The 62,532-nt window shown below is 32.2% G+C and overlaps 3 protein-coding genes and 1 pseudogene across 4 annotated transcripts; 1 reads left to right on the top strand and 3 right to left on the bottom strand.

Moving 5' to 3' along the window:
* Positions 1–13,476: 13,476 nt before the first annotated feature.
* LOC100812079 (protein VACUOLELESS1) lies at positions 13,477–22,186 on the top strand. Its single transcript, XM_003532043.5, has 15 exons — positions 13,477–14,365; positions 15,463–15,753; positions 17,273–17,412; positions 17,573–17,678; positions 17,762–17,854; positions 18,108–18,197; positions 18,279–18,392; positions 18,589–18,696; positions 18,801–18,874; positions 19,517–19,571; positions 19,917–20,098; positions 20,306–20,435; positions 20,593–20,695; positions 20,993–21,090; positions 21,701–22,186. Exons 1-15 carry the CDS (start codon positions 13,580–13,582, stop codon positions 21,860–21,862), a joined length of 2,532 nt encoding a protein of 843 aa, XP_003532091.1. The 5' UTR covers positions 13,477–13,579; the 3' UTR covers positions 21,863–22,186.
* Positions 22,187–23,531: 1,345 nt separating this feature from the next.
* LOC100811550 (3-hydroxyisobutyryl-CoA hydrolase-like protein 5) lies at positions 23,532–28,793 on the bottom strand. Of its 2 annotated transcripts, none has more exons than XM_006586011.4 (16): positions 28,648–28,793; positions 28,453–28,498; positions 28,134–28,217; positions 27,960–28,028; positions 27,405–27,468; positions 26,999–27,072; positions 26,801–26,884; positions 26,592–26,676; positions 26,286–26,371; positions 25,777–25,898; positions 25,610–25,670; positions 25,412–25,510; positions 24,769–24,870; positions 24,609–24,650; positions 23,949–24,055; positions 23,532–23,857 (listed from the first exon to the last, which is right to left on the bottom strand). In XM_006586011.4, the coding sequence occupies exons 2-16, from the start codon at positions 28,483–28,485 to the stop codon at positions 23,812–23,814; spliced, it is 1,158 nt and encodes a 385-aa protein (XP_006586074.1). In that variant the 5' UTR covers positions 28,486–28,498; positions 28,648–28,793; the 3' UTR covers positions 23,532–23,811. The 2 variants fall into 2 exon arrangements, with proteins under 2 accessions (XP_006586074.1, XP_003532090.1); XM_003532042.5 differs by having other exon boundaries at positions 28,634–28,783.
* Positions 28,794–31,707: 2,914 nt separating this feature from the next.
* LOC100780882 (60S ribosomal protein L18a-like) lies at positions 31,708–34,310 on the bottom strand (annotated as a pseudogene).
* Positions 34,311–48,637: 14,327 nt separating this feature from the next.
* On the bottom strand, positions 48,638–51,091 carry LOC100811009 (aspartyl protease family protein 2). The gene has a single exon (XM_014779387.3). It carries the CDS (start codon positions 50,586–50,588, stop codon positions 48,915–48,917), a length of 1,674 nt encoding a protein of 557 aa, XP_014634873.1. The 5' UTR covers positions 50,589–51,091; the 3' UTR covers positions 48,638–48,914.
* Positions 51,092–62,532: the final 11,441 nt, after the last annotated feature.

Below are 62,532 nucleotides of genomic sequence, written 5' to 3'. Positions count from 1 at the left end.
ACACATAAATATATAGCTAACACATATGCATAATATCATATTTTAATATTTTAAAATCCCAACATAATTAATTTTAAAGATCTTACCATGACATAATAATAATAATAATAATAATAATAATAATAATAATAATATAATAATAATAATAATAACAACAAAGGACACAATCCGTGAACAAATTAGTCCGGCATGTAACAAAACTTTCCTACATGTATATAATGGCAAATTGTCTTGGTTTATATCAAAATTATATAAACCAATTAAAAATAATCTTTCTTGCAAGTTTCAATTATCTACTCATGTGTACAGTGTACTAGCAAAAAAAAGGAAACCACTTATCTACCACTAATAATATTAAATAATATTTCATATATATATATATATATATATATATATATATATATATATATATATATATATATATATATATATATATATATATATATATATATATATATATATATATATATATCTTTTCTTTTATATACAAATATTTTATATGTTTTAAACATAGTAACCATCACAAGCTAAGGCTCTGTATCTCCAAATTGTTTCATTTGAAAATATATTCATATAATGACAAGCTTTAATCAATTTTATGATCAACGCGCACCTTCTGAAAGTTTACTAAAGACATGACTTTGAAGCTAAAAAAACATTTTAATACCTTAGACCTACACAAACATTACCGACACACAATCACGAAACATGAACTCATGAATCATGAATTGGAATAAAGGAGGAAAGGCCAAACTATAACATTTATACGATAGACTTTTCACTCATAATTGCTACACATAGTCACAATAAGGAATTGATTTCCTCTTCGCCACATTTTTATTTCACACGGGAGAAACAACATGATACTCGTGATGGAAATTTATAGATTTAAACATCGAATATAATTCTTCACAGCAAATAATTTACTTTTCATAATCGAATTAATACAATTACTTAGAGTTACGCTAACACGCATGAATATTTACAGGTAATTCAATCATTTAGAAAAAGCTATAGTTCGTATACGTGAATATTCAATGCATTCAAATTATAATCAGAATTTCAACAATTCACACTAAATAGAAGAAAAAAAAAACCTAATTCCTAGGATTCATACTTAACACAAAAACATACCAATTTCAAAACAATTTCGCATTGGGACGCCAATTGATCCGTCAAACACAATCAATCCATGATTAAAAACACAAGAATGGAATTGAATTTCATAAAACAACCCAAAATAACCCAAAAATTGATCCTCTGGGATCTCTACACATGTTCGTTCTAATCCCCCAAGCATGAGTAACTCCTCCATTACCTCGATGTAGTCGCTCAAGCGTTCTCTATTAGCAATGATGACGTTTCTGGTGCTCTAAGGTTATTTTTTGGTTGAGGTCGGCTAGGTTTTTAGTCAATATCAGTCGGTGATATTTTTTTGCCAACAACGACTAGGGATTTTTCTATTAGCATTGATCGTGACTAGTTTTTGGTCGATGTTGGTTAGGGTTTTTGTAGCTGACATTGATAAAGTTTTTTTTTACCGATGTTAGTCGTTGATATCTTTTGGCCAAGATCAGCCAAGAAAATTTTTTAGTCGATGTTGGCTAGGTTTTTTTGCTGACGCTGGTTGAAACTATTTTTTTGTTGGCGTCAACTAGGATTTGTTGGCCAACATCGACCATGACTATTTCTTTTGACAACCATTGGCTAAGGATATTTTTTGTTGACATCAAGTAGGATTTTTTCTATCAATGTCAATTAGGGGAATATTTTGATAGACGTTAGTTAGGTTTTTTTTTTCTGATGTCAGTCGATGATATTTTTCGACCGATTTTGGTCAAAAAAATCCTAATTGATGTCGGCAAAAAATAGTCTTATCTAACATTGACCCAAAAATTCCTAGTCGATGTCGGCCGAAAAACCTACTCGATGTCGATCAAAAAATAATCTTGACAGACATCGGCAAAAAAACCCTAACTGACTTCGACCAAAAAATAACCTCGACTAATGTCAGCCAAAAAAAATTTGGACAACATCAGCCAAAAAAATAGTTCCGACCAATGTTGGCCAAAAAAACCCTTACCCACACTAACCAACAAAAAAAGTCTCAACCAATAACGGCTTAAAAATATCATCAGTTGATGTTGGCCAAAATAACTCTGGAGAAGATCGACCAAAAAATAGCTCCTACCAAAATTGGCCAAAAAAACCTAGCTGTCATCATCCAAAAAATTATATTGGATTGAAAAATTCAATCCATATCAATTAATTGGATTGGATTTTGATATGAAACCATACCATTTAAAATGGATTGGATATGGATTATTTTTATATATTTGGATTTCTTTGCACAATCCTACTTATACCACTACAAGAAAAAAATTAAAATTAGTGTAGGTCAAAAGCCAATAGTATGCATCAAAATTGATACTAATTACTATTTTTGTGTCAGTCAAGCAACAGCCTTAAAATTGTCACAAATGTGTTTGTGTCCATCTAAAGAAGTTGTCGCTTATTTGAGTTAGTTTAGCCAACTTTCTTTGTCATTGTTGCAAGAGATTTGCTCCCGATCTTTCTGCTCCTTTATTTTCCCTCTTTCTTCTTATCAAATCCTCAACCACTCTGCAACACATAAAAATAAAAGAAATTTTCAAGTTACTGATAACCATTCTAGATGTTTGAAAATGTTGAATGCACACATTAACGCACCTCTCCGGTTTCACTGGATCTTTCAATCCCTCATGTTGTCGTTCTCCCTAGTAGTGTTGAAGTCGTTGAGGCTGGGCATGAGAAAGCTGAAACTGAGCAGGAGTAATTTGATGTTGGGTGTGGGAGTGTTGATGTGGCATTAATGAAGCTAAAACAAAGGGATAAAAAACCCAATTGAACGGGATTTCATTAATTTTGATTTGGGGAGCTATCTAGGGCATTGGGGGGCTTGGAAAGCTCTCACTTGTTGTCTATGGATTTCCTACCAACTCTCATAATTTTGTGCATTATTTCTTCTCATTTTTTTCATCTTTTTTTTTCTTTTTGTAGTTAAGTTTACTTTGTTTTGAGGATTGATGTATTTGAACATATCTTTATGTAGATATTGTAGTTATTAATCTATGTTTATTTTTTATTATTAAGTGTTATCTTCTATGGGTTAATGTTTGGGTTTGGGTTCATCATCCTTTGCTTGATTTTGTGATTTGAATAGTTATTGAAAAATGCTTTTGAACTTAGAAATGGAGAAGAACACCTAATGAATTTTGTGTTTAGGGATAAAACAACACTTATTAGTAATCTTTTAACTTTTGTTCATAAAGCAAATTATTTGACTAAGTTACTCAACGAATTGATAGTTTACTTAAGAGACTTAGGTTCTTTCCATCCAAGAGATTGGGGTTTGAGTAATTTATGAGTTGATGATAATAATTAAACTTTAACTAGGTTATGCTATATAACCTTTGTTTGTATGAGGAGAGTGTTAGGTGAAATCAATCCCAACACTTTTATCCATTATTATTTTATTTATTTTTATGGCAAGTGTTCATAAGAATTACTAAAAAGAATTTCTTATTCTTTTCCTATTTAATTTTTTTAGTTTAATTTTTTGTTGTTTACATTCTCGCCGCAATCAAATTAAATATTTTAGCCCTACTGCTACTGCAACTAAAATATTCTGAAGTATTCTTGAGAACAAGATATATAATTAATTTTTACATTATAATAAACATTCCTCCATAAGAATTTTGGATTCTCACCTCTTTTCATATCAAAAGTTTAATGAGAATTGAGAAATATAGTTAAAAAAAATTACGTATGTTAATTAGTTCCTGGAAATAAGTTTAAAACTATGATATCAAATATAGAAAATCCAACGTTTTCAATCTAAAATTCCTCACAAATTTAAATGAATCTCCTCCCAACAGTTTTGCAGGTGCAGATTTTTTACCATCCTTATCTATCGTATGCTCGATACTAAGATAAGGATGAACTATTGAAAGTTTTGTGGCACAATGATTATCGTTGTTGGATTATAGGAATTATAGAGGAAATCATCAAAAAGAAAAGGTAAAAAGATTCATGTTGCTATTTGCTAACTTTAGTTGCTAGAGTAAATGAAGAAACGTTTGTCGTGTTGTTTATGATTGTAAAAGAAGCAAGTTGAATCCGGATCGCGATGATCTGTCTGCATATGTAAAAACACGACGCACAGTATAAAATTTTACAACACAAAAAAAATTCTGTTTTTTAGTGTGTTTATAAATTTTTTTGCTTAAAAATTTAATTTTTTATTTATTTTAAAAATAAATCATATCTATTTCTTAGGCTATATAAAAAATACTTAGTTTAAAGTTATTTTTCAAAATTTAATCAAACTCACCCATTATAGACTCTAACATATGTAATCGATTTAAATTATAAAAATTGTTTTTTTTAAGTTTATTTTTATAAAAAAGAAAAAAGAAAATCTCAGTCACCCAGAATCAATCTCAGACATTCTATTTTGTAAAGCTGACTAAAGTTCTAATAAGGACAAGAGCCTCTAATTGCCATTCAGATTGTCATCTGAAATTCTTTTTTATCTAGGGCTAAGTAATGTTCTAGCAGCACCAACTAATAATAATAGAAGTTAAACCATGTATGTTGGATTTAACCTTTTTTGGTGATAGGAAGCAAGTGCATCACTACTAAAAAAATAGGCTTTTAATATTGGTTGTTTTCAATTTTTAATATTGATTTTTAACCAATGTTGAAGCCACCAACATTAACATTATCAATAGTAACATCGGTTTTTATACTACACAACATCAATTTTTACGAAAATTGATGTCGTATAGTAAGAAATATGTGAATGTATGTATACATGATTTTGATGATGTCAAAGAAGAATTTAACAATACTGCTTCAAATGATAAGCATTTGCTTCAAGAATAATTCAAGATTGCTTCAACAAACAAAGCCTTGTTTCAAGATTCACTAAAGACCAAGTCTTGCCTTAAAACAAAGTGCTTTCAAGACATGCAAGGCTCTGGTAATCGATTACCAAGAAGTGTAATCGATTACCAGAAGACAGGGTAGAGAAATAGCTGTTGAAAAGGGTTTTGAATTTGAATTTTAAACATGTAATCGATTACCAGCAACCAAACTTTGGAAATTCAAATTCAAAAGTCATAACCCTTCAAATTATAACTGTGTAATCGATTACACAAACATTGTAATCGATTACCAGGGGAGAATTTTCAGAAAAACTGTCAACAGTCACATCTTTTCATTGGATTTATGAATGGACATCAAAGGCCTATAAATAGGTGACTTGGGCACAAATTTGAAGAGAGAGTTTTGCTTGGCAAAAATGTCTCGTCCTCTCAAAAGACAATGAGAGAGATTACAAAAGAACTTCATTGTCAAATGCTCTCTCAAAAGAAATTCTTGACCAAACACTTGCAAAATCTATAAGGATTCTTACATGATCTTCATTGTAATATTCTTCTATTGAAGAGAGAATTCTTCTTCCATTCTTCTTATTCAATGAGATTGGTTAAGAGACTGTGAGTCTCTTGTTGTAAAGCATATGAACACAAGGGATGGGTTGTCCCTGTGTGGTTCAGACTTTGTAATAGGCTTTTACAAAGATAGTGGAAAACTCAAGTGGGTTGCTTGAGTACTGGATGTAGGCACAAGGGTGTGGTCGAACCAGTATAAAAATGTGTTTGCATTATCTCTTCCCTTATCTTATTTATTTTGTTGCAATCAATTTTTCCTTTTATGTTTAAAGAACATTATTAAATTGATTGTTGTTGCTTCTTCTGCATTCTAAGTCTATCTCTCTTAAGTTATTGAGGCCACAAGGTCCAACAAAATATACAAAAAAGTAAAAACTGCAAAAACATCGATTTTTGTCAAAACCGATGTTGTAAGGTGCATAACAACATGATGTTATATTTTGAAGCGCTTTCTACATCGGTTCTGAAAAAATTGATATTGTAAGGACACTTTCTCTATCAGTTTTAGACCAACCGATGTTGTTTATTTGCAAAAAAAAAATTAATATTTTGTCTATTTTTACAATGAACCAACCATAATCAATTTATAAGTTCAGGGACCTAATTGAAAAAAAATAAAATAATTCAAGGTTTTATTTAAAAATAAAAAAGTTCAAGAACCTAATTAAAAATTGTCAACTTTTATAGGCGTATCTTCTCGATATTCTCACATTTGCAAGTTCTAAATCTTTTTTGTTTCGATTGCATCCTTGAACTTGTATCCAATTGAAAGGAAAAAAAAGTTCCCAAAAAATAATAATAATAATAATAATAATCTTCAAATTACATAGTTTAATAAAAAAAAATATAGATTCATCAATGATTTACAATAATACTTGTTCACTAACCAAAGTTAAAATAAAATAAATTTACAAAAATTATTAAACAAATGTATAATTAAATTAACTTATTTCACCTTTCATTAAAATTGTCAAACACAAAAAGCATATATTCAATTGACCTTAGTCTCTTTCAAACCAACACAAGTCAGTATGTCATCCATATTTCCACCATGCAAATTAATTAACTCACCAAAATACAATATCACATGTAATTCATAAGAAGCATGGCCTATAAAGAAATAAGAAAATCAACTCAACCAATAACGTATTATGTTCTCAGCCCTCACTGTTACCCCAGCACTTGGCAGCAATTATTGCATTAAAGTAAATAATACAAGAACCTGAAATTCTGCCATTCCTACAAAATTACAAGTAACAGATATTATTGGACTTATATAAATGAAACTCACAATCTAAATCAGCTCAAGATCCATCCTGTACTGACAATTTCGAGTCTTAAATAAATTGGTCAAGGAGACTTAACACAAGGATTAACTTGGAGTACTGATATTCCTGAATTTAGAAACCAACATAATCTGCGAATATGTAACACCCTAAGATGCCACTTGGACCATAATTTAAAAAGAGTGTTATTGCTCAAGTGTATTCATTTTTAAATAAGTAAAAAACTTTAAATTGTTTTTTACTATGAATAAATAAACCATGTAAATTATCCTGAAATTCCTCGACATTTATTTCGTTTATGCAAATAAATATGAAAGTTCAAACTTGACTTATTCCTTTTGCCAAACAACTGAAATTATTGACTCTACTGGAGTAGACTTATTGCATACATGGTGGTCCTATATAGCAGTTCATTAATTAATCTAAAAACACATCTTTCAAAGTCAGAGTGTGATTATTTCTAACTTTGTAGACGATGCTGACCTATACATGTCACCAAACTCTTACATAAAAGGGTGATCTCTATCAACAAGTTTTTTGCTTCCATTGATGCATCCTCCTAAAGGCTTGCAAGGATCCTCAATACTTGGCTAGTTGATCCTGCAATAAGTGCAACAAGATCGAGTATTAGTCAATTTAATTAATTTGCACCAAAACTGAAGGCTATATACATAGTGTGCATCATTATCTTAGTTGGATGGTTTAATCGATACAAGGTACATGTAAAAACTTCTTTTGAAAAAAAAATCCCAAAAAGCTTAATTTGATCAACAATTGACTAAAATTATTTCTCAAAAAAAGGTTGACAGTAAATTCAGCTATTTTAATATCCACCTACATACTCAACTTGTATGAATTTTAGTAATTCTATACTAGGTGCTAATAAAATTGATCACTATCAGCCATCTAAATATTGTGTGCTTTTTGGTAAATTGATTATTTAGATAATTTGGCAATAAATTCTCGTTCCAGTCATATTTCAATGAATAAAGTTGGAGGGAATAGTTTATTAGAATGTAAGAAGTTATACATTCTTTCTTCTTTGTTGTTCATAATGACTTATTTATATGATCAGGTGCAGCCATAGAATCTTTTTATATATCTTCTTCCTTGGTCATCCAGAATAAAGATCAATATCGACCCACCTAAATCTGTTGTCCATCTAAAAATATTTGTTTTTTATATCATATAATTAAAGAGGAGGATACAGGATAAAGGGGCACCAATCCCTTACAAGTTTGTTGCTGCATAAACACGTATGTCACTCATGTTCTTTTTTTTTTGTTGCATAAACGTCTTAGAATCCTCAATATATTTTAATTTTTTTAAAAAATACATTCTAAGATGATTCTCTGAAAAATTATCTTAGAAAGTCTATCCTTCTAAGATGATTTTTAACTAACAATCATCTAAGAAATGTATCATTCTAAGACAGTTTTCAGGTAAGAACCGTCTTAGAATGATACATTTTTCTAAGGCGGTTTTTTATGGAACCATCGTAGAAAGTGAAGACTTTCTACAACGTTGGCTACGACTATGATTAATAACCAATGTCACTGTGTCTTTTAACCGACGTAGAAAGCACTTTGTCCAGTAGTGTTCACTCTTTAAAATATCAACATACAAGGAATGATAAAAGAAAAATACTATCTAAAATCCATATGGGTGAGATATAAATTGATAGAAAATACAAAGGATAAAAAAGAGAGAAAACTACTTTGCACACAAAAAGTAGAACAAAATTAAAATAAAGCTAATTTAATGCTTAGGAGGAAACTATATATCAATGAGAAGTAATGGAGAGGTGTACATTGTTTTATAATAGAGAGGCTTTTTTACCAGCTCCGCCCTCCCTTCCACCATCGCCACCACGACGCTCACCAAGTACACCATACTCGACCAACGCCCTCATAACCCCCACATTCACCTTATTCTCCTTCGCCGCTGAACATAGCACGTACCGCACAATCGTCGAGTCCTTCTTCCTGCATAATCCCCATTTTTTTAGAAGCAAGCACGGTGCGTACAACGCAATCACTGTGGCTTTCTTCCCGCGCAATCCCCTTCCTTCTAGAAGCTTCACCAGATGTGTAATCACTCCCACCTTCCCTATTGTTGCCTTCTCTTCTTCCTTGTTTTGCGATAATTGAACCAACGTGCACGTTGTGTTCTCCTTTTCTGTCATTGTCTCTCTCTCTAGCGCCTTCACCACTCCATAGGAATGCATGATAGCTGCCATTGAAGGAGGTGGAAGGCATGAAAAGAGTTGTCAAAGAGGATGGGAAAGGAGACGTCATCGAGGAGAGCGATGATTCTAGGGTTTGAGGGAATGAAAGGACCAGGAGGCATGTTGGTTTTGAAGGAGTGAGAAGGGGTTTTGCTATTGGGGAGTGGACACATAACATCGGTTTTAATAAAACCGATGTTACATGAGTATTGACAACATCAATTTTATAAAAAAACCGATGTTAAGATTATGATATTAATATAAGTTTTTTAAAAATCGATGTTAACGATGACATTTTATTTATAAAATGTCACCGCATATTTTGTAACATCAGTTTTTATCAAAATCAACGTTAATTGAACGATGTTAAATCCTATTTTTGTAGTAGTGCACATTGCTTATGACACACATTTCAGGTGGTATTCCCACGCTAATCAAAATAAGCTTTATTACAAATTGGACAAAATTCTAAGTGTTTCCTCTATTTTAGCAACTTTTGTTCTCTATGTCATAACTAGGGCTATACATCTAAACACCAAGTATATTTTTCCTTTGTTTCTTTCTATACTACACATTTCAGGTGGTATCCCCAATTATATTTTTCCTTTGTTTCTTTCTATACTACACTAGCACATTGATCATCCATTATGTATAATCATTTGTATAGTTCTTTCTTTCTCTCTCTCTTTTTCTTTTAAATTTGTTAGAATTCTAACACATCATTTATTTCTTCATTGTGTTGTTCATATGCTAGGACTGAATATGAATTCCTTAAGGGCATTGTTGGAGATGTTTTGTAAAAATTGAATCCTAGATACATTACCAAATTAAAGGACTAGTTGAATTTGAGGAAAATTATGAAAAAATTGGATCGCTACTAAAAATTGGATCAAGTGAAGTTAGAACCATTGGAATATATGGGGCATGAGTGGCATAGGTAAGACCATCATTGTTACTGCTTTATATGCCAAATTGTCTCATGAGTTTGAAGGTGGTTGCGCTTCCTCGCAAATGTAAGGGAAGAAACAAACAAGCATGGACTTAGAGATTGACATAATAATATAAACTTTTTCTAAGTTGTTAGGTAATGAAAATCATTGTTTTGATGCACCCTTTAGTATCCTATTTTGACTTGAGTAAGCTTCGACGTAAAAAAGTTTTGATTGTCTTAGATAATGTGGCTACCATAGAGCAATTAGAAAATCTAACTAAAGATTATGATTTCTAGGACTAGGAAGTAGAGTTATTGTTACAACTAGAAATAAATAAATATGTAGCCAAGTTGATGAAATATATGAGGTCAATGCATTAAGCTCTCATGACTCTCTTCAACTTTTTTGCTTAATTGTTTTTAGAGAAAAATAACTTAAACATAGATATAAAAATCTATTGATAAATCATAATTTGAGTGATATTGTATGTGAGTTTCTATGTTATTTCATGTATTTTATTGGCAGAACTCACATTTGTACATTAGTTTTTAACTTGCAAGGTACAATTGCTCAATCAAGTGGAGAAGTTGAAAAATACACAGTTTCATGAAGATTTGATGCTAATTTTACTTGATAACGATTGTGGTACATTGACCACAACTGTGGTCAACCAGGAAGGACATGGTCAATCATGAGGGTTCTTGTCATTTCACAACATCTCAAACTTTAGCCCCAGGATTCCAATAACGGCCATAGTGAATATCATTACCGTAATGAACTTAATTAAGGAAATTATCTTTAGGCGTCTGATTAAAGTAATTATCTTTAGAGATCTAATCAAAATATTCATCTATAGTGCACCTAATTAAAATAATTATCTTTAGAGGTCATATTAGATTATCTATCTATATATATTGTGCCTAATTAAAGTAATTATCTTTGGAGATCATATTAGAATGTATATCTATAGTGTGCCTAATTGAAGTAGTTATCTTTAGGAGTCTCTAAATAAGAAGCTAGAGTTTGTACTTGGGAGGATTCAAAATTCGACATTTTACGAATAGTAAGAGCTTTTGAGAGAAGAGTTGCACCAAGAATAATTGAGATTCAAATTTGTAAGGGTTTTCGATCTCTTTTATTTCTAATGCAATATTGTATATTGTTTAGTTATTCTATGACCATGATTGTTTAAACCCCTTAGAACTCAGATGGTTATGTAGTTGTATCCATGTACTCTAGTTCCCCTTTTAATTTTAATAAAGTTCTTTGATGTTATTCAGTTAATTGTATCGTTCTATCGCTTTCACTTATATATTGGAATTGATCAATCTAATTATTAGTTAATTGAATATAACTATCTTCTTGTAATTAATTGACCTATAGAATGATAGGGTTCATTTGAATATTTAGTGCAAAATATAGTATTAATATAAGTTTTATGCAAAAATAGTTCAAAAGTCAAATTTTATTCTTTTTTTAATTTATTATATTCTTATAATCTTATATATTATCTTTTATAATATAATATATAAAATTAAATTCTATTTTCACATAAATTAGAATATGTATATTTATGTAAGTTTTATTTTTCCAACTGGTGGTATGGATGTGTTAACACCTTTCCTTATTCTTCTTTTTAATTTAGTTTTTTTGGTGCGTGTTGGATTGTTTGTGTTGGAGATAAATATGTATCCCCAAGATCCAACCCATCATGTTGTCAATTTTAGTAAAGAATTGTTCTTTATTTTATTATCATATTTATTATTTTACTAAATTGTTAATTTGATAAGTCCTTGATTATCATGTTATCAATTTTGAGGTTCACGTCCAATTAGAGAAAAGGAAAAAGAAGGAATAGTATTAATATTTTCAGGTTGAAAATTGCGTCATGTCTTTTATGGAAGTAAGAGAAAAAAGATGATAATTTAGATATAAATTTTCATTAAAAGTCATGTAAATAACATGTGTCTATTTTCTGTTAAATTATTAAATGATATTTATAAGGGATGAAGTTTGGGTGTAATGTGTGCTAAACTTGAGAGATTTTTTTAGGATGAAAGAAAAAGGTTAGATGTAATTTGGAAAAAAAAACATAGAAGTGCGATTATAATTTACTATAATGAAAGTTTAATAGCATTTTAGGGTTTAAGGGTATAATCTTTAGGAATTGGTCCTTACTAGTGTGAATCTTGCTAATTTTGACATAATTGCATTACTGCTTTTTATTGGTTTTCCATTATTATTACTATAAAATTGTAGATATCTATGTGTTAAAGTTCATTATTCCTGTAAAGATTTTCGTGATTATTTTAAGCAACAATTAATTATCATTCTCAGAGATAAATTCCACATATCTTCACCTCCTTGAACTCCACATGTCGCATGTCACATGTCACCACTATCAGGTACATGGTTGCTAGCATTTACAAAGAGGGGAACAAAAACTCATTGAGTTCTTCTAATTACAGCATTTCTCCTGTTGAGGCTTAATGTCTCTTATGCCGTTGCATCTTCCTTATCTTAATGAATTTCTTCCTTTATCCAAAAAACAAAACAAAATTCCAAGATTATGTCTCGATCCTTAGTATATTCTCTTCTATTGTTGCATTGGAACTAGAAGAGAATTAACAAGTTGACTGAATAAAACAAATGGCATACTAAAAATACTGCTGCAAATTTGGATCCCTTGCAATTGCCTCCTTTATATTCTACAATGTCTGCAACTAATAAAAAATCTGGGAAATGGTATTACAATTTAAAGAGATATAACGAATGAATAAAATATATGTTGTATCGTGTGGAACCCCAAAACAGTTTCAGAGTTATTTTAGCATAATTAAAAGTTTCAGAGTTTAAAAAATTGGATATACAAGTACAACTATGTTAAATACTTTTAGACGACTCTTTGTTCAACTTAAATAAAGTTGCTTTTTGAGCGTTGATGAAAGATTCATGTGGTTTATTAAAATTAAAAAAGTTAAAATATGTTTTCGATCATACTATATATCCAGATTTTATGTTTGTTTCTCATAAACTTTTTTTTTATTTAATCTCTGATAAAATAATAACTTTATTTTTAATCCTGATATTTTTACTATTCTTTTTTCTTTGTTATAATATATATTTAGATGTTTATTTCACACATTAATCTCACAAGGGAAATATAATTTAATTGATTAAGTAGGAGTGTGAGTTATTTGAAGCTCTTATTACCCATCTTACATATAAAAAAAATCTCTATTTTCTTTTTCAATTTATCTTCTTTTATTCATATTTTTAAATTAAATATTAATACGGTTTTTTAAATACCAATAATTAAAAAATATTATCTTATAATTTAACTTCTTAATTATAAATCTAAAATATATAATTTATATATTATATATTAAAAACATTTATTTACCATTTATCATAAATTTTAATTTTAATTATATAAAAATAAACATACATCTATCAAAGTACCAATTATTTAATAAATTTATATAAACAATAATTGTTTTATTTTTAAATTTATATTAACTAATTTCCTTCGAAAAAATTAACAGAGGAAAAAAACACTTGCTCTCTCACTCTGTTCCTCAACAGAATTTTGCTGTAAACCGTACCAATTCCATTCCACTCTCTCTCCGAACTCCAACAATGGCCAACGTCTCCGTCGCGGCGGAGTGGCAGCTCCTCTACAACCGCTACTACCGCAAGCCAGAGCTCTACCCTATGCCGTGGAAGCACGTGGACCTCGCCCGGACCAAGGTCGCCGCCGCGCCCTTCGGCGGCCCCGTCGCCGTCATCCGCGATGACTCAAAGATCGTCCAGCTCCACGCCGAGTCCGCTCTCCGCAAGCTCCGCCTCTTCTCCTCCTCCGGCCGCCCCCTCGCCGACGCCGTATGGCGCCACCCCGGCGGCCGCCTCGTCGGCATGTCCTGGACCGACGATCAAACTCTTCTCTGCGTCGTCCAGGACGGCACCGTTTACCGCTACGACGTCCACGCGAACCTAATCGAACCAAACCTCTCCCTCGGGAAAGAGTGCTTCGAAGACAACGTTGCGGATTGCGCGTTTTGGGGGCACGGTTTGGTCTGCATCACCGAGGCGAATCAGTTGTTCTGTATTGCTGATTTCAGGAACCCTAGCGCGGTGAAGCTCGCGGATCCCGGGATCGACGAGATGCCGCATTGTATGGCCGTGATTGAGCCGCAGTACACGGTTTCGGGGAATGTCGAGGTTCTGCTCGGCGTGGATGATGCTGTGGTGCTCGCTGTGGAGGAGGATGGCGTGCAGAGGCTTGGAGAGGGATTGTTGCGGGGGCCGCTGCAGAAGATGGTGGTTTCGCGCGACGGCAAGTGGCTCGCTTCGTTTACCCATGATGGGAGGCTCTTGGTGACGACTTCGGACTTGACTGGAGTTATCATCGAGAGGGATTGCGAGGTTTGGATTGAAAATGAAACTGTTTTGTTTGTTGTTAGGATAATTGCCAGTTTTGGTGTGGTTTTATAGTGTGGGATTGACTGTGGTGTTGAAGTTGAAATTTGTGTTAGGGAAGCTAGACACATTATCTAACACACTCTTTTAGACGTAGTTTTTGTAATTTACTGAGTGTCACTCTGATTTTATTGTTTCGGGTACTTGTTAACCAACAGTAAAAAAGTGTGTCAAAAGGAGTGTGTTAGAAGTTATGTTGCTAGCACTCCTCATGCGTGCTACTGTTGATAGGTTTCAAGGGAAGTGCTTTTTCGTTTTGTAGAGTGAGTTTGATGGATATGCAAAGGTCATTATTATGGTTTTAATGAGTCCATGGCTATGATTTTGGCGATACATCATGTTTTTTTTGGGTCTCCGTGGCCGCATTGCACATTTGTCTGCAATTTTTCGTGATATCAAGAGTTGTGATGAAACTGCCTTTGACCACAGTTTAAAAACTTTAACATGGTAGTTGAATGCTTAGGAATTTTGCATTTTGGATGTGCATAGCATAAGTTTGGATTCATGTTTGTCATCACTTAATAGTTATTTGTTAATGGTGCTGCTACCTGGACTTATTTAAGTTTAACATGTCCTAAATTAACCCTAATGGGGGCGTATCTAATCTTTAAATGGGTGTAATGATCTTTATATTGCTATGGATGTGTGTTTGTGTATATGTACGTATATAGGCAAAAGTCATTATAGATGAGTGCTTAAGAATATTTTGTTTGTAAGCATGTAGCATAAGTTTGGATTTTGTGCTGTATCATCAATTAATTGTTATTTTGTAAATGATGTTGCAACCTGAAGTTATTTAAATATTCTAGTATGTTACCAGCACTATGTTCTATGTAACACAAAAAATGGGAGTGTCTAATATTTAATGGTGTGTGTACAATGTTCATGTTATGAAGTTTGTACTGTGTGTTATGAGTGTTTGTGTATATTTTGCCCCCCACCCTGCTCCCCAAAACCATTTTTATCCTTTATACCTCACATCAAGTTTGGATCAGCAGCTTGCAAGATGCCCTTAACTAAATAATTGCTTTTTATGAATGTAGTCAGCTCTTCCTCCGCAGCAGATTGCTTGGTGTGGAATGGATGCTGTGCTGCTGTACTGGGATGATATGCTTTTAATGATGGGTCCTGAGGGAGAGCCAGTTCACTACCTTTTTGATGAACCAATAATTCTTATACCTGAGTGTGATGGAGTGAGGATATTGTCCAATACTAGTATGGAATTTCTACAGCGGGTGCCTGATTCCACCGTTTCGATCTTCACAATTGGAAGTACATCACCTGCTGCTTTACTATATGATGCCTTGGATCATTTTGATAGGCGAAGTGCCAAGGTAGAGACTCCATTCCTGTAATTATTTTACTGTTGCAAGACAGACTATCATTTTCACTCTAGATTTCTAAACTTTTGATTGTATGTAGAGTTTATATGTTCGGAACTTTGAGGTGTCAACTAATGTGTGCCATTGATTAAATTCAGACATTTAGTCACTGCCAACTAATAAACCTGAATCTGTCTCATACTTTTTACGGTATATGGTATAGAAAGGCTGCAGTGTGTATGTGTGTGAATAGCAAAGACCTTGAAAATATATTTACTTGTCTGTAGGGCTTGACAGGGATTCACCATAGCCTATAGCCCTTATATTGAGCTTTAGTTTTCATTTTTTTCATTTTTTATCTTAATAAAATATATTTGAATAATTCAAAAAGGAACTTAATTAGTAGCTCTAGCAATAAATATTACTGTGGTTTTCTTCTTTTGCTACGCTTGTTCTGCTTGTCTGTTGAAGTTAGAATCTACTAGATGTGCCTTGAGTCATTCATTGATAGGCTACTTCTTACCAAGATCTGTGTTAATTGTTTGGATGTAGCCTTTTATTTAAATATAAATATAGATGCTCTGTTGAGCACTGTGATGCCATTTTCTTTGTGTCAGTCTGTAACATTGGGAACTGGATTTGATTTTATTTTAGTCTATTGGTAAACAACTCGATTAAATGCTCAAATATGTCTTACTGATTGTTAATATTTGTAGGTTTTTACAGCTCCCTACATTAATCAAAGTATATTTTAAATCATGAGGTGCTAGCAACATACTCTTTAACACACTCCTCCATACACACTTCACTTATTGGTTTTTTTTTTTTTTTTTGCACAGCAAAAATTTAATAGTATTAATAATGGTTCAGTACTAGATGTACTGAAAATAGCAAATAGATACAAAGGCAAATCCTGCCAAACCCAACTACTATAGATAAAAGCACAGTAGCTGGATACCCAGCAATCAAACAACCCTACGACATTTCTTCCTTCAATCTAATAGACCACTGATTAAAATGAGTATGGAAATCAGGAGAGAATCATTAAATAAGATGTGGGACCCACTGAATTTTGTGATTTCTAATAAATTTAACCGATGAGAGAGGAAGTGTTCAAAAGAGTGTGTTAGAGAGTGTGACCCCTAGAATTTCTCTTTAAATCATTATTGTTGGACATGTTGTCATTTCTTTCTATTGGCAACATAATAGTTCCTTATTTGACTACATTTTGAAGGAAAAGAAGAATGGCTATTATTTCCAGTAATGGAAGGAAAATGTAGGTAAATTTGGCTGACTGAATCTAAGTTAATTTATTTTTTCTAATTTGGTGCAACTGAAAGGAAACTGATCAATCAAATAGGCATTTTGTGGATGAGTTGAGGCATGTTTTTGGCATCAAACTCAAGAAAGAAGACCTTTATTTTATTTGGATTTTAGTTGATGTGCCAGGTCTTCATTTGTATTTTAATTATGGCTTAATCAAACACTTCATGCTTGTAGATGAGTTTCTGATTTTCTAGTCATTCCCCAGGCAGATGAAAATTTGAGATTGATAAGATCATCCCTTCCTGAGGCTGTTGAAGCATGTGTTGATGCTGCAGGTCATGAATTTGATGTTTCACGCCAGCAAACTCTCCTAAGGGCAGCCAGTTATGGGCAAGCCTTTTGTAGGTGAGTTTGATTTGGATTTTCTGTTGGATATACTGGTGATATTCCTATAAAAGTGTTTTGTTGTCTCAACTACACCATTTTCGATAGTGAATGTCTTAAGAGGGACAGGCATATTTTCTGATATTTGCTCTCGGTAATGATATCCAGTTGACTTTGGCAGCAATTTTCAACGTGATCGTATCCAAGAGATGTGTAAAATTCTGCGGGTCTTGAATGCAGTGCGCAGCCCTGAGATTGGCATTCCTCTTAGTATTCAGCAATACAAGGTTTTTAAGGCTTACTTGTCTATCAGTCTCGGTGCTAAAATTGGCTGTATTGATGTTATACTGAATTAGCTTATTGCCATCAGTTGCTTACACCATCTGTTCTGATTGGTCGCCTGATTAATGCTCACCAACATCTGCTTGCACTGAAAGTATCAGAATATCTTGGAATGAATCAAGTAAGTTTTTGTATATTGTATGGATTACTGTACAATTTTGCATTATGTTTTGATAACTGTTCGGCACCTGATGATTAAATACAAGATTAAAACTTCCCCTGCTATATAATCAGAAATTCGTGCATCACTTGTCAAGTCTCGAATCCTGTTGCCATTGTTTTATTCTTTCTCACCCCATTAGTATCATCAGTACATTAGCAGTCATCTTTAAGTATACATGTGATTTTGATTTTTTGCGACTGCTTTTGCGTAGGAGGTGGTGATAATGCACTGGGCATGTTCAAAGATAACTGCTTCACTGGCAATTCCTGATGTGACTCTTCTGGAGATTCTGCTGGATAAGGTTCCCCTCCCCCCAGTTCAAGATCTGTTTAATCATTCTATTTCTTGCAATAACTCTTGAAAATTACTTTTTTTTTCTCAGTTAAAACTGTGCAAAGGCATTTCCTATGCAGCAGTTGCTGCTCATGCAGACAAAAATGACCGACGAAAGTTAGCTGCCTTGCTTGTTGAACACGAGCCTCGTTCATCGAAACAGGTACTATTCTCATTTTCTTCTATTTATGGATACTTGTTGAAATTAATGGCTTATTAATCTTTGTTCCCCACCTCCCATGCCTCTTTCAACCCATTTTGTTGGCTTGTGTCTATTGTCTACTATGTTTTGTCCAAAGATATTGAATTAGTTCGGTGGAATATTTTTTGTTATTGTACTCATTAATTCTTATGTCCAGGTTCCTCTCCTGTTAAGCATTGGAGAAGAAGATATAGCCTTGATAAAGGCGACCGAATGTGGTGATACAGATCTTGTTTACCTTGTACTTTTTCATATTTGGCAAAAGGTATTGGCTCTGGAAAACCTAATATTTTAGATTTTCAGTTTTGTGATGTATATTGAGTAACATGAGTTTATCTCTAACGAATAATTCTTCTATGGATGATGCAGAGGCAACCATTGGAGTTCTTTGGCACTATACAGGCGAGACCATTGGCACGGGACTTATTTGTAACTTATGCACGGTATGTGGCCTTGGACCATATTCCAGAAGGCAAGACAGTGTGGATCCTCCTGGTTATATAATATTAAGGTCGCCGCTAAATGCTAATTGCTAACCAAATGAAGGAAATAAGATGCATAGAATAGTTTATTTTTTAATGTCATGTAAAAGCTGTACATAACTGCATTATGATAGAAGTAGAAGTTCAGGAGATAACGGACCGAGCCTAACTCACTCCCAAAAGCTAGCTCAAGGGAGGAGGAATGTTTAAGTCTTATAAGAAGTATCCTGGCCATATTAATATTTATATTCAACAATAGATACAACATATTTCTCTATTCTAATTCTCTAATTTTCTATTCTTTAATCTTGTCTTGCTACTATTCCTAGTTGTTGGTTATTCAATCTCTTAGAGCCCTAACAATGTTTTGTTGGAAATGTATCATCCATTCTATCATTCATTAATAATTACATCTGGAGTGGTAAAGTTGGGTGACACACATTTAATAAAGAAAGAAGACAGAGAGAAGGGTGAAATGTAGTGGTTAAAATATAAGATGAACAGCATTTGTTAATATTTGTGTTCATGTGTTCTTATTTGAAGTATTCAATGTTAAAAGTGGATGTCATCTAGGAATTAATGTCTGCTGCATCTCAATTTCAGGATTTATAAACACGAATTTTTGAAGGATTTCTTCTTATCAACTGGGCAACTTCAAGTATGTTTTCATTCTTTGCAATGATTTGCATCATATGTGTAGTTTCTAATTATATATCATGAATTGATAACTTATCTATCCACACATCCTCTGACTACCCAGAACTTTATTTTCTTTTTCTCTCTAAATATGCCTTTTACATAAAGCGTGCCATTAGTCTACTATTGATTCTGCCTTGCAATTTTCACACAATTTACTAATTACATCACTGTATGAAATTTATAATCATACTTATTATGCCTGTTGTATTGGATTTAAGTAATGCTGCCAGATCATATCCTTGTATACTCAATTACATGCTTTCCATTTAAATACTGGAATTGATTCTGTGGCCAATGCATGTAGGATGTGGCATTTCTTTTGTGGAAAGAATCATGGGAACTTGGGAAAAATCCCATGGCAAGCAAAGGATCTCCACTTCATGGTCCTCGAATAAAACTTATTGAGAAGGCACATGGTCTTTTTGCTGAAACCAAGGAGCATACCTTTGAATCAAAGGCAGCTGAAGAGCATGCAAAACTGTTAAGGTGTGATTAATTTTTGTCAAAATCACTAGACCATAACATAAATCTCAGCATTTCATTTGTTTGGCTTGTTGTAATAATAACTCCATATAATTATGAAGAAATTGTTATTCATATGTTTCTGGAGAAACATTTAGACTTTGGTACGGGTTGAATAAACATTTTTGTCATGCAATCAAGAGGAACATTATGACACTGTTGCTACTGCAGAATTCAGCATGAACTTGAAGTGACTACAAAGCAAGCCATTTTTGTGGATTCTAGTATAAGTGATACAATCCGTACTTGTATTGTCTTGGGAAATAATCGAGCTGCAATGAAAGTGAAAACGGAATTTAAGGTTGGTAAATTTTACCTTAATTTGTGCTAATTTGCATGAACAATTTGTTGAGAACAAAATCCAAAAATATTAAAAAATAGAAACACTTTTATCCCCCGTACTTTTTCTCTGTAAATTAGTTCTTGAGGAAAACAATTTTCGTTGTTTTCATACTTAGGTGTCTGAGAAGAGATGGTATTGGCTTAAAGTTTTTGCATTAGCTACAATCAAGGATTGGGTTGCCCTAGAGAAATTTTCAAAGGAGAAGAAACCTCCAATTGGTAAGTTTTTAGACTGATTGCTATTTTAAATTTGTAGCGAATTGGTAAGTTTAGACTGCAAATCTGCAATGAGTGGGTTGGATACAGATATTGATCGTCACTGTAAAGAATTCAGCATTATACTTTGCAGTTTTGGATATTTATGAAACATTAGAGTAGTGCGATTCAAGCATTTTGACTCCTTGTTATAATGTTTCAGAGTAGAGGAAAAGAACTTTTCCTATATTTTTCAGCTAAGCTAACTAATAACACATTACTACTCTAACATTCAATACCTACATGTTCTGGTATCTATAGGTTATAGGCCATTTGTGGAGGCATGCATTGAAGCAGACGAAAAGGGAGAAGCTATTAAATATATCCCAAAACTTGCAGACCCTCGAGAAAGAGCTGAGGTATTTTATGCTTGTCTCATCATTCACCAATATAAATCTCATTATTAATGCCTAAATTCCTTCCCTGCCTCTGATCATAATTATCTTAATCCTCATCACCTCACCACCACTTTTACTATTTTTTGTTGATACTATGATGCTGGAACAGATTAAGGGTTAAATATATTTTTGGGGGAGTGGGTATTTTATAAAAATATTATTCAAAAACAAGAAGTACAACTGAGCAAGGATATAATATCCTCCAAGATAGAAAATTCAAGTTGCAACAAGGAGATTGATGAGATTAAAAAATGCTGTAAAGGCTTTATATATCAGAAATAATTAACAACTCCATTGAAACAGCCTTAAACAGAATGCCATACAGAATTCAAACAAATTTCTCTCATTGCAAGTATTGTAATCCATTTAATTGCCGAGAAGGATTGCATGAAGGGTACACTGCTACAAATTGTAGCACAAACTAGAGCTTTTGCCTTGGAAGTGAGACTTTATCTGAAATTAGTGCTTTGCCAACTAAAGAATAGAAATATTTTTTTTCTTTTTATTATATTTTTGCCCTAGTGTAAGGTGCATATCACAGCTTTACATAACTTTTCTCTATCTTGGACAGTCATATGCTCGAATTGGTATGGCCAAGGAAGCTGCCGATGCTGCTTCACAGGCAAAAGATGGTGAATTACTTGGTCGGTTGAAATTGACTTTTGCACAAAATGCAGCAGCTTCATCAATATTTGATACTCTTCGAGATCGGTTGTCTTTCCAAGGTGCTTAATTTTCTATCCAGAGCTTTCTGCTCCCTTGTTCCTGTTCCAAGGTGCTTATTATTTTCCTTTTGGAATATTAGTTGTGTATATTGTGAAGAAAAAAATGTATCTTATCTGCTAATGTCTAGAGGTAAATGTGCTCAAATATTGTCTTTTAGTTGTTCCCCCTTAGTTGTTGCGAGAGGCCATTTTCGTGTCTTAGTATATAATTGCTTGTTTTATCTTCAATGTACCTGTATAATTCAATTTGCCAATGAGTAGTGACCACTGCCGAGTTTGTTAATTGTATTACCCATTGATACATTCTTATTTAATTGAATTTGTTCGTGTGACCCAGTGAATTTGCTAATGTCTAGTGGTAACACTTCTATATTATGTTTCCAATTAAATATACGTATGGTTTCTCAATCCTTTCAATGATATGCATAAGCACAACATACTTGAATAAAATATAATCTGGCGATGTTGAATCCTTTGGATGGAAATTGTGGCGCAACTTTCTTTAGCGATTCGAGGACTGTGGAACATTGAATTTGAATTATGGCATTATAATTCCAATATAACAATATTGAATCGGTCAGTTCTCAATTTCATTATAAGCTTCAAGCAGTACGAGTTAAGATTTTGGGTACACGGTTGGGCTGCGTTCGTTAACCTTTCTTTGTAAATAGTAATCAACCACTGCTGTTTGTTTTTGTTCATAAAAATCATCACCAATGTTCAACTTGCAGTTCCATCAATTTGACTCAGTTTCAAGAGTGAGATTGTGACTACGACTTTTAATGGAAAAATGGACAATTAGTTTGTTTCTTAAATATATTTCCAATTTGGTTCGTGTTATAGAATATCATAGATTGATTAAGGGATTTACTATTCTCCTTGTCAAGAATTAAAATGCCGAGCCAATACAATATCGTAGATTGATTAAAGGATTTAGATACTATGCAAGTGGTTCATGCAACGTGACACTTAGTTGAGGGTGCCTAAAATAAACAGTGTATTTCATAAACTAATAAAAAATAATTCAAAAATTGAAAAAACCAAAAATCTTTATTTAATTAGATCAAATTTTGGATTTGATATTTCAATCCAATCTAATTCAATTTAAATTGAACTTATACACATTTTTATTTATAAATTTATGATACCACTCATGTTTATATTTTTATAGATATTTGTAATTATTACATAACTTGTACTTATTTATAAAAAATATATATATATATAAGTATATGGTCCCCTGTTTGGAAACTTGAGGTTTTGTAGTGGTTGTTAGCCCGTTAACTCCTAAGAGGACAAGTGAACTCGTAAACTCGCAAGAGTTAACGAGTTAATTTTGGAGTTTGATAACCATGAATGTATTATTTATGTGCGAACCAGATATGTAGTTAAGAAAGCTTATTAATGCTCTCTCGTATCATGAAACCATTCAACCCTAAACAGCTTAGTAGTGGGGAGTTTGAGTAATTTGCATGAAATTCCAAGTCCAAATCTTGGTATTGTCATTGTACACAAAAATTAATATTATGGATCCACTCAATTGAAAGTAGGCTTTTATTTTGCAGCTCAACAATTTTCATTCAGAGGGCATTTGGTTAAATACCTTAATTAAACATTCATTAAATATCACACGAGTTATTCATAAGCTTGATAGTGAGGTTTGCTGAAATAATTTTCTTAAAAAAAAAAACCTTATTTTAATGTGCTTTCTAGGGGAAGCATTATACTTTTACAGCACAATTCATCTATATTCATAACATCTGAAATTACATGATTTTTTTTCCCGCAAAATAGCAACAACAAACTTAGAGGACTCTTCATGAACTTCTTTCATATGTTGAAGTTTATTCAAGAACTCAGAACAGTAGCCTGGATTAATGCATACCAGAAAGTAGAGAAATCCATGACATTTTTGGAGGAATTCTAAAAGAGGCAACATTTAACAGATTGAAATTTCTCAATTTGGAAGGGCATAAGCTGAATTCTCATATTTACCATCCCACCTGTTTGGAATTAGAGAGAATTTTTGGTTATACATACAAATTTTAGTTTAAGAAAAATACTTAATGAATCAAAACTCAAACACCAACCAACCTGTATTCCTCACTTTCTGGAATCTGCAGCTCCAAATTCTTCTCAAATGGCTGAAAGATCAAGTCCAACTTTCCGTCCTCTACTTTGTCAAGGGATGAAGGTTCCCACTGAACAACGTTTTAATTTAGCATTATAAAGGACAAACAACAAGAATAAGACTTCTTTTTTATTCAAAAAAAAAAAAATACTTCTGGACATGATTTTGCTAGTAATAATTAGATTGAGTTCACAGTTTATAATTATTTTTATACAATATAATTGGCATCCCCTAATTGGCCTTGATGCATGTATATAATTTCCTGACAAAGCATGGACAGCAGTGTTCAAGTCTAGTTTTGTGGGTTATAGATATATACTTTACCTAAAGGCTGAGATATAAGCATGCTAGTGTATTGAGATAAGCTTACATTTTAGATTAGAAGAGACATAGAAAAAGTGTAAAGGAAGATGCAAATTTGGATTCTCAGAAGGTACTTTTTATGTAAATGGTTTGTACCTTTTACTGCAAATTTTCATCTATGAATGTAAGAAACTATAAAAAAAAAAAGGTAATTTCACATATGCGTGCATCTGATAATTCAACACAGGCAATTCCAATATGTATAGAATAGAAGTATGCGTGCATGTTTTGGAAGAAGAGAGAAAACAGAGAGAGAGTACCTTTGGAGCATTATCTTTGTCAATGGTGAGAGCTCTAATACCCTTCTCATCAAAAGACAGTAAAAGTTTGCTTCAGATATTAGTAGGGAACAAATTCAAAAATTATAACATTAAACTGTCTTCTGTCAAAAAAATTTCTACCAATGACAACATCAATTACCTCATACATATCCTCAGATATTGTAGTTCGCAGTATATTCATTGTTAATCTGAATTCCTTTTTTAAGCATTCAGATAATGTTTGATTCCTTCCTTCACGAACCTGTACATATCCAAGACAGTATATAAAATCATGAAATTTGAGAAACAGCATGTCAATCTTACTTTTACAAGGCCAACTTGCTTTTTCCTCCCTTTTCTTTATTGAGTCAGTTTTGTTGTGTCCAAACTCCAAAGACTTAGTGATTAACTAGATTATGCATTTACCATTTCTGTTCTTTGTCCTGATTTAGTTTCTTACAGAATTTGAAAGAGTAATTTTAAAACCTAGAAGGGAAAATTATAGTATTAGTTACATTTAACCAAAACTGCATCATATGCATGCATGATTCAGCATGAACATGTGTATTTTCATGGCCATAAGAATCCAGATTGGGATATTGTCACTTTATGGATTTTATCAAGTTGAAAGACAATTATCATCTCAAAACTTTAGGAATAATTAAATTGTTCCAGTCTGCCAGATGAGATTTCATACATCTTTGGTTGCTTCAACCTCGAGTTTTATCTTCGAATCATGATTTGAAAAGGTCAATATCTATCATCCAGTCTAAAATCTTAACAAATTATTACAAACCCCTTACCGATCTTAATGCTATTTTCAATGCAGTTGGTGATGATCTTTTCATTCCTTTTAAAACTGCACCTATCCATACATTTCCTTTGTTGTTTGCTTCTGCTTCCTTCAGATCAAAGTGCATAGTCATATATAACAACATCCCAGAAAGGACTCAGCATGCAATAAGATAAGAATATTCCTATTGAAATACTAAGAAACTTACTAATGATTTTATAATTTCCTCTACGGAGTCTTTTGAGAAGCACTCTTTGATTATTGACTGCCTAAAATTCTCCAAAGGTTACTGTCTTGAGCATAATGCAATTTGGAGGTAACAGTGAGAAGAAAACTAGAAAATAGATAACAGATCATAGATGAAAAAGTGATTACTTGTTTAAGATACTCTCTTCATCAAGTTTGACTTCTGAAGAGAATTCTTCAATTACTGATCTTACGGCATTCTCATCACCAGAATTCAAGCTAATAAGGCGGTTCTCTAGCTCAACAATTTTCTGGTACACCAAAAACCATCATCAATCAAATTAACTCTTAAAACCAATACTATATGTAACAAACACCTAGTGACTTGGATCCTAACAAGCACTTTCGAGAGAAACATCCTGATGCTTTTTACTACTTTTTTTCCTCTTTCAGTAAAATTTGATAATAGACATATTATTTTTGTGGACAAATGTCATCAGATCAGAAAACAGAAAATTTAAACAAATCTATTAGAGTTGTTTGTCATAAGCCTAGAAGAAAATTTAAAATTAGTTTTTTTTGAACTAATAAACATACTTTCTTATAATTACTATTGTTTTAGTTGAATTTTTTTACTTTTTTAAGATGAAAACTTCATAAAAAGAGAAAGTCATCGCAGAAATTGAAGATAATCAAACCTCAAAAGGGACAAAATGGGTTGCCAGTCCAGCAGCAACTATTTCCTTCCCACTCAACCTTCCTCCAGTAAGTGCCAAGTATTCTCCTGTATAATGTATAATACATGCATGATATCATCTCCACAGTTTTCTACGTATCATCTGCTATAGTGTTTTTCTTCATTTAAAGCTAATTCGATATAATTTTAAAGACACTTCTACTGTCATGGAAGAATAAACAGCTAATGAGATACAAGTGTTATGAGGGAAAATTTCAAAATAGCAGAAGAGGACAAGGTAAAAGGAATTCCTTGAGATTGCAGTTACCTAAATGCCCTGGTAAACGAGAGTGGTAGTATGAGAAGCCACAATCAATATGAAATCCAAAACTTGCTTCAGGAGTGGCAAAAACCTGTCAAAGCATCGTTTGAGCATGCCGCAAAAAAAAATTAAGGATGACAGTACATCAATAATTATACCACAAAACTAACTGAAAATGGATTTAGAAAATAATCTCTAACAACTTAAATACTAACAGTTTTTTCTGTTACAACTGAGAACTTCAATGGGACCATCAAAGCTGCACCTCCACCCATTGAAATTCCATGAACAAGCGCAACCTGTTATAATATAATAGCACCATTCAAGAAAACACCAGACTTCAATAAATTTTCACGAGAACATATTGCCATAATTTTTTGAGGACAAAGTGGAATTATGTTCCTAAATCAAACCTGGGTTTTCTTATAGGTACTAATGTGATAGCAAAGCCAGTAAAATCTGTAGACCACTTCAAGACAGGCATCCTCTGTCAAGAAGAAATGCATTACACTTCAAATAAGACCAAATAATGTAAAGAAATCTTAATTGTTTCTCTCCTAAATCTCATCTACTAATGCTCACTAAAAAAAAGAGAGAAATGCTCAAAACACACTATTGTCAATGACTCTTTACTGTGATATTCACCCGAGACTTACTAAAGTGGTTCCACATGAATTTCACCTAATAGTAAAGAATGTGTTAAAAAGAGTGTGTTTGACATTATGTTATTAGCATTTCTCAATAGAAAAAATAATGAAATCTCTATGTGAACTTGTTTGAACAGATTCCTCTAAATTCTACAGAGAAAGATGTATTTACTTATTTTCCTGCCGTCATAGAACACTCTCAAATCCCCTCCAGCGCAAAAAGCCCTACCAGATCCCTGGAAAAACAATTTCACAGAAAATGAGTGAAGTGGACACAAGTAAGAACAACAAATGCAAGAGAAAGGTAGATTGGTTCATTTTGGTAGGTTATCATAATAGAATCTTTCAGGAAAAATAAAAAAGGAACCATTTATAATATCTAATAAGGTTATTTCAACAATTTCAGTTAGTAACATTGTAGTAGCACTAGCTGCAAGAGTGTTCGGGTTCAATTTCTGGAACCAAAATAGTAATAATGATAGAGTTTAATTTTGATACACTGCCAGTGTAAAAAAAAAAATTACATTGCAATCCAATTAGTAATGACCCTAAATCTTTCTACACCAAAAATGTAAGCATCATCATTCAAATTAACAATTCTTCAATCTTTATTACAAAAGTCAACAATTTTACCATACAAGATAATCCATGATTGGTTGGCATTATAAAATACCTTTATACATCTTAATTAATTAATTAAATAAATAATCAGAGAATAAGCATCAACCTTTATGATAACTAGCTCTGCTTCCTCATCCTTCTCCCACTTTTCCAAATATGTTGCTAGCAGAGAAACCTGAAACCGTTTAAGAATTTTCATTTAAAAAAAAAAAAGTAGTAGTAGCAATAGATAAACCCAGCAGAGAGAGAAAATTTTCAAAGTTAAGCTAATTGGATCTACCAATTCTGGTGAGATGGCATTCAATTGCCTTGGCCTGTTCAAAGTGATCACTCTTACATGCTCTATCTCCTCTCCAACAACAACCTGAACATCAAAACCAACAACAGCAACACGCATGAATCATTTACCACCTTATTTTGTTTGAGTGAAAATTGCAGAAACCCTTTATTGGTGGTAGGTAAGTGTATCAATTATAAATATTATCTTTCATTTTTACCAAAAAAAGGATTAGCATGTCAATACAGAAGGGAAACCTCTCTATCAAAAACAAAATGAAAATCAAACAATCAGAAATTGGAAGCATTATTCAGGGGCTTGCCTGTTCATCTGGCACTGCCGAACTTGGTGCCATTGAGGTCAAAATACTGCACAACCAAACAATAAATGGCATATATGATCAAGTGAATCAAATTTTAAACACAAAAGAAGATATGAAATTATTATTATTATTATTATTAACAAAATAAAATGAAGAGAGTGAGAGTGAAAGTAAAACTAACAGGCTGAAGTTAACCTGCAATAAGGGTGAGTATGAAAGTGAGATAGAATAAAAGTAAATGGAGGAAGGAGATTGAACTATAAGTCTACAACTAGTACTGAGTTATATATATATATATATATATATATATTGCTTCTTAACCCTTTGAATGTAAACACGGAATAAGGAACTTCGGATAGGATTTCAAACACCAAACTTTCAATGATTAATTCTTACAAGAAATTGGAAGGGGAAATTGTTTTATATTATATTTATTTTTTAATTAGGAAAACATATTTTATATAATTTATTTATTTATTCCATTTATTAAAACAAATAAATAATTCTTTACCCTTTTCTTTGATTTCTAATAATCTAAATAACATATTTTTGTATTTCTTTAATTTTGATCATTATTTATTTTTTCTGTCTATTTCAGTTTCATTATAGCATCATACTGTCAAGAGAAAATCGAAGAAAGTGAACTCAACACAGTCAACGGAAATCTGTCGTGTCACACTTCGCATTTGTTAATAGTTATACCAACCACTAAAGATTCATTATAATATAATATAAACTTTGTTAACAAGTGGCGATTAAGAAAATACTAAAAGTAAAATATTCACAAATAAAATTTCTTTAAAAATTAGTATTATTTTGGTTGTTTAAAATAATAAATATTTTGAAATAAAGAGAACATTACATGAAGAACAAATATTTAATACTTGTTCAAATCTCATATAATATTACTTAATTAGATCAATTAGTACTATTTAATAAAGCTTGTATAGCAATAATAATAATATAATACTATAATTTTGTTGCAGCAAAATGGGACTCCAAGTCTCCACCTACCCACACCATATCTTTCACCCACCACTTTTGCTACATCCTGGCGACCTTCAACTACCACAAATTGTAAGGCTTCATCATCTATTAAATTTCCTTTTACTTTTATTATACTATTAAAGTACGTCTTAAGTGTCAATACCATTTTTACCATATAACAACATGCTGGAGCTTTAACTCTTTTTTTTACCTTTTTCTTTTTTATTTATTTATCTTCTTTTTATTGTTTTTTTCCTTTCTATCCTCTTACCTAGAACTGTCAAAATAAATTAGATTAATTCATTCTGACTCATTAAAAATTAAGTCTTAAAAATAAATTAGATTGGTGAATTAAACAGATTGACTCACCAGTTCCCCTAACATTTTAAAAAATCATTTAAAAAATCAATTTAAAAAAAAAACAAATTTGAATCAATTAAAAAATATTAGCTAAACTAAATCATGTGATACCCACACACTACACCTATAACAAGATATATTATCACACTTTACAACTGCAATAACAAAATTTTAGAAAAAATATAAGCATTTCATGCGTACAGAATAATTTGAAATAAAATAATCTTGAACATGATATTAAATTAAAGTCTAAAACTTTAAACTTTAAAATCTTAAAATAATATCACAAAATACAATAATAAGATGATCTAAATTAAATCAGTGTTAATTGAATTAGTTCTATTTGAATTATACGTAAAAAAAAAATTGAAACTCAAATATGATTGATTTGAATTTGATTTCACCCTAAATCCAAACCAATTCAACCAGTAAATAATCCTAGGATTACAAAACCAACTAAATATTAAATTAGTCCAGATAGTTTGTTCTTCTCACTTCAAATTCAAACCAATTTATTATTTTTAATTTATAATCAATTTGGTTTTCAAATTTATCTTTTTTTTCAATTTAAATTAACCCAATTGATGACCAAATTTATTTTTTTAATTTAAGATTAATATATTTTATTTGGTACTTAAAATTTCCTTTATATTTTGTCTTTTTTTCCTTCATTTATTTTATTTCTCTTGTGATCTTAAATACTATTATTAAGTGGCTTAGTTTTTTGTCCTAGGTGAGAAATCATCAAGTTTTTTGTCCTGTGGGTTATTAAGTGTCTTAATTTGGTCATATTTGATGTATTTTTTTTTATCATATTTTTTAGTGAAGAAATTAATTAGGTATATAGTGTTAATTATGTAAAAAAAATGAAATAGTAATTAAATAAATATTAAAAACCAAACCATAAATGTTTTAACCTTATATTAATATAAATTATTTTTTTATAAAGTATACAATAGTTAGATATAAAATATAATGATTATTTATTATACTTATGATCTGAACTAAATCTGCCAAATATTAATTGAATTGATTTAATTTGGATTAAACATAAAAATTGTCAAAACTCAAATCATGTCAGATAAATTAAGTATGATCGATTCAAATTTGATTTTACCCTAAATTTAAACAAATTCAACCAATTATTTCATATCAGACATTCTAGTGTCAAGTGTTGAAGATTTTTCTCATCAAAATATAACTTGTTTTTAAAATATTTCTCACAAGTTTTTAATTGTTTTTTTTGTGAAATATTAAAATGGTTTAGGTTTATTTTTTAAAATCTATATTATTTCTTTTCTCAAAACATGAACAAAACTAGAACTGTCAATGATTATCTTAAAAATCATTGTAAATAATTTTACTCTAGAAAGTGACAAAACATGTCTATTAAACTCGTAATTGAATGAGTTTAAATTAATCAATTTTTTTTTAAAAAAAATACTTAATTGAGCTAAATTAATTTCAAATCATATAATTTGTTTCATTTTTATAATAACTACCTTAAAAGTTAAAAGTTAGACACCGACATGTTGGAGGTTTGACACCACACAATAGAGAAAGGTGTGTATGTATGCCAGTTATGTATGTTGATATGAGAAAAAACAGCATGCCAAACAAAAAAGGAACCACTTGATTTAAAACCAACCGACCCGAAGGATTGGTGTGGCAGTGTAAGGTCATGTTGTGTTCATATGAGTGGAAATGATCTATTTAACAGGAAAACATGTATTTAATTTCCACCATGTACAAAATTCTTTTGAGCCAGTGGCAATCATGAACCGCGAACGAAATTAATCTCTGACCCAATAAATTAAAAGACACTTTTGATTTTTGACCCAGAAGAAAAAAACGGAACGTATTCACAAAAATGAGTGAAACAAGGGTTCAACAAAAATGACCAAAATAAGACACCAAATTTCCAAAACTCAATACTCAAAGCTTGAAAGAAAGCAAACAGTCTATGGTTGCAGATATTGAAGTACTTTGTTAATATGTGATTACCTTCTCTATGCTCTTCCTATGTTCAAAATGAATCAAGCAACCTCAAGATAAATGTGGTTGAATGAGAATTACATAAAGAGGTTGGGCTTGGTGGCCTTGTATGTTGTTTTGAGCTTCCTAGTTGGGGGCCTAACCTTCTTGAACACCAACGGGAACTTGATTTTGGAGTTGTGGAACTGCTTGGTGCTCTCCCTTTTGCATAGTTTAGCTGGTATGGTGGCAGTCTTGATGATCTGGATGCATGGTGACCTGACTCTATGACGAAATGCCATTTCGTTGTACATTTGTTCAACAGCGCCGTTTAGAGTAGTATCGTGGTATTCCTTGTACATGTTATGATACCCAGTTCGGCTTTGGTATCGCAGCGAAATTCCATAATTCTTGATCTTGGTAGGACTTTTCCTCAAAAATCTGCAATAAGCATAAAGGATAAAGAATTATAACATCACTATCTGCAATTGGAGCCTACAATGCTGAAGCAAAACACAGGAAAAAATTTGTCTCCTAGTACTCCTATCCATATCAAAGTAAGGCTAAAAATCTATGATGCATGCTTCATGAAATAGTAGCACGCAATACTTGGATCAACCTATGTCCAAACTTCAATATCTTTCCCTCAATGACCCATACAAAAATTTCCTAGTATCTGTATAAATTAAACAACTTTGAGCCAGCGGCCCCAAGAAATAATCAGTTACAATGTTGAATTATCAAAATATCTCACGTTTCATTCTTAAAAGTTAAAACTGACTCTCTTCACAAGTTTTCTACAATTTTTATAACTTGACTTGACATGATTTATATATACACACACACATGAAGAAACATTAAAATTCAAAAGATGCCCATTGACTAATAACTTCATAACAAAGCAAACAGATAACCTAGTACTCTAAACAAATTTCAATTAACTAGATTTTTCAATGAAAGAGAAAAATGTTGCAAAATGTGTCCAATGTAACAGAGATTCAGAGAGTCAAGCATAAATAACTTTGCCTAAGTAGAATTCCCAACAAGCATGTAGAAAACTACGTGGCATTGTTATTTTACCAGTCTTACAATGTTTATACTTTATATAACCTGACAAAAGTTGTTTGTCCCCAGAATGGTAAGATTTCAGAACAGAAATTATAATATGTAACTATTTGTTTTTATAGGGATTTAAAAAAAAAAAAAAAAAAAAAAAAAAAAAAAAAAAACTCTGAAAGAAGCTTCAAGTAGAAATGTAGCTTATTTGCAACTGTTGATATAAACAGGACAAAAGAGAATGCATACTTCATTGATGGCTAACATTTGCCCATTGCTTTTCTTTACCTTCTTTAGCTTTCTCAAGAAGTACCTGCAAAAATTAAAATGAAAAAGAAAATGTGGTGAATAGTTATGCTTTTCAGAAATACAAAACATTTCAATTATTCAATGAATAAATAAATAGAAACATCATTTTGATCTCATCCAAAATGAGCAATGCAAAAACTTGTGACAGCACATGATAGAAAACATTACTATCCCCGGCTTAAAGAGAGAGATACCATCACACATTCATGTAAAGCAAATTGGCGTTGTAAAGCAGCACCAAAGTGGCCTTTCTTGCATTGCCAGAAAATATCAAACATGTGTGTGATCAGCAATACATTAAAAAGCTAGCAGTCTTGTGATGAAAATTTTTAATTTTGCAGTTTTTATGTATGTTGGATGATAAGCATCCATTTGAGATCTGCTTCAAACGGTTCTTAATTTCATATTACAAAAGAAGAAGAAAATTATCCTTTGATGTAAGGGGAGAAAAAAATAAAAGGAATTAAAGACAAGACCTTTGAACTGGATACTACAATAACATTCCATGTTGAATCATGTCAAACAAAAAAACTTAATTCAAAGCAACTATGCATATTTTCCACATTCCAAAATGCACTATCTTTTGCCTATCAATGGTGCTAACCTACCAACCATAGACACCCTAATGAAAACCCTTAAGTGGAAAATTCATTATAAAATTAAGCATTTTCACACAACCCCATCACCAAACAGAAACAGAATGTTAAGGTTGTTACATACCAGAACTTAGATTTGGCACGGACCTCATTGGTGGCCCACAGCTTCATCCTGTATATCTTAGGATGCACATCAGTTTCAGTGGGAAGAGCTCTCCCCACAACCTGGTACTGGTGAAACTGATTCAACACAACAAAAAAAGGGTATCATTCATTATGGACTCTTCACACTACACATAATCAGAAAAAAAAAAAAAAAACAACAACTAGAAAGCCAAAATTAATAAACACAAAATTCAATTTCCGAGTAAAAAAATCAGAAAAGACCAATCTTGCAATGAAAAAATTGAAAGAAACTAGAATGGTGGCAATGATAAAAGATAGGCAAATGGTGAAAAATCCATGATTGGTTTACCCTGAAGGTGACCATGGTAGCAACTGCTTAGTGTTCTCTCAGTTGCAGTTGTTTTTCTATGAATACTGAATAGGAATAAAATAAGGCAAAATGTAAAACCCTGAAGGGTGAGTCTACGTGTTTTTTTAGTCAATGGTTAAATAAAGCAAAAAGAGAATAGGAGCCCAAAATGCACGCAGAGAAAGGACTGTACAAAAATAAAGAGGTTGCTATTTTCACCCTCTAAAATACTAACCCCACCTCCTACTTTTTAAATATTGTGAAAAGACTATGCTGCCGCCGCTTCAGTTTTCCTACACTCACCTCCCTCTTCCCTTTCCCATTATCGCTACTGCACCCGCCTCTCATTTCTTCTCCCAATTATGCTTCCTTGTTGTATTTTTTAGCTTCTTGCTGCATTTTCAAGCTATAACATTTGTCCCGTTTGTTCCAAGTAATACATTCCTCACGATATTTGTTTCATTGTTTTTGTACCAATGGAAATGCGGCTCCATTTTGGAGAAACAACAACAGAACCACATTTTTGTTGAGTTGAAATAAGAGGGAGTGTGGAATTGTGTTTTTGTTGTGCAACATATGCATATACACAGTGAAAATAGGTTTTTGTTGTGTGTCAATGATACACAAAACAGAAATATAATATTTTTGTGTTTCTATTGAAACTCATGATGGAATTCTAGGAGTTATAAAGTTCGCCTGCAGTCAAAAGGAGAAGGAGAAAGGAAGAGATTGTAGGTGTTGGAAGAAGAAGAAGATTTTATTTCATTTGGCACACTAAATACAAGAGTATGATCCCCTATTTATACTAAAATAGAGTGACCACTCACATAATTTGCTTATTCAAGAATACTAAATGCTCACATAATTGCTTATTCAAGACTTTGTAACTCACAACCTTACACCTTTCATCTTCCACAATTTAAGGCTCATAAAACTTGTTATTATTATTTTTCTAATTAATATCTAACATCCTCCCTTAATTGAAAAATTCTTCTGCACACCAAGTCTTGCTCGCAATCTTCGAAAATCTTCAAATTTGAGAGGCTTGGTGAAAATATCCGCAACTTGATCTTGAGTTTTCACATGAGTCAATTCTACTTCTTTCTTGGTAATGCACTCTCTAATGAAATGATACCTTGTATCTATATGCTTACTTCGTTCATGGAACATCGGATTCTTGGCAAGCTCTTGTGCAGATCTATTATCAACATAGATCTTTGTGCTTTCCTTTTGCAACAACTGAAGTTCCTCCAACAATCTTCTTAGCCAAATGGCATGACATGTGCAAGAAGTTGCAGCTACATACTCGGCTTCACAAGTAGAAAGTGTCACAATGCCTTGCTTCTTAGAACTCCATGTAAAAACACAATCACCCATAAAAAATATAAATCCGGTAGTACTTTTTCTATCATCAACATCTCCGGCAAAATCACTATCACAAAATCCCACAAGCTTATAGTTATTGGAGGGAGAATAAAACAATCCAAAATCAATTGTACCTTTCAAGTAACGAAGAATTCTTTTTGCGGCTTTTAGATGAGGAGAGGTAGGAGCCTCCATAAAGCGACACACAACTCCCACCGCATATAGAATATCAGGCCTTGTATTGGTTAGATACCTTAAACTCCCCACAAGACTCTTGAAGATCGTGGAGTCTACCTTCTCTCCTTCATCAAACTTTGATAACTTCAAGCCACCTTCCATAGGTGTGTTCACGGGATTGCAATCAAGCATATTAAATTTCTTCAACACTTCTTTTGTGTACCTTTCTTGTGAGACAAAGATACCATTCTCCGTTTGCTTCACTTCCATTCCCAAGTAATATGACATGAGTCCCATATCTGTCATATCAAATTCACGAGACATGGACTCCTTGAAGTCTTCAAACAAATTTGGGTTATTGCCGGTAAAGATAAGATCATCCACATAAAGACAAATAAATAAGACATCACCATTATTAAAAGTTTTAACATAAAGAGCATACTCATTTTGACAACGAACAAACCCATTGTCATGGAAGTACTTGTCAATGCGAGTATTCCATGCCCTCGGTGCTTGCTTTAGACCATACAACGCCTTGTTCAATTTCAAGACTTTTCCTTCTTGACCTTCGATGACAAAACCCATTGGTTGTTCAACATAGACATCTTCTTCAAGATAGCCATTTAGAAATGCCGATTTTACATCAAGCTGAAAAATTCTCCACTTCATTTGAGCTGCCAAGGAAATAAGAAGACGAATGGTATCCATGCGGGCAACCGGTGCAAACACTTCATCATAATCAACTCCATATTGTTGCTTATAACCTTTAGCTACAAGTCTTGCTTTGTGTCTCTCAACCTCTCCTTTTGCATTCTTCTTGATTTTGAACACCCATTTGACTCCAATTGCTTCATGACCTTTGGGAAGGCTTGATAACTCCCAAGTGTTGTTCTTCTCAATGGCTTTGATTTCTTCTTCCATGGCTTGTCTCCACCTCTTGTCTTTCATTGCTTCATCAAAGTTTAAGGGTTCACTGTCAACAAAAAGACAAAACAAATCATTTATAACTTCAGTTTCATCATATAATTCTTGAATATTTCTAATTCTTCTTGGCCTTTCACTTGAACTCCCTTCGGAAGATGATGAGGCTTCATTGGTTGAAGGAGTTGGTGAAAGTGCTGGAGTTGAATCATTTGGAGTCAAGGCTTCTTCATCTATTTCTTCAAAGTACGGGAAAAAATCATAAGTGTCTTCTTTCTCCTCCCAATTCCATGTGCCTTCTTCATAGAACTCGACATCTCGGCTCACAATTGTCTTTCCATTGTTTGGATTGTACAATTTGTAGCCTTTTGAGCTTGCATCATAACCAATGAACACATGTTTCTCACTCCGATCATCAAGCTTGAATCTTCCTTGGTCGGGTACATGAGCATATGCAATGCTCCCAAATACTCTCAAGTGATCAACTCTTGGCTTCACTCCACTCCATGCTTCTTGTGGTGTTTGATCTTTGACATTCTTTGTTGGGGAGCGATTGGACAAATAAACGGCACATGCAACAGCTTCGGCCCAAAATTCCTTTGGCATATTTTTAGCCTTCAACATACATCTAGTCATATTAAGAATAGTTCTATTTTTTCTCTCTGCTACCCCATTTTGTTGTGGAGATCTAGGAACCGTTAGAGGGCGACGAATCCCATATTTTTCACAAAATTCATTAAATTCTTTTGATGTGAATTCGCCACCTCTATCGGATCTTAGAGCTTTGATTACATAACCACTCTTCTTTTCCACAAGAGCTTTAAAATTTTTAAAAGCTACAAATGCCTCAGATATTTGCTTTAGAAAATAAACCCAAGTTTTTCTACTATAATCATCAATAAAAAGCAAGAAATATTTATTGTTACCACATGAAGGAGGATTGATTGGGCCACACACATCGGTGTAAACAAGTTGGAGAGGCTCCTTTGCTCTTGAATTAGCTTCTTTTGGAAAACTCCTTCTTGCATGCTTTCCAAGGAGACATGCTTCACACAATTGATTAGGATGGTTGATTTGAGGCATCCCTTTCACCATCTTCTCCTCTCCTAAGGATTTTAGTGCTCCAAAATTCAAGTGCCCAAATCTCATATGCCAACACCATGATTCATCTTTTATGCTAGCCTTCAAACATTTTGCTTCATTGGTTTTAATGTTCAAAGTGAACATTCTATTTCTTGACATAAACACCTTGGCAATCAAATTAGAATTTTTATCTCGAAGCCATAAACAACAATCTTTCATATGAATTTCATACCCCTTTTCAACAAGTTGTCCCAAACTCAAAATATTGCTTTTTAGTTTAGGAACATAGTAAACATCTGTGATTAATTTGTGAGTACCATCTTTTAAAGAAATTAAAATGGTACCTTTTCCTTGGATTTGCACCTTGGAAGAATCTCCAAAAGAAACATTTCCTTTCACCTTCTCATCAAGTTCCACAAATTTCTCTTTGCATCCACACATGTGATTGCTTGCTCCATTGTCAAGATACCATAAGCATTTGCCTTCCTTCTCACCATTATTAAGTGATAGTAGTAGTGTTGACTCTTCAACTTCTTTATCATCAACAAGATTGACCTTCTCTTCAACATTTGTTCTACACTCCCAAGAGTAATGGCCATATTTATGACAATTAAAACATTCAACATTAGATTTATCATACCTCCTTTCATATGCTTTTTCATAATTGTTTCTACCTCTTGCTCTTCCTCTTCCTCTTCCACGACTTCTAGTGGATTGATGGCTCCTCCATTCATTATTGTCAAAATTATCACGATCTCCTCTTCCTCCTCTTCCTTGGCCATGACCACGTCCACGACCACGTCCTCTTCCACGTCCACGTGCTTTTTGACTACTTTCTCCTCCATTTTCTTTCAAAGAAGCTTTGGCTTTGAGGACTTGCTCCAATGGCTCATCATGTCTTCTATTGAACCTTTCTTCATAGGCTTGAAGAGAACCCATCAATTGATCTACAATCATTGAGTCTAAATCCTTAGACTCTTCAATAGCACAAACCACATAATCAAATTTAGCGATTAAGGAGCGAAGGATCTTTTCCACCACACGAACATCTTCCATATTTTCTCCATAACGCTTCATTTGGTTCACAATAGCCAACACCTTGTTGCCAAAATCTGAGATAGATTCAGATTCCTTCATATGCAATGATTCAAACTCTCTACGTAGAGTTTGTAGGCGCACCTTTTTTACCTTATCAACACCTTCAAGGGAGGTTTTCAAAATCTCCCATGCTTCTTTGGATGTGGTTGCATTTGACACCAACTCGAACATAGCTTCATCCAAACCTTGATGAATGAAAGTAAGTGCTTGTTGATCCTTCTTCTTCGACTTCAACAAAGTCTCCTTCTCATTTGGTGACAAAATAGCCTCATTTTGAGGTTGGGCATAACCTTTCTCTACAATCTCCCATGCATCTTGAGAACCTAACAAGGCTTTCATGCGACGACACCAATTATCATAATTCTCTTTGGTAAGACGAGGGAATTGAAACATACTCAAGCCATTGTTTGCCATCTCTCAACTCACAAAGTGTTTCTCTCTCAACACTCTAGAACTCAAGCTCTGATACCACTTTGTTGGAAGAAGAAGAAGATTTTATTTCATTTAGCACACTAAATACAAGAGTATGATCCCCTATTTATACTAAAATAGAGTGACCACTCACATAATTTGCTTATTCAAGAATACTAAATGCTCACATAATTGCTTATTCAAGACTTTGTAACTCACAACCTTACAACTTTCATCTTCCACAATTTAAGGCTCATAAAACTTGTTATTATTATTTTTCTAATTAATATCTAACAGTAGGTTCAAATCCCTTTCACTAACAAATCAATAACTAATATTTATGGATAAAAAAACACAATAAAATTGTATTTTCATTATATAACATTTGCATATGAACAACGAAAACATATTTGCTTGACAAAGTTACTCAAAGATTGAGTAAGTTTAAAGTTTCCCAACTATCAATAGCAGATAGAGTTACTTCGACAAAAGCAGTTATTCAAGCATTACCTACTCATGTGATGCAAACTACGCCTCCTTCCCTCTGCGGTTTGTGAGGAAATTGACTAGAAGTGTAGGAACTTTGTTTGGGGTCATGTACACAACAACTTCAAACAAAGTCCATTGGAGGAAATGGGATTCATTGTGCACCCCAAAGAGGAAAGGAGGATTTGGTCTCAGAAAAGCGAGTTTGGTGAACCAATACCTCTCCTTATGAAGGCTGGGTGGAACCTCTGTACGAAACCCAATGACATATGGGTTAAAGAAGTTTGTGCAAAATACCAATGCGATAATGATATTTTTCCTGTTGTTGATCAACGTAGACCTGGAAGTAATTTAAGGCACGAAATAGTGAAAGTTTGGGATAGTTTATGTCCAAACTAGATTTGGAGAGTGGGTAATGGCAGACGAATCCACTTCTGAAAGGATTATTGGGTTTCAGGTTGGCTTATTCAATCCAACCATGAGGATAATATCTTGGTGTGCTTCTATGTCAATGCTAATGCCGCATGGGATATGAGGAGAATATCAAATGAACTTCCATTGAATATTGCTCATAGTATTTAACGTTTGAAACCTTTAGTAGACGAGATTTTTTGGAGTGGGACCACTTAGATGATGGTCAATTTTCAACTCGTCAAGCTTACATTAGATTATCTAACTCGCAAAATCTTTAGGGTAATCAGCATTTTAGAAATATCTGGACTTGGGAAGGACCTGAACGTATTAAATTTCATCTTTGAAAGATTGGCCATGGAGTGTAACCAACAAATGATTTGAGAGGTTGTAGACATATTATTACTGATATTAATTAATTGTCCTTTGTGCAACGACCATGCAAAAACCTTTGGAGCATGCGATATTAGGGGTTGCATGCATGTGGGCGAAACAGGTATCACTCTCTTTCAACATTCAAGAAGAGTCTTTGTGTTTTCCAACAACAGATTATTGATTGGATGAACTCAAATATCCGAAGCAATAAAGTTGATGAGGAGAATAAAATGAGTACGATTTTGGATCAAATATGCAGCGTAGGAATCAAATGATTTTCCGCAACAAGTGGATAATATCAATCATAATAATTAGTTTTCAATTCCTTTAATTATTTAGCCGTGCAAATATGTTATTTCCAATTCTGATTTGTTGAGAATTATTAGGAGATTGGTAGCTTGATTCACTACATATTAGGGCTGTTCACTTGTATATATATCACTGTAAACTAATATCAAATTCATCAATAAAAGTTACAAACTTATTCCTCTATATGGTATTAGCCTAAACGATCCATCCATTCCCTATTTCTTCAATTAAGGACGTCGTTCCCCACCCTTGCCTCCCATGGCCGACAACAACTCCTTCATTCCCAACCCCCATGAGCCATCCAAACCCCTTGCTTGCATCACTTTCACCAATGTCACCAAACTTCTTCCCAACAATTATCCTAATTGGAAACAACAAGTTGAAGCTCTCCTTGATGGCTATGATCTCCTCCAATATCTAGATGGATCTTTTCCTGTGCCGTCGGAAACGACCCCCACCACTGCATCACTTCCGGTAACAACTCAGAATCCTGCTTACCAAACCTGGCGTCGACAAGACCGCCTTATATATGGTGCTCTCCTCACCACTCTCTCTAATGAAGTGGCCTCCTTGGTGTCTTACACCAAGACCTCGCATGATCTCTGGATCCTTCTCAAAAACACCTATGCCAAAGCATCTCGCAAACCTTTTCTCGGCCGCTGTCAGTGGTGTAACATCAAAGGTCATGTTCTCTCTCAGTGCAAAACCTTCCAGCAGCAGCATCCTAGTGTCCCACCGCCACCTCGTAACTCTCCGGCTCACACTGGACAGGTTCAGGTCAATACTGCAACTGCCGGCCCATCGCAACATGATTTTCTGTTTGACAGTGGAGCGACACATCACGTAACCAATGATCTCGATAATCTAGCGCTTCATCATCCGTACACTGGTCCTGACTCACTGTTTATGGGTAATGGTTCAGGTTTAAACATCACTCATTCTGGAACACTTTTACTTAATGATTTATCCTTGTCTAATGCTCTGTGTGTTCCTTCCATGAAACAAAAAATAATCTCTGTCTCTAAACTTACCCAACAAACCAACTCTGTTGTTGTTTTCCTGCCAAACTCTTTTTATGTGAAGGACTTGCAGACGGGTCACACAACCCATAAAGGCTCATGTGTGGATGGACTCTATCTCTGGCCCGCCACCTCACCCTCCGTCCACATGGTTCGAACAGAATCCTCTGCATCATGGCATCATAGGCTTGGGCACCCTTCATCCTCTATTTTCAAATTTGTTCAGAAACATTTTTCCTTAGGCTCAAATAAATTTCCGCAATCTGATTGTCACTCGTGTCAAATTAACAAAAGTCATAAACTTCCATTCCATGAATCCACTCTTCAATCTTGTTATCCATTAGAAATAATTTTTTCTGATGTCTGGACTTCTCCTATTTTATCAATTGAGGTCTTCGCTATTATTGCATGTTTGTTGATCATTTTACTCGTTATATTTGGCTATATCCAATGAAACGAAAATCTGATGTGCAAACTATATTTCCCAAATTTAAATCGCTAGTTGAAAATTTCTATCATCACAAAATAAAAATTCTTTACACAGACAATGGTGGCGAATATATTGGTCTTCGCCCTTTTTTACTAAATCATGGTATAAGTCATCATACAACGCCACCTCATACACCTAAACATAATGGAATTTCAGAACGCCGAAATCGTCACATTGCTGAAACCGGTCTCTCTCTTCTCCATCACTCGGGCTTGCCCCTCACCTATTGGCCTCACGCCATGACCACCGCCGCTTATCTCATAAATCGCCTCCCAACTCCAATTCTTGGGTACCAATCACCCTATTCTAAATTGCTCAACATTAGTCCGGATTATCATAAGTTAAAGTGTTTTGGATGTTTGTGTTTTCCCTGGACTAAACCATATGCTAACCATAAACTTGCACCAAAGTCTGCTATGTGTGTTTTTGTAGGTTACTCGACTGATCAACATGCATATTTGTGTCTCAATCCCACAACAGGAAGGATCTACACCTCTCGGCATGTGAAGTTCGTTGAATCTGAATTCCCGTTCAACTCCCTAGTAACTCACGCTAGTCCAAGTCCGGAGCAACAAACAGGCCCACTTCAACTCTCCATCTTACAACCCATGAACCCACCGGAAGATTCATCTCCTGCCCCTTCCTCCCCATCCATCACCAACTCCCCATATATGGCCCAGTCCTCCACCGAACCCACAAACCCCACTCAATCTCCTCCTCCAACCTCACAATCATCCCCGTAACTCTCTGCTCCACCACTCCAAACCATTGTCAACCCAAATGGAGGTGGGATCATAACTCGGTCTAAAAACAACATTATCAAATCCATCCAAAAGCTTAATCTCCATGTCCAAGCCTCCTCTCCCATTGAACCCAACACCATCACCCAGGGCCTTCGCGACCCTGATTGGCGCTCAGCCATGCAAGCCGAATTTGATGCCTTACACCACAACAACACTTGGGATCTTGTCAGTCGGTCCTCTGATCAAAATTTGGTTGGCTGTAAATGGGTATTTCGAATCAAACGAAATCCAGACGGATCAATTGATCGTTACAAGGCTCGGTTAGTCGCCAAAGGGTTTCACCAACGCTCTGGTTGGGACTATACAGAAACTTTTAGCCCCGTTGTTAAACCGGTGACCATTCGCATTGTCTTAACTCTTGCAGTTCATCAAGGGTGGCCCATACGTCAGCTTGATGTCAACAATGCATTTCTTCAAGGGACACTTAAGGAGGAAGTCTTCATGATACAACCACCTGGTTTTGTCAACAAAAACTTTCCTGATCATGTTTGTCGCCTCAAAAAGGCACTCTATGGGCTGAAGCAAGGACCCCGCGCCTGGTATACGGAGCTTCGCGTATTCCTGCTCTCCCTTGGTTTTGTCAATTCCACTGCAGATGCATCTCTTTTCATCTACCAAAAACCAGAGGTTACACTTTACTTATTAGTATATGTTGATGATATAATTATCACTGGAAATTCATCTGTAGAGCTGTCCAAACTCATTGCCACACTTGCTGCTCGGTTTTCGTTAAAAGATCTTGGATGTCTCAGTTATTTCTTGGGTGTCGAAGTAATTCCTTCTGCTGCAGGAATGTTTCTTTCACAAAGGAAATATATCATTGATCTGCTACATAAATCAGGCATGACAAATACAAAACCAGCATCCACTCCTTTGTCAGCGAGTGTTCAATTACTTAAGGATTCTGGTGATCTCCTACCCTCTCCAAAGGAGTACCGCACACTGGTTGGAAGCCTTCAATACTTGAGTCTTACACGTCCAGATATCGCCTTCAGCACTAACAAACTCGCACAGTTCATGCAAAATCCAAGAACGGCGCATTGGTCTACATTCAAACGAGTGCTCCGATATTTGGCGGGCTCTTGTGACAAAGGAGTCTTCATCTCAGCGACTGCTCCTTTGACCTTTCATGCCTACTCGGATGCTGATTGAGCTGGTGACAAGGATGATTATGTTTCAACCACTGGTTACTTGTTGTATCTCGGTAACACTCACATCTCCTGGAGCTCCCGCAAACAACGCTCTGTTGCTCGATCATCAACTGAAGCAGAATACAAAGCCTTGGCTGACACGGCTAGTGAACTATTATGGGTTCTTTCCTTGTTCACAGAACTTGGTCACATGCCCACTGCCAATCCAGTCATATACTGTGACAATCTTGGTGCCACAAATCTCAATGCTAATCCTGTCTTCCACTCTCGGATGAAACATATAGCCTTAGCCTACCACTTTGTCCGAGAACATGTTCAACATGGCAAGTTTCGAGTGTCTTTTGTGTCTACCGATGATCAACTTGCTGATATTCTAACAAAGCCTCTACTTCGCCCTCGGTTCGAATCGCTACTGTCCAAGTTGCATCTCTCATCCAGATTATACAACTTGCGGGAGGATATCAATCATAATAATTAGTTTTCAATTCCTTTAATTATTTAGCCGTGCAAATCTATTATTTCCAATTCTGATTTGTTGAGAATTATTAGGAGATTGGTAGCTTGATTCACTACATATTAGGGTTGTTCACTTGTATATATATCACTGTAAACTAATATCAAATTCATCAATAAAAGTTACAAACTTATTCCTCTATAGATAACCACAACTGGCTTATTGTCAAACATTTGGGCCCTAGTTCATGACATTTGCAGAAGCAAGGAAATGCAAAATACCCTTCATCCCGACAGGTTTGGATTCATGACTGATAACTTCAGGAATCTGGACATCTTGTGGTGCTGTTATTCACAACAGTGAAGGCAAAATTATTCAAGCTTATTCTAGAAGGCTCGAACATTGATCTATATTGGAAGCGAAGCTTTGTGGCTATTCTTTATGGGATGTTCATGGGTCGTAATTCTAGAGTAACCAAGTTGATAGTAGAATCAGATTGTCTTGAGGTTGTTAAGCTCTTGGATGATAAGAAACTTGATGGCAATCAGTTTCTAGAACTCCTCACTGAGATTTGGAGTGTGAAGGGACAGTTTCAACTGTGTCATTTGGTTCATATTCCAAGGTAAGCTTTTGATAACGAAGAAATGTCACAATGTCACATTCCAAATTTATTTACAATCGTCTTATAATATATGACATAAAAATAAATTTTTATTTCTTTAATTACAAAATTATTATTGCATCATATTCTAAATCGGTTCTTCAAATCCATCCTAAATAACCTGTCATAAATGTAATATTTTTAAATGTTTATTTTTATAATAATATTTATATTATGCAAGGAGGGGTAAATCGAAAAAATTTATACAAATAAATCATCAAAAATCATATAATTAAATTTAACATCATACTTTAAATCAAGATCAAATTATGAATTTTTTTCTCATTTGTAAAGTGTTCAACCTTTCCAATCTTATTTTACTTATATTCTAACAATTCTTTTTTTTATATATATAAACTCGTGTGAAGGAGGAGGATGCAATCAATTCCCAATTGGGAATTAATTAATTTTTGCTTGGGTGTTTCTTGTCAAGGCAAACCAACAAAAAAAAAGAGGAAGAAAGGAAAGCATTTTTCTCATAACACAATGTCAATTTTAATTCGTGTTTTCTCATAAGCATTTCATGTCTGTCAAACCTAAGTATGTTTGGTTTAAAGAAATAAAAAAAATGTAAAAATAAAAGAAAAATAAAATAGAATGTAAAAGTGAGATTCATATTAATTTTTAAAATTTTCATATTAAATACACCAAAGATGAAAACAATCAAACACTACCCAAAGACCGTGGTGTATATGTTTGAATTTTTGTTTAAAAATTTCAAAATTATAATTCAGGTAAAAACTTATTTCTTATAAATTTTGTTCAAACCGATGTTCATAAAATAAATCAAAATACACTGTAGCATATTCTTTGATGCATGTGGTATGTCCTCTCACGTGTATCCCACCATAAAAGGGTATAAATTAAGATACATGCTATTCTTTTTCCGATAACATACCATTTACTTTTTTATGAGTGAGATACATATTTATTTTACATTAAATTCAGTTCACCAAACTGATTTGATTGATGACTCACTCAACTGTTAAACGTGTGATCAGGCGTTGAAAAATAGTACTATTTGCTTACCTCTATGCCTCGCAATCAAAACCATAGTAGTGTTGTTTGGCGGAGGAAATTATGCCTATGCTCATGCTGCCTAGTAGTCAAAGAAGATTATTCTCCACATAAAACACGACCAATTAAATGTCCAACAAATAGTATAGGTGACTAGTAAAGAATCACATTTCCACGTTATTATCACAACTCTGTTTTCAAATAGAAGTGGATTTTTTGTAGTATAAAATTTTCTTTTACAAAGTTGACAAATAATACGTCTTTGGTGTGAGGGGAGAAAAATAATAGCAAAAGGAAAATGGAGGAGCCAAGGACCCGTACCCACCACCTAAGGACAACATTCACATACGTTGGAGAATTTAATTGAAATAGGTATAATTTTTATGTTGTCATAAAGAAAATTTTGTTACCGTGATATTTATGGAAAATATTTACTAACTTTATTAATAATGATTAATCTCTACTAAGATATCTAACTAATCATGAGAAACGGACTCCCTAAAAGTAATTAGGGAAGTCAAATATAATTTATTATAACAAAAATTTACATTAACTATTTATTTTATATAAAAAAATCTAAAAACATTGAAATCAATTTGAACCAATGTCTTATACAACTTCATATTTTTTATTATATCATGTTATTAGTATGAAATATTTATCGACTTTATCAATGATTAATATTTGTTAAAAAATTTAACTGATCACCTTTAAAGAGATTTTTTTTTTATCACAAACATGTTTTCTTCACACAAAAAATTCAAATCTAAAATCTTATTTAAGAGAATCAAACTTATTATTATGTGGATCAATGATTTGTTAGTATACTACTTAATAGTTGATTTGCTTTTTCAAAAGTTTATATAATGATATTTAGATTTATAAAGTCAAAATTAGACTCATACACTTAAGCGAAAAATAGATTGGAGCCTAACAATGATAAGAATAATGATGAAATATATAAGAAAAATAAATTTAAAAAATATATGAATAATAGTAATAAAAATGAATAACATATAATTATCAGTATGCCTCAAAAATCTATTTTTAAAATATTTATGGCCTTTAAATTAACAATAATATATTATTAAAAATATATTAATAAAGGAAATAAATAACGTCAAATATTTTATTTTAAAAAAGAAATAAATGTAATTATTGGAATTATGAAGACTATAAAAAATTATAAAAAAATAAAATATTTATCTAAAAAGAGAGGGGAAATGTCATTATTTTTTATAATGAATACTATAAAAAGAAAATAAAATATTTTATCAAAAAATAAATAATTAATACTAATATTTATATAATAAAAGTCTTCAAATAAAATAACTAATTTAATATTAAAATATTATATTATATATTAAAAATTTTCTGAAAAAATCAAGGGGGCCTTGACCCCTCCTCAATACATAAGTCTGTCCCCTTGATCACTTTAGTGAAAAAAAATTCCAATCACATTTTTTATCTAAAAAGTTTAAATTAAGATCTTATTTAAGAAAACTAAAATCATTAGTACTTATTAATCGTTCTCATATAATTTGTCATATAAAAAGTATTAACTTTTGTAATAATGAACAAAGTATCAAAATTAAACTCTACTTTTAATCAACGATATAAATTGAGGTTCACATTCAAACTTTATACAGGTGGAGCTATTTTCTATTGGATACTGGTATTCAGAAATCAGAATCATTTAACAAGAAGAAAGGCCTACGAAGAAAGAGAGGGAAAGAAAAGGGCGAGAGAAAGATTACATTAGAAAATTTTAAAATAGGTATGTGTTATTATTTTAGAGTAGCCCGAAATTCCCAAAGACAATAAATAAAGGAAGATGGCAAAATGCTTGATACAGAGACACCTAACAATAAAGCTGACCCAGTCTTTGTTTGCATGCTCATTTTCTTTGTTTTTTTTTTTTAAATTTGTGCCACATACCTAACAGATGAGCCATTGAAATAATATATTGGAGGCTTATATGCAAAACAACCGTATTGCATTTGACCAGTTATTCGAGAAAAAAAAAACCGAGATTTAAAACAGAGATTATAGAAAAAAGAAATGTATAGATTAAAGTAAATGGTCCACAAGAAAATAGAATACTAGCAAATATTACAGCAAATCGTAACGTTTAATTTTGAGAATATAGACAGAACATGGAAATCAACCAAGCATGACAGTAAGAGGCAATAACATATTGAATTGAAAGTGACAATGAACTCAAAATTGAAGCAGTTAATAAATGTGTACAAAACAATGAAATGTTTGTATTTGTAATTGTAAATGACCTTTTCCCTATAATTTACCTAGGCCTAGTTCTATACCACCTGAAGAAACAAATTCTGATTTCCTTTTTCCTTTCTTCTGTGTATATCACTTACCATCAATCCCCAAAAAAGAAAAAAATCAACCTCAAGAATTGCCATGCTTATAGTTTTTATCCTATACACACCTTTCACCCCCCTAACAAGAAGTTAAACATCAGCACAATTCATCGGTGCATATCCAATCCTTGATTTCTTCACATCATACAAGATGTGAAAATTCTGCTGCTGGTAGTTTCCAATTATTGAAAGTGCAGACATAGGAGTCCCCAAAACAGCCAAGCAAACAACATCTTCAGGTTCAATCTGGATGAAGTAATTCTCCACAGGAAAATTCCACACAGCTCCATCAGCAAACAAGATTGCAAACTCAGGAAGCTCCATTTTCTCAACACCAGACACATTATAGCATGGCTTTAGAGGGGGAAAGGTTTCCACTAGTGGAAAACCTTTAATTTTCCTCATGAATGCCTCCTTGATAATCTCATAAGCAGGTTCAGCAAAGTAGGTCAAAGTGGTGCCAGAATCAATGATTGTACCCCCACCACCACCTTGTGCTGACAAATGCCAAGTCTCCTCTGGAATCTTCAGCACCTCACCACCAACCATGATGGACTTTATCTGGACATAGTAAAATGTGTCAACAGGGTTCTCTTTGCCACCAACAAAAGAAGTGAAATTCAAATTGGGGTGGCTGAGAAGCTCCTTGTCCTCACCAAATATCAACTTGCTACTAACACTTGAATTGCTGTTCCTATCCACAAGGCAATAGGAAAAGGAGTGACCATAGAGAGATTGAAGCTGAGTAGCAAATGACAATGGGCCTCTCCCCAACCCTAGCAATCCAGCAGCACCATGAAAAAGTCCTCTATTCCAATGACCACAACCAAACATAACATTCTCAACAATCTTGAGTTCAGGCTTTCCCTCAGGTGTGGTGAGATTCACAGTGAATGTTTCAAGTGCAAAATCACCCGTTGTGTTGGAACTATCTCCATACCAATAGAAATATGGACAGCTTTGAGTCTCACCTTTGCAAGGCTGAGGAGGGTCTGGGGATGACACCAATTGGCACCTTGGATCACGGCAAGTTATATTCTTAAAAGAACTAGAATCTTTGGGATCATAATATGGTCCATTTTGCTCAAAACAAGCATAACAAGGAACACATTGAATCCAATTAAGGTCACTACCAGTATCAAGAATTAGAGAAAAATGCTTAGGGGGTGTGCCAACAAACACATCCATGAAGTACTCACCAGAGCCAAGACTGACCCCTGACTCCAAGGTTGCCATAAGCTGACCGGATAAATACTCCGGCGGGGCCGCCGCAGCCACTGTCGGTGGCTTATAGGACTTCTTTGAGTGCTCCTGTGCTTTCTCCAACCTTGAAATTGTGTTTTGGTTCTTCTTCTCTATGACCCTTCTGTGAAGGGTCTGAATTCTCTTCAAGTCTCTCCCTGTGGAATCAACCACAGATTTTTTAGGCTCCGAATCTTTGCTCACTGAGTGGTGTCTCAAATTGAGTTTCACAGATTGCTTGTGCTGTTTTGCTGCCACAAAAGCCTCTCCCTCTTTACCATCAGTGTCTTCATTTGATGCCATGGTAGCAACTGAAGGCTCAAATTTCTCTGACTTGGAGAAACTACACCCAGTTTCTGTGGAAGAAGAAACAGCATTGAAGTGTGCATGATCAGGAAACTTGACTGCAGCAAGAGAAGATCCATTCTTGTTGAGATCATTGTGATGCCCCCAAATGGATTCCACAGTGCAGGAACAGTGTAACACAAGGAGAACCAGAATCAGAGAAACCCTCAAAACCATAGTTTGACTTATTATGATACCAACATCAAACACCTTGTAGAATTTCAGGGTGGAAGTGACAAAATTCAAAACCCAGAAAGAGCAAAACTTTACAACAATCTCTGATGTTACAAAAGAGGAGAATAAAGGGTAGGTGGTGCGAGAATTTGCGAGAATTCAGAATTCAATCTCAAAACCAATCCGAAAAAGCAAACAGGGAAACAAACTTTAAGGAAAGTGAATAAATGCAAAATCTCCACAAAGAATCAAACTCCTAGGGAAATGAAAATACAAAAAATGGGTGCTTCGAACTTTGAAGGCCAAAAGAATGAGAGAGAGAGAGAGAAAAAAAAAAAGAGAAGAAGGAAAGAGGAAGAAGGCGATTTAGGCTTGTTTTGGGGGTGACTCTGTCAAGAACAAAGTGTGAAACACCAAAAACGCGGTTTCATTACCATAGCATAGTTTAATTAAAACTCATCAGTTTCAAGGTACACACAACGAAAAATCAATTTTTAATGAGAATATATATACTATTAAATGGTGTTCCTCTTCTTGCAGGGTATTTTCCTCTCAGTTTCCTGCTTCGTTGGCATGTTTTTGTATTGCTTGTAAGGTATGGATGGACTATAGTATTGGACCAGACCCATGTCACGTATTTAATACCGTATGGAATATGTTACAATTGGAAAATAATTTTTCAGACTCTGAAGTCTGAATAGAGAAAAATCAGTGAAAAAAATAGACTTTAATTTATTGTGAATTTGCAATTAAAAAAACAACTACTTTTAATTATGAAGTAACTTAAAATTAGATGTTGGTATAAAATTCTTTTAATATTATCATTATTAATTAAATTTATTTGTAATATGCTTTTTAATACTATGATTTATCATTCAAATTTACTAAATGACAAATAAGATTCACAATATAAAATAATTTATTTATAACTAAATTTTAGAAAAAGGTGATGGCATCCCATTTTAAGGATTATGCAACTCAATCAACCCTATTGAGACTCATCATTTTTTAAGTATATATGAATTTAAGTAAATAATAAAAAGCATATGGAAAAAATACATAAAAAAATGGTTTACAATAACAGTTTCATACATGAATTGCACTAAATTTTTCTCAAAATAATTTATATATACAACTTTATCTTGTGACAAATACTGATGAAAACTCTGGGTCTTTAACGTAAGTGTTACCAATATGGGCTGCAAGCCTGCAACTTCAAAAGTCAAAATAAAGAAATGGATTTTTCTAAAGCATTTCCACTTTTCCAGTATTAGAAGTTTGGAATCGAAACTCTCTCTGGTCTTTGGTCAGAGTTTGTGAACCTGTCCCTGTCCCACGACTTAATATGGAAGAGAGAGAGAAAAACAAATCCATCTTTGTCACTCTGTGACATTGTGGCTTAGATTTCGAGGGAACCCACGTTTACACTCTTAAAACTGGATCAGACTTTTTATTCACTTTACAGTTTACACACCAGCAAAATTAATTTTAATTATTTTTATATAATTTTAAAATATTTTTTTGGTAATTAATAGTGTAAAAATCTTTACACGACTTATGCAACAAATTTAAATTCTTTCTTATCCGGTTTTCAATTATTCCATAAACACGAGGCTTCGTTATATATATATATATATATATATATATATATATATATATATATATATATATATATATATATATATATATATATACATATATATAATAATAGAACTAATTTCTAAATAATTGTGTGGAGTAACTAATATCAAAATAATTTATTTTTATTTTAATATGGATTTAGACGAATTATTTTTATTTAAACAATAAAATAAAATTATTCCAAGATATCAAATATATTTTTTAAAAAATAATAATTTTAAATCAATTTTATTTGTTTTTCTAAAAAATTAATAAATTTTAAATTATTAAAATGAATTATATTTTTTATAATAAACAATATAAATTAAAACATTACGATATACATGTCTAAAATATTAATTTTAAAATATCAATAAAATTAATTTAGTTATAAATTATTATTTTAATGATGATTAATAATATGAAACTTGTTTGTCATTCAAACATATTTATGGCCAACTAGTATAATTAATCTAAATCAGTCTAAATCCGTGATCTAGTTTGACAGTGGAATTATTAAATACAATCGTACTAAGGTGATTATTAGAGAGTGATACTTGTAAAGAAAAACACTATATATCTTTGAACAAAGAAGATGATTTCAATAGTGTAATGTGATATTTGATTAATTATTACAAATTAGTTATAATAAATATTTTATTAACGTTGTATGTAAAAAAAATTTACAGATTAAAAAGTAAAAAATTGTCTTTGATATAAAATAGTTTAATGATTAATTTTTAAAGATTTAGAGAAAAAAAGAATATATATTAGAGAAAACACTTTTTCAGAAAAACCTGACTTAATTATGAGAAACTATTCAAAATAAATTTTATTTTAATAAAGTTTATATTATTTTTAACTTCTGAATATTTTGAAAAATAATTTTATTAAAAATATTCTTTATTTTATAAAACTAAAACAATCCGATCCAAAATGATAAAAAAAATTATTTTGCAAAATACTATTTATAATGCATGCTCGACTACTATGCCTTTTTAAATAGTTACAAAATACATATTTTTAACTTTTAACAATTTCTTTAAATTCAATTTAAAAATAGAGATAAAATAAAATAAATTAAAATGGGTATACAGATAATTAAATATAAAAAAATAAAAAGGTCATTTTAGTTATAGAGATAAAGTTTTGTCTTGTTATAAGAGTAGTGTGTGAAATACACATCTAAAGGAAAGAAGAGAGATCATTCACCATGTGAATCAACTTATATTGAATTGTTCTAATCAACTTATATTGAATTGTTTTAATTTAACAAGTAATTTTAAGTTTGAGCTTTGAATACATAGGTATTTACATTAAATATTTGAATAAAAATTTTAACACCTACAATAATATTATCAAACTCAAGTATAGTTGTCTGTAGTGTAAAAGATATATATGTTCTTTATCAAAACAAATAAAAGAAAAAAATATTAATAACTTTTAATTAAAATTAGGAAGACTGAGATCACTCTTATCTTTTAAGATGTGTATTCTAATTTATTATATATATATATAATCTTGTTTGATGATCTTATTCCAAATGTGATGATCTATCTAGCTAGGAAACTTAACCACCTTTATATAGGGGCGGATCCATGCAGAGGGGTGTGGAGGCAGTTGCTCCTGCAGTAATTTCTTATACATAACAAAAAACTTGCTCCCATAAAAAAAAATATAAGTCATCTCTCTAAACTTTTTTTTTTAAAAAAAATGAAAGTTAAAAGTGATGAGAGATAAAAGAAAGAATAAAATGATATTTATTTTTACCATTTTATTTTCCTATTTTTTTTAAAAGCAGATTTGCTCCTCTAAATCTCTAAAAAATGGAATGTGCAACAATAAGAGATGAATGTAAAATTATTGTTTAGTTATATTTATAGAGAGAAATATTTTTTAGAATATGAACAATAAAAGGATTATATAACATTTTCAAAATATGAAAATACATAGAACATAATTGTGTAATTTTTAGAATCTTAAATATTTTAATTTTAATTTTTCAATGAACTTAATGTAATTTTTAAAAATTTATAATATTTTCATAAATAAAAATATTATAAATTGTTTTTTCTCATTACTGTATGATCAATTTCAAACATTAACCTATATTTTATTAATTTTAATTGATTCATGTTTATTTGTTAATTATGTGACAAATATTCTGTTTAATTATTTAATTGCTGATAAGCTTAATTAAAAAAAAGAATTAAAAAAGTATATGCTTAACATTTGAAATTGATTAGGTAGACTAAAATTCTAAATTTATTTAAAGTGAGAGACTAGATGCTTAATTAAAAAATAAGATACTAAAATCAATTTTTTTAAATAAAGAATAAAATATCTTAATTAAAAAATAAAGAAATAAAAATTTCATAAGAAGAATAAAAATTTCATTTTTTAGAAAAATAAAACTGTTGCTGAAAAATAATTCTTAGAAATGTTCTTTTTAAGATACCTATTTTTATTTATATCTAGAGTAAATTATTTAAACCAATTTTTAGTCACAATACGATAATGTCTACTTCAAATAAAATTATACTTAATTAAAAGGGTTTTATTAGATTTTTGAAATTAGTGAAAAGAAGATCAAACCCGAGGACTAAAAATTGATACATTCACGCACGCATAGTTGTACTAATGAAATTGTGTAAAAAAATTCAAAATAATAAAACTTCTTGTGAGGGTGTATTTAACAAAATGAATGGATGAGTCTCACAAAGATAATTTTGTTTGAGTTAGAAATAATTACAAGCGAAAGAGAGTGAGACTTTTAAAAGATAAATGAGAAATTTCAATAAGATAATGAGAATAAAATTTAAAAATAAATAAATTAGAAGCTTATAAGTTCAAATAAAGAAGTTTCAAAAAAGTATTACAAGTTAGAAAAATATACTCCTTTACTATATAGCTCTATTTTGCTCAAATAAAAATTTCAGTCAAATACTAGTTTATTTACCTTACTAAACACATTCTTGATACACATTTAAAATTTGAATCCTAGTATGAAAATTAGAAGAATGTTACCATGTAGCATTTTCATTTCTTCACACATGCCTTTGAATTTTACCTTGGGTTTCCCATATCCCACTACTAATGGTAGTGACTAGTTTTGATGAAGGTGTGGGATATATATGTAAACAAATAAACACGTGCAAATAATATATTATCCTTGAATTTAATTATGTGCCAAACGATAATTTGACAATTCTCAAGTTACGTACGCAGCCGTGCCATGCCCCACGCGACCAAACAAAAGTTCAAAATTAATTATCGTTGTCATATTATATAGATTATAGAGCACGAAAGAAGATTTTCATTGGTTTAAAGTTTGAATATTAATTTTTATCTCCTATTAGTATGTATACGGTATACCTAACTTCAACATTAGTTATCATTTGTGTTTGATTTCCCCTCTCATCAGCATTGCTATTTTAGAAAATACGTGATTGAGTATTATAAATGTGTAGAACTTTGCTTTCAAAAAAAATGTATAGGTCTTTAAATAAACAAGGCAATCCCTTTCTATTTGGTGTTTTTTTTTCTTCACATTGAAAACTTTTATTAGTACGCACACTACTACACGAAACCACCGCAACACGAAGGCAACCACCACAAAACCACCACACCGCCACCATACTTATGTTCTTTTCTTGATTTTCTATTTCTTACATGTTTCTTTTTTTCTTTTCTCTACTGCTATATGGAGAGAAGTTTAACTCACTTAATTAAATATGCACCGTTTGATATTTTCTTTGCTTTCTTACGAATAATGAAAAAATATATAAAACTATATCCTACATTTCCACTTCTCCCTTCACATCACTTGGCACATCGATCCAATTAGTCTAACGTTATCAAGTAGAGTTGCTAGTTATTATTGTCAAATCTCAAGTCTGTTTGACTAATTATATTACTTTCCGTCAACCTTTTGAATTTAAAAACTTAAAGGATTGACAATCCTAATTAATTAAGTAGGTTATTAATTTGGATACTAAGGGATTAGTAAAAACTGACACGCTATTGTTTTTTTTTTTTTTAATTGCCCTTCTTTCTTTTATTCCATCACCTACTGAATAAGCAAAAAATAATCTATAGCATGAGGTTTATCGCCTTCTCTACCTTTTAAATCAAATGACTTTCACATCCGAGACTCTGAGCAAGTGGTCCTTTGGTATAAAAATTAATATGCCATTAACTCAATTTTAATTCTCATTTTGTTCTAACAATCAAAGCATATTATCTAATTCATGAATAATTACAGCCGGAGATTTCATTAACAACATCTCCAATATTTGATTGCTTAATTAAATGAGTTTTTTTTTTTAAAAATTATTTCTACGGGTCCAACAATATCATACCATATTATTTTTTTTAAGAGGAATATCATACCGTATTTATGAACTCTAATACTAAAGATCTTAATTGAGTTATTAACTTAATTTTGTGGATCCTATAATATACTCTACATATTAATATTAATAGTAATATTTTTATTATATTTCAGCTCAAAATATTATTTTATTTGCATTTGAATTTTGAAAAAATAATATTAATTTTTTTAAAAAATAAAGATTAAGTGCTGCACCTAGTTAGGTCACTTTCCTACGCATTGATGAAAATACTTTAAGTCCAACTTGAATAATCACTCTGGGAAATCCAATTTACAAGACAAGAATGATCTATAGGTTGAGTTGATAGTCTTTGGTGGACTATTAATATTGGGTTGATTAAATAATAATCAAGTCTAATTTTTGTCATATTATTTGTAACTTTCGTATTATTTTTAGGCTAAATTTTTTGGTAATTTTTTATTTTCTCTTAGCCTTACTAAATATTTCTTAGAAGTGTTTCAAGTCATTTAGTGGCTAGTGCGAATTTATTTTCATGTTTATTGTCATTTTCCTAAGTAATGGACATGCAATTATCGATGCATTTGGTAAATGCATGTTAGTGGAGATTTATTCTAGCATTTTAAGATTAGCCTATAAATATGGAACTCTTGTACTCTCTTCAAAGGTAAAGTTTGGAGATTAGTGAAATTTGAGAGTTTCTCTATTGTGAAAAATTTTCTTTTATTCTTGGATTAAGAACTTGGTTCTATCAACATTTTACGGTTAAGGTTCCTTTTTTTTATATTTGTTTTAAAAACGATCCTAAGTAATCTCTTATCAAAGTGGATACTAGCTTGGAGTTCCATGAAACCAATCATTTAAACATACTAATGCTTCAATATTTTCAGGCAAAACAAAACTTCGATACTTGTTAAGTATATGTCCACCAATGCTAAATGTTGATTGTGACGCAACTGTGGTAATTAATCAGTATACTTAAAACATCTCGTGCAATCAAAGAAAGTTCTATTTCCTTTCATTTGATTTCTAATACTCCAAAACATCCAAATCAACATACTGCTTATGATCAAGTTTATCTTCAAGCAAATAAGCTTCCAAATCAGTTTCTTTCCTTGATGATGCACATGACTTGCTTTGAAAGCTTCCAAAACTCTCCAAATGGCTTGATGATATAATGCTTGGACTACCTCAACTAGATCAATGTGAGCATGAAAAATTTGCCTCATTTGGTGAGAAATTAAGATACTTTTGAAAGAAAAAAAAAACCTTACTTATCATAAACCTTTTTGGCCAATCTCACACCCTCTTGACTTCCTTACAAAACTTCACATAACAGTATTCAATAAATTGCAACTTATATCACTATAGGAATCCCAATATTTTTCAAATTTTATCTTTATTTTTCTACTCATGCAACATATTTGATTTGCATTTTCAAACTCATCATGAAAAAAGCATGCAAAACTTCCTTAATATTAATTTGTATACTCCACACACTATAAAAATGGAGGTCAGCGGTTGGATAAGTGCCACCTAAGAAAAGAGTGGTGATATCATAAAATGGTTTCAAAAACTTTGCTAATTTTTCTACCTCCACCCACTCCTTTTCTAATAAACCATTATCAAAATAGGGATCCATATTTTTTAGGAGGGTAAAGGCTTCATGATAAAAAATCTATAGCACTTTCAAGCATGAAATATGTGGAATTTCATCTTTAGGCACATCTTGATGAACTTGCTTAGATGTCATCATATGTGAAAGTTGTCCTAAAAATGATGCAAACTTTGACTTTGGTGCATTTGAACCCCTAATATATTTCACACTCTCAAATTTTTATCAAAGAGTCGTTGATCACCTTCAGATTCTCGTGAACAATAAAATTTTGAATACGTGCCCCACACTTAATATGAAAATAATCTCCATTATATAGCTACCAATCCTAACCCAAATGATGGATGTTTCTTCAATATTTTTACCATTGTGTCATTGTTAGAAGCATCATCTAAAGTAATTGTGAATATTTTTTTTATCAATACCCCACTCTTTTCAAAGACTCAATAGCTTCTCGCCCAAATTAGCACCACAATGAAGTGGAGGAAAGTGAAAGAAAACTAACACCTTTTTTTGCAACTCCCAACCCTTAGTAATATTATAGTGTGCAACCAATACCATATACTAATTGGTAGTGATTGATGACCACGGGTCAAAAGTTATACAAATTTGTCTAGGAATATATTGTAAGTGACATTTGAGAATTTTTTTTCTTTCCTATATCTCTTCAAAACCTTTGACTTTGATGTGTTTCTACATATTGTTTTAGCACGTGGGTTGAAAAAACAAAACAAATCCCTAACTATTTCATGTTCAACAAAAGAAAAAGGATAACCACGTTTGATGATAGTAGACAATTCGAAGCCAACATAGAGTTAAACTAGGCAACTAAATACAGAAAATAAAAATGAAAAGATGAAGAACAGAAAAATACATATAATCAATGACATATGCTATAAAATTCAGTGACTCAGTTTATACCTTACTGTGGTGACATTCCATTTTAGTGATCTAAAGAGAATAGAACAGATACTGGTCCTTATTGATAAAAATAGTAGAACTGATCCTAGGCCTTACTGATAAAGCAGTGGTTTATGCTGTTGAGATTGGAGCATTTTTTTTTCCATGAAAGTACAAAGCACCAATTATTCATTAAAATAAAAAGGGATAGGAACCAGGTCTACGAACAAAATTAAATCCTGTACATGTTATACTAGAAACTATGAAGAGAGCTCCTACATAAGAGTCTATTCTTCACATAAAATTCATTTGACTCCTTCATGCAATATGCAGATTGCAGAACCATGTCATATTGAATTCTCTTCTTTATACTTGGTTGATACTAGGCACGGTGTTGTAAGTGGAATAAGGTAATTAAAATTTATCATTAAAACTGAAACCCAACTGGCATACAAATTCATATGTAGAAATTAGAGAATCTAGTGAATTCACTGAATCCATGAATCATCAACATTAAATCTACTTAAAAGTTTTAGATACCAATTATATAATATTTAGATACCAATAATTTTAAAAAAAAAAATTGACACACATCACATTGTCCAACATCACAACGAATCAGCAACGAGCGTGACATACGTGAAGCGACTATCTCCAACAAGTCGAAGCTATACGTGAAGAAGACAAAGAAAAAGAAAAAGGATAAACTCAAGAGACTCAAGGAAATATGAATAGAGGGGATGCCTTGTGTTGTGTCTGTAGAATATTACGAATGGATTTAGGAAGTGACGCTTTCATGTTTCTGTATGTTCTCGTATTTGTTTGGCCAAATTTTGAGACTTCTTATATCATTTGGTCTTTATTAATATTTTTTTATATTAATTATAGATTTAAGTTACTTTTTTTAAGAAATCAAATTAATGATGATATAAATTATCGTTTCTAATTAAAATTGAAATAATTAGATAAAAGTTACTATTTATAAAAATAATCAAATTAATTATAAAGTGAAATACTTTTATTAAGAACAATTGATTGATTCTATTAATAATAATCAAATTAGTTATGATGCTAATTATTATACCAATTTGTATTTTAATTAATTTGATTAAAATTAAAAAAGATAATTAATTTCATTAATTAATTCAATTACAATTAAAAAAGATAATTTGTGTCATCATTAATTCAAATTTAAATTAAAAAGGTAATTTATACAAAAATTAATTCTATTATTATTAAAAAGGTAATGTGTGTCATTATTAAGACAATATGTATCATAATTAATTCAAGAGATATTAAAAAGCTAACTTATATCTATAATTAATAATATTTTTTTAAAATTTAAAAAAAATGGAAACATATTTCCATTATATAGGTGGAGGTAAAAAAAACTTACACAACGAAAATATTATTTTGTTAACAAAATACACAAATCACATTTTTGTTGTCTATTTTTTGGCACCACATACATTGCAACAGGAGTATCTTTTCATTGCACAATGTACAATTTCCTTAGAAGGGTATTTTTGGATTTTTATAAAAAGTCACCTGTCTAGGTAGTGAGAATAGCAATTTTGTGAATGAAGATAGCAACTCCCGGTCATATTTTGGGCTCCTACATGTGAGAAAAAAAAAAGAGCGATTAAATTGGTTTCGCGGGTGGTAATTGTTAAATACATCCTGAATTTTTATTTATTTTCTAAAAAATACTCCTTTTCAAAATATAATTTTGGAAATATTAAAATATTAATTCTGAAAATTCTGAAAAATGTTAATATCTTAACACTTTTGATACCATTATTTGATTACATGTAAAAAATGTTGTTGGAATTTGGAAGTGTACTAAAAAATGGTCAGTTATAACCTTTTTTTTCTTCTAAAGATTAATTAACAATTGATGGATATATTTTATATCTATAATGTAATGACTGAATACTCCACCCTTATACAAGAATTTGACTACGGAACAAGAACGAACTCTTGCTTTCATTTGTATTGGGTTGCTGGATGGACGTTATTCACAACGTGCATAGAAGGAGTAGCCTTTTTAAAAAATAAAGACAGTCAAAGCGTATAGAGAATTCATGTTAAAAACATCAAACACTATATTGAGTTAAAATGGCCACCTTTACTATCACTTTGGCATCTTCCTATAGAAATGCATGTATTGAGTGTGTCTGAGTGTGTTTACCGAGTTTCACTGTTAGGCATATTATTAAGAACTGAATACTAATTAAGATCGATGTTTAAATAAAGGACTTACTTATTGTAAATTCAAATACATCGTTCTCTCTCTCTCTCTCTCTCTCTCTCTCTCTCTCTCTCTCTCTCTCTCTCTCTCTCTCTCTCTCTCTCTCTCTCTCTCTCTCTCTCTCTCTCTCTCTCTCTCTCTCTCTCTCTCTCTCTCTCTCTCTCTCTCTCTCTCTCTCTATATATATATATATATATATATATATATATATAATGTCAGTCATTTTTTCTTTATGATGGGAACATATTCTTTTTAAACAAACCAATAATTGTAAAATATAATATTTTTTTGGTTATTAATATTTATTTTTAAAATATTTATATTTAAAAATAATTGAGAAATTAATACATTAAAACATAAGATATAATTTTAGCCTTGCACAATACATGAGTTAATACTTAATACACTAATATATTTTAGAAATAAGTATGTCTCTATATTTAGTGATATCATTTTAGATTTGATTGGATTAATTTAGAATTAATTAGATAATATTTTATTAGATTTAATTAGATTAATTCCCCAAAAAAGATTTGATAAGATTAAATTAATTCAATTTTCAAATGAGGTACATGTAAGCATATGATTGGATTATAGGTGACAAGGGACATTGGTGCACATTATTCACAATGTTCACTGAAAGAATAGTTGTTACTCAATATGAATATTTCTCCCAATGGAACCCACACGTAAAAGATGAAATACTTTCTGATTGGATTTTCGGGGTGATTGCTTGATATAAATTTTTGTAGCTCTATGTATGGTTAATGCCTAGCCCTAGGATGCATAATGTAGTTGCAGAATGGTTAGCAGTAAAGGCGCATAATTTCGAATTAGGCCTTCATTTGCTGGAAGTGCCTCCCTTAGAGTGTTTTTACCATTTATGGGCTGATTGTATGGGAATTAGGCAGAGTAATTAAGGAGATGCCATTAAAAGCTACGAATTTTCATTTCTTACAAAATGTAATGTGAATGTGTGCTGGTTCAACTTAACCTTAAATCAAACACACCACAATATTCCAACTACAAGGAAAGATTGATTCTCACATAATAATGCCAAAGTGAAAATTGGAATGCATAAATTCCATGCAGCTAGGAACATGAAACAACATGAACATGAAAGATGATGATATCTTACCATGTGCCTCTAGTTGGTAGTAGTAGACAATTCCTTACGACAAATTGGACAGCTAGTTTTTCCACCAAGTA

The sequence above is a fragment of the Glycine max genome, chromosome 8 (assembly GCF_000004515.6).
Source record: "Glycine max cultivar Williams 82 chromosome 8, Glycine_max_v4.0, whole genome shotgun sequence".
Taxonomy (NCBI): Eukaryota; Viridiplantae; Streptophyta; class Magnoliopsida; order Fabales; family Fabaceae; genus Glycine; species Glycine max.
This window is presented reverse-complemented; position numbering and strand designations above follow the sequence as displayed.

Coding starts and splice junctions, on each gene's coding strand:
- LOC100811550 (XM_006586011.4), bottom strand. CDS start 28,485: ATGGCACCAAGTTCGGCAGTGCCAGATGAACAG. Junction 26,677..26,800: donor CAGTTGTAACAGAAAAAACT/GTTAGTATTTAA, acceptor ATGCTTTGACAG/GTTTTTGCCACTCCTGAAGC. Junction 24,056..24,608: donor ACAAAGATAATGCTCCAAAG/GTACTCTCTCTC, acceptor AACGTTGTTCAG/TGGGAACCTTCATCCCTTGA.
- LOC100811009 (XM_014779387.3), bottom strand. CDS start 50,588: ATGGTTTTGAGGGTTTCTCTGATTCTGGTTCTCCTTGTGTTACACTGT.
- LOC100812079 (XM_003532043.5), top strand. CDS start 13,580: ATGGCCAACGTCTCCGTCGCGGCGGAGTGGCAGCTCCTCTACAACCGC. Junction 17,855..18,107: donor AATATCTTGGAATGAATCAA/GTAAGTTTTTGT, acceptor GCTTTTGCGTAG/GAGGTGGTGATAATGCACTG. Junction 18,198..18,278: donor TGGAGATTCTGCTGGATAAG/GTTCCCCTCCCC, acceptor TTTTTTTCTCAG/TTAAAACTGTGCAAAGGCAT.